Raw genomic sequence first — 68,803 nt, 5'->3', positions numbered from 1 at the left:
TAGAAGCGGTACCAAGCCGGCGCAAATATTACCCATAGAAGCCTATCATAAACTACGTGACATATTATTTTTGCTTCATGTTGTAATGTTAGTTATGTGTAGCGAATTACGTGATTGTGTTGTGATTGTGTGTGACAAATAACGCTAGAAAACCAACGACCCTAAAAATTGCCCAAACATTTATAAACACAAATTGGCCAAAGAGTTATACCTAAATACGTGTCCCGCAGTCCCGGGCGATCGCCACAAAAATAAGTGACGCCCAGGACGGCCTGTAACGGATCCCACGACGCTGCATAACGCGCAAAGGACGTTATTGGGCAAGCACGCAAAATTAAGTCGTATGTACAAAAAAAATAGACGAACAGAATACGAGTACCAGTCAGGGACGCATTTTCAGCGCCCCTGGCTGGGCGCCAATTATTTCATCGCCCTTGCTGGGCGCTGAAGTTGCTGCTTGGCCTTTTGGCCAGGCACCGCAGCCTCGGTGCCTGCGCACAAAATATACGTAGCAATGAAAAATTCGTAACACATTTGCTACGAGGACGTATGAAAAATAGGGCAGAGCATGGGTCGGGTAACCGAACCGTTAAGCTTATCGGTTCGGTTACCCGATATCCGATAACCACAAAACCATTACCCGAAACCGAACCAATAAGAATCGGGTACCCGAATTTCGGATACCCGAATATCCGGGTACCCGCCCCAATATCCGAACCGATCCGATAGGCTAAGTTTTATTTAAGTATTTATTTTATTCCAAATTTTAAATATGTAATACCTATTTTAAAGAAGAAACAAGATTTTAAATAATGGTTTATGGCAGCAAGGAAATAACTGCTGCATTCTTTTTGGTTTGTACCTGTTTTAAACAAATGTACCTGTTTTAAAAAACTGCCAAAAAAAAATAAAAAAAATCCTATGGTCTCCCAATCTTCCATAGGCAATTAGGCATCATGGACTGCCATAATTTTTTCTGCATTTTCTGCTATATAAATAGAGTATTTAACGTCTCAACGCTCACGAGTAGACAAATACTCAAGTACCAGATTATCAACTACATAAAGTCATAAACAAAATAATCCACATCATTACATATTATAAATTAAAATAGTTCTCAAATAAACCAACATTACATATACTTGCTCTTTGAAAATCTTGCAGAACAAGAACATAGGCAGCAACTTAATCATCACCAACAACCCTACTTCAAACACCTCCCCGGCTCCTCCAACTAATAAAGCGTAGAAACTTCAAGTAAGCAACACCTTAATCATCATCAACAAAGTTAAGAGATTGCTCTTCACCAGCTGGGAACATTTATTCAGAAGAAAAGAAAATAAAAGAAAATTAAGATGAGGAGGATAATTAAATAAATAAAGGACAAACAAAAGAATAAAATGTAATTACCTGCTTCAATTCTTTCCATCTCTTCAAGACTCTCCTCAATTATAAGAGGACCGTGTGAGGTACGCAGCCAATCTTGTGAACAAATTAAAGCCTCAACCATCTTAGTAGAAAGTGAGCTACGAAATTGATCGAGCACCCGACCACCGGTGCTAAAAGCTGATTCTGAAGCTACAGTTGACACGGGAATGGCAAGGACATCTCTAGCCATGAGAGATAATACAAGGTACCTTTCCCCATGTTTTTTCCACCACCCCAAACAATCAAAGTTTTTCCCAGCCGGAGTTACTTCTCTATCATCCTCAAGATACTTAGTTAACTCACTTTTTCCTTCAACCCCAACACTTAAACCCACATCCTTTTCAAACTCTAATCCAGCAACATCTATATTTGAGTCATCCCCTTCCATTTCCTCCGGATTATCACAAGTTTGTGGAGGAATATGCTCATTTTGAGGAAGCTCAGATGCATAAAGATCAAAAAACTTATACAAAGTTTGTGTTACCTTAACACGTAAGCACTCAGCTTTATCCACATCATATATTTGATTAATTGCCCATTTTGTATATTCCATTTTACGCCTAGGATCAAGGATAACAGCAACATACAACAGCAAATTCACATTATCCAGATTTTCCCAATACTTGTCATGCTTTTTCTTCATTGCATGAGCCATTAACCTCACTTCCATATCATCACATGCCATTTTTTTCTTAATCATCACACTTATTCCAACAAGTTCTTGTAAATAAGTGTTAGAGGTAATATACAAAGACCCCGAAACTCTTAAAGTTGCATCATAAAACATTTTGAGAAAAGGAATAAAAGAAGCAACATGAACCCAATCATCGATTTGAGGAACACCATATTGCTTATCTAAATCATTCTTAAATTTACCACCATCTGAACATTCAAGTAATTCAAAAGCCCTTTGATACACAACAGCAACTTCCAACATTAAATATGTAGAATTCCACCTAGTATCTACATCTAAGCAAAGAAGACGTTTTGATTCTAATTTTTCTTGTTTTATACAACTCAGGAACTTTTGCAATCTAGCTGGAGAAGATCTTACATACCTAACAGCTGAACGGATCCTTCTTACTGACAAAATACTTTCCTTTAACCCATCCTTAACTGTCAAACTCAATATGTGTGCACAACATCTCATGTGTAAAAACTGACCATCTAAAACTAAAGTCTTCCAACTCTCAAACCTCTTTTTCAAGTATTGAATACCAACATCATTTGAACTCGCATTATCCACAGTAATAGTCATAACCCTAGAAATACCCCATTCAAGTAAACACTTTTGTACAGATTTACCAATAGTTTCACCGGAATGTCCAGGAATAATGCAAAAATTCAAAATCTTTTTGTGCAATTTCCAATTTCTATCTATAAAGTGAGCAGTTAAACACATGTCGTTTAAGTTTTGACAGGATGTCCACGTATCAGTGGTGAGACTGATACGTGAAGTACATGTACTAAAATAGCTCTTCAATTTTTTCTTTTCCTCCATATAAATCTGAAAACAATCCCTAGTCACTGTCCAACGAGAAGGAATGATGAAAAATGGTTGTATTACCTTCATAAAACTGCGAAAACCTTCATGCTCCACCGTACGAAAAGGCATTTCATCTATCATTACCATTTTAGCCAAAGCTTTTCTGGTATCTTCTTGGTTGAACTTCCATAAGTCGAACTTTCCCATCCTTTGTTCCACCAGATTTCCATCAAGAGTTGTTTGAGTTTGTTGACCTAGGGCCAACAACTTTTGTTTGTGGTCGATATTTGGGGGGGTATGATTTGCACCGCAATATGTGATTTTTCATTGCAGAAGTACCCTGACTTGTAGCACACCCAATAAGGGTCTTGCAATACAAACATTGAGCCTTTTCCTCTCCATTTATGATCTTTACTTCATAATTATCCCATTGAACAGAACGCTTTTTCCTGCCTTTTTTTTGAGTTCCATCAGAATGGGCAGCAACATCAACATCGGAGGACCGTTTTAATGGATTTTCCGGTTCCAACGGGGATTGATCTTCTCTCATTGCAGAAGCTTGGTACTCCAAGTCATCATTTGGAGATACCAAATTCACGTTTGGAGGAGCATGACTTGTGGCAGAAGAATCATGCATTTCCCCACTACTTGAAAATTCCATGTAGAGTCCTATAAAATAGAAAACCAGGCTTTATTAAATTCAAATCCATCAATATAATCAATATAATTGGCTTTAAAGTAGCACAATATAACATCTGATAAAAAGTAATTGTTTACAAAGCTACTGAAACTTAAATGGACCCTAAAAATTAGGCAATATGAAGCCAACTGTACACACAGGAGCAATTTAGAAGAGAAGAAACCATTTGGTTTGATAAAATGTACAGGAAGCAATACAAAAGCCAACAAATATGGAATTAGCAGCACTGCAACAACACCTTATTTAGTTATTTGCACTTAATAGGAAGTATAATAATAATCCATTTGCCAAAGTGGGCTTCCACCAGATTCCAATGTTAGCCAAAATCAATTTCACAAATTATAGCTAAACAAGATAATTTCCATTTTCATAGACATCCTACTTAACCATTACTACGGCAACTACTAATACAGAATACCAAGATTATAGCCTTTCAAAATTTAAGGTCCTCGTCAAACCAAGCTAAGCTAAGATTATAGCCTTTCAAAAAATTTGCACTTTATGAAGCATACTCTATTACTCTCCGTAGTTAGTATGAATTCCAAGGCTAAATTTTAGAAGCTTCAGATAAACCAAGCTAAGCCAATTCTCAGAAGGAGATGCAATCAAATTAATAACACATGAATTTACTCCGTAGTTAGTTAATTTCAATCGTAACATACCAAATTAACAATAATTAATTAATTACTGTAAAATTTTTTTAAAAAACCCCAATTAATCAAACAATCAAGAATACCCTAATTCAAACAACCAATCAATCAATCAAATTCGCAAGCAATACAACTAAAAAAAGAAAATAAAGGGGAAAACCTGAAAAACTCCGACGAGGTGGTGAATTGGTGATTGCCTGACTGGTGAGCGTTGAGAGAAGATGATGGACAGCCGAAATGGAGATGGAGATAGCCCAGATAGGAGATCTGTAATTCTGTATGAGAGATTGAGAGGAGAGTGAAAGATTTTTTTGAGAGAGTAGAGAGAGAAAGACATTAAGAGGAGAAGAGCGGCGAAAACTTATTTTACACTGAGAAAATGAATTAGGTTTAGGTTATTCCTGAAATTTTGGAGCGTTATTTTTTTTAAGGAAAATGAAATTTAGTTTTTCGGGTAATTCGGGTACCCGAATCTTTGTTACCGGGTATCGGTTACCCGACCCGTTAACAAAGATTCGGATCGGGTACCCAAACCAAAATTGTTATCGGTTCGGGTACCCTAATATTCGGATCGGTTTCGGATCGGGTTTTCGGGTTTTTGGTTTTTCGGATAGTTTTGCACAGCCCTAATGAAAAAGGCACTCAATTCTAAAAACGACTTATAAAATAAATAACTCCTTGCGTCGTCATTAGGCCTCCTATGACGACAATGTTCGGCACCGAAACCAAGCATGCCAGTTAATATAACTTTGAATGTCACGCGGGCAAGTGTTTCGAAAACCTAAAGAATGACCAAAAGAAAAGCCAAAATGTACCAACGAGAGTGAGAATAGAAAACCGATAGGAAGAGTCAAAAGTCTAGACTAAGTAATGCTTAACTTTGGGCCTAAACATTAGCTTGTCTTATGCATAGGGCTGGTTCTGCCACTTGGCGTCGATCTGAAAATCAAAGGTTAGTACGTCTCGAAGATACATTACCAACACAAGGTTTAGCAACTCCAAGCTCCATCCGTCACTCCCCCTTTCAAGGATCTCCGATTCCCCAACCTCGATTCACACCCTCAAACATGTCCATGGAAGAGCTGCGGGACCAAATGGCCCAAATTACCCTACTTATGAATCAACTGAAAATGGAAAACGAATCCTTAGCGGCTGCGCAAGCCAAACATGACCTCGATAACGAGAAGAAGATCGAAAAAATGGTTCTGCAGCAAACTATGGGGAGCAAGTATTTCTCCCTCGATCCTGAACCTTTTCCCGGCAAACTACCGGAAAAGTTTAGTTCATCCGACTTACCAAAGTTCAAAGCCACGGACAATCCCCGTGATCATCTCTTGAGCTTTGTGAATGCCATGAACTTGAAAGGTGTGTACAAGTCCATGTATCTGCCTGCCTTTCCTTTGTCCTTGGAACCCGTGCCACTCAAATGGTACTACCACTAGGACCCTAAGCTCTTCCCCACTTGGGAGGACTTTGTCAATGTCTTCATCAAGCAATACTCGTCGAACATGGTTTTTCAAGTCACCATGCGCGAGCTGGAAGTCCTCTTCCAAAAGAAAAATGAAGGCTTCGCGACCTACTTCGCCAGATGGAGGGATCAAGCGGCTCAACTAATCAATAGGCCTCCTGAAACTGAATTGGTCCAAAAATTCATTGACAACCTAGACCCAGCTTATAAACAACATCTTAGATACTTGGGCCTTGACACCTTCAAGAGGGTTTACGATGTAGGAATAAAGATCGAGGATGACCTCACAAAAACAGTACAAAGCAAGCCTGCATACAAAAGTAATACCTACAACAGGGGCCACACGCCTCAAGCCCAAGAGGTCCACGCCGTAGAAAAAACCCCAACCCGAAGGAGCCCCGGAAGGTGGACTCGAGACCGAAAGTTTGACCCACTCGGGTCGACTCTAGTATAAGCCTTTCAAAGACTAACCAAACAAGGAAAACTTAGGCCCATAGGCCCCACACCCGACCCTCCATTCAAAAATAAATACTGGGTCGAGGGCGCCCGCTGCGAGTTCCATCAAGGAAATGGGCATGATACTGAAAACTGCTGGAATCTAAAAAACACGATCCAGGATATGATAGAGGATGAAATAATACCCCTCCCTAACATTGGCAAACCCAACAACAACAAGAGCCCACTCGGCTCTTGTCACATCTCTCTCGATCAACCGGAAAATATGAACTTTGACCCTACGGTGTATATTACGCCCCAAGGTGCACCACTCGCCATGGTCCCTATGGATCAAATCGAGAGAGAAGTGTGCGGTGTGTGGGATGATGATGCTGAAGATATCTACCTGTCCCAAGTATCGGGCCAGGACCTCTTTACTGAAACTTGGCCCGGGCATGCTCCCATTGACACCACCCCTCAAGAGCCCGAAGTTGACAATCTCACTTGGTCCGGAAGGGTATATAAACAGGATATTCGCCCACCTCCCGTGGACGACATCCCAGTCAAACAGACTCCTGAAAACATGCGGCACACCACCGTCGCAGAAGTCATCGAAAATCCTCTCTTGAAGCAACTAAAAAGAACCAAAGCCGAGATTACCATCTGGGATCTCATGTGCACTTCAAAGGAACATCGTGAAAAACTTATTCGCTCACTTGACCTCATCTCTGTCCCTACGGACATCACACCTGACTCGTTCGTTAACCACGTCACGAGAGATGTTGAGGAAAAAGCAATAGTTTTTACTGACAAAGACTTACCTAAAGAAGGAGGCGCCCACAATAAGGCTCTCTATCTAGTGGTTGGATGCAAAGGACAAAACATCCCCCTAGCACTCGTAGATAACGGTTCGGCGGTAAATGTTTGCCCATTGCGAACCGCCCATTGCTTGGGGCTAGGAAATGATGACTTCCAAACCTCCACGCAAGGGGTGCGAGCCTATGATAACTCTCGAAGGCCTGTGTTGGGAAAAATCAACCTCACAATACAAACCGGGCTTGTGGCACGCACCATGGAGTTTCAGATAATTGACATCAAGCCCACTTTCAACCTCCTCTTAGGGCGCCCTTGGATCCATGACTTAGGAGGTGTGGCTTCTACCTTGCACCAGATGGTTAAAATTAACCATAACCGGGTAATTCTGGAAATACGCGCCCCTCCTCTCGACGCCAGTTGTACTATGGTCGGAACGACCGATGCTGCAGAAGACCTTTACGGTTTTCAAGTGGATGAAGTCATCCAAGTCATTGAGGACTACAATTTAGCATTTCTAGATCCGCGAGCGTCCCGGGTCATCCCTAAAATGTTGCTAGCTCAAGGCTATTTCCCGGGAACTCCATTGGGAATAAGGAAGAAGAACAACATGTTCCATCCCCCACCCAACAAAACTACTCCCTTTGGTCTAGGCTATACACCAACGGAGGAAGATATTGCTGACCACGTGTCTAGGCTACGCCTTAAGCCAGCCAAGACAAAAAAAACCACCCTTCTTCCCCCATACCAAAGAACCCTTAACGGTATGTTTGTCCGAGAAGGAGAAGAACACCCATGCTGCGACTTCCCTGAACCCTTTCTTCAGAATGGCCTGCTAAAACCCGGATTTGAGATTTTCCATGACTGTCATACTATGGATGAGGCACCCCACCTCACCAAGACTGAAACAGCTGAAATATTAGACAACCAAGCTCTATGGACATTGTTTAACGAATCGAGGCCTATGGAGGACAAGACTGTAATAACCACCCTAGCCCTGCAAGATGAAGGTTTCAATCCAACCCGGTTAATCACTCCTACATCAACACCAGAAGAGACCGAGAACGGATGGGTGAAGACATATCAGTGGGTCAATGCAAAGGGAATAGAATTCAAGATGAGTACAGGCGAAGGACCAAAGTTCTACGAGACTAAACCCAAGGCTTGAGCAATAGAGAGCACTTTAGCAAAACGCCTAGTAGTTCTTTAGATGATAGAAAAAATAAAGCTCTAGAGATAGTCCTAAGAGCCCTTAGAATATAGGCTAATTTATTTCAGTGTGTTTTCCTTACTTTCCAAATTAATAAAGGCGTAAGATTTCTCCTAAAAACATTGCTCTAACACTAAACAAGCACTAATCATATTTGCAAAAACAAAATCAAAAAATATAAGGAAGCGGCCCACTTTAGGCCCAATAGCAAGACCCACTCGGTCTTGAATCGTGACATCAAAACCAATTCTCGAAATCCACCAAATAAACCGTACCTCCAAGACATAAAGGTCAACCCGTGCAATCATAAAAGTCAACCCGTGCAACCCAAAGAAACCAAAGGAAATCAAATCCAAAACAAGTGCAAATGTTGCTTAAAAAGAAAATTAATAAAACGTAACCCCACCATACCCTTCATTAACAACACGCACCTCAACCCACCCAAAAGCCCTACACAAAGATCTTCACATTTTTCGCACCCTAACTCCATTTTCAAAGCCGTTTTGAGTCACGAATAGATAAAATTAATCCGGACGAAAATGCATCTCACGCTAACAGTCCAAAAAGCTTCCGAAATAGTGTCAAAATTGATTTCTGACGAATAAAAAGTAAAACAAAACAAAGAAAAATAAATCAAAGCAAGAAACATGTGAAAGAAAAGAAGCAACACGCCCAAAAATCACCCCAGAAATCATTTTCAGCGCCCAGGGCTGGGCGCCGAAATCATTAACGCCCCAGTCTGGGCGTTGAAACTCTCTGCTTGCTGAAGTTTACCCAGAAGTGCTCGTCATTTTATCCGCACATACACGGAAAAAATAACAAACACTTGGGGGGTACAGCACGTATTCACGTATTCAGATATACATACCAAAAAGAAAAACAAAACATGAAAAAACAATGCGCAAAATACATGTACTCAAAAAAATCATAAAGCAAATTTCGACTTACGGCAAAGCAGCAGATTAAAATAAACTTCGCCTATTCTACCGTTTCAAATAATATGTTTCCATCTCAGAACATACTTATCAAATTCGGCATCCTAGAATTCATTCTAGCTAGAACTACGCGCGACCTGATTCTAAGTTAAAGTTATTTAACAAGGATACGTAGGCAATCCTATTTATGGATTCGGTCCAATCAAAAAAAATATAATGTGCATAAGTGTTGGAAATGAGCGAATAAAAAAGAGAAGCAAAGCGAGAACAAGAAAGCAAAGAAACCAGAAAAATAAAATTACACCTTTATTAATATTTAAAAATAATAAGAAGGAAAACCAAAGTGCTAAGGAATGAAAAACAAACACAACTGAAATAAATAAAGGGCACCTACACCCTAGCAAGAACTACACTACTCGAGTTCTTCCGGATCATCAAATAAAGTTTTGTAGAGGGCAATGTTCGCAGCGTCCACCCCCACGGGCTTCTGCGCTGCCCCTATGTCGATCTCCATAAGAACATGCTCCTTGACACTAACTTCCAAGGATGCCAAGGCCTCAGAAACATCTTCAGTCTGAACAGCTATAGCCCGCTCAGCCTCAAGGGCACAAACAATAGTAGGGGAAGAATTATCGACATCAATTCGATCAGCCACTGGTTCTACTGGGGGCTGAATTTTCCTAACCCATACATTATTCCGGCGACGATCTCTGTGAGAGCTTGAATTTCTTTTGGGAACAGCAGGCCCCTTCACGTTAGGTACCTTTTTAGGCCTAGAACTGGAACGAGGAGGAATTTCCTTTCGCTTTCGATCAAGACGAGCTTTCACAGTCTTAATGCCATTTTCGCGAGGGTTAGCAGGATTACGGTTTTTATACTTAGCCCTACCTCGAGGTATCAAAAGTTCAGCCGGCTCTTCATTTCGAGCCTTAGTTCTCACAGCCTTATCATCGGAACTCATCCACAACTTATAATTCTCGGAAAGACCCACAAAGCCATCTGTAGTCACGGTCCAACGCAGGAGGCCACCATAATACTTAGCCCACGCTTGAACCCGTGCTCGTGAAAAGACCGCTACTTTAGGTGGTATCGTATCAGCAAATGGGATAGTCTGCCTTAAGCCGTATTGTCGCATGACTCGGTAAGGAAAGATGTAAACAGGCCGAGATAATCCCAACAAAGAAATATGAACTAACGTCTCGGAACCCCCCGTCATATTAGTCAAACCCCACCACGGTACCACCCACTTAATAGAGCATATGCCATGAGTAAAATAGGAGGCCCATTCGGCCTCGTCCTGGCCTTGGTGCAAATACTTTCGGTTGCCTAAGGCTATAGGGCGATAATGTTTAGGATCGGCAGGAGCTTCTAGAAGCCTAAGTCGTTCCATGAGCCAAGTCTGCAGAAAAAAAACGGGTACGATCAGAAAAATAATAAGGCCTGGGATGCATTTTCAACGCCCAGGACCAGGCGCCAGATATTCTGACGCCCAGCCCTGGGCGCTGAAAATCAGCTCCAGGCAGAGGCAAACGAAAAGAAAAAATAATTATATGCGCGCAAATAAACGATCAATTACCTGCAGCAATTGGGGGCTCCCCTTAAAACTTTCAGACTTGGCATCCTTCTTTAACTCATCCGCACCCAACAAGGTCTCGGCAACAATCAACGGCATAATGGAATAGCAACTCTCCATCTGACTTATCAGGGGAATCAACCTTATGTCACCAAACTCACCATTGTTATTCGACAGTAAATAGTGGTTCAACAAGCAGAATACAAGTGCCCGGATATTCAATTTCTGTTCAGTCATATTTTTACTAGGCTTAAAGTGATGTTTTGCAAGCTTCGCCAAATTAACCTTATCACCCACGATGATCTCAGCAAGCGTGTCATCATCTAGTCCTAGGAAAGCCTAGTTGTTTTACCCTCTTCAACAGTGCCAGGGGTAGCAGGAGTAACATTGGTAGGATAACCCAGGATTGCGGCAAATTCATCTGGCAAAGGGCATACCTCATTGCCCCGAAAAACAAAAACGTGGTGATCAGAATCCCAAAAGTTTAGGGCGGCATACAGAAAGTTATAATCAATGCTAATTTGTTGTAAGCCTAAAAGTGCCTCTAAGTGGTATCCTATCAACAAAACCTTTTCTGTGGAATTAAGGGCTCTAAGCCAGCGCCTAACAACTCGTTGGAGGGAGAAAGGAGGAATCGACATGGAAAGAGTAGAAAAAATAAAGCTAGATAATTGTAGGAGAGAAGAAGTTGGCAGTGGTGAAAAAGAAAGACGTACTTAACCCCCTATATATACACGAAATCATCCTGATCCCATTCGGAAACGCGTTGAGAAACGTGGAAAAATAAAAAAGGCTGCTAAGGTAGCATTTTTCAGCGCCCGAGGCTGGGCGCCGAAATATCTAACGCCTGTCCTGGGGCGATGAAAATGCAGCCCAAGGCCCAAATCTTTCAAAACGCGAACCAGGAAAATGCCTAAAACCGTGTTAGTAGACACAGGGCCCTGTTGTAATCAAGGTCAAGCCCAAAGCACTTTTAGAGCCCAAATAGTGAAAGCAAATGTCGAAACTTAGACTCGTCTCAAAAAATATATGTCCATTTTTCAAAGCAATATAAAGAAAAAAAACGTATAACAATCAAGGTCATTCTTCGAAACAAAAAAAAATCATTACGCCGTTGGTTTCTCTAATTAAAAGCGTTTATTTGTCAAAAAAGATCAATCCGGGCCAAAGTAAGCTCGCTGTATTAATCATTGAAAAAATGAAGCAAACTTTGTCGCCCGGAAAATGAAGTCGCACTCCACGATTTCATCAAAGTAGCATACCACTACAAAGGTCGCTCGCACTTACGAGCATGATCTCAAACACGATCAAGGACGTTATAAAATACGCACTTTTCTTGGCAAAGAGCGACCACCAAGTACGAATGCTTGGGGGCTTGAAAGAAAGAAAATATACGATGCAAGTTGAAACAACACTTTCAGGCTGCGTCCCGTGCTTGGACAAATTCAAAAAACATACTCGACCTCAAAGCAAAGGTCTCCGTTAACATTCGCATATGGTCCCACCAGTCATTCCGCAAGGACCCAAGTAATGGCATAACTAGGCCAGTTCTAAACGGTGACATACATCCTATGGGCCGCAAAGACTTGTTCAAACCCATGAAAGGCAGACGACCACGAAACGATGGTCCGTTTAGACACGTTTGCCAACCCACATTCAGGTTACAACTAAACCCGAGCATTTCTCGAGAGAACTCGCTCTTACAAGAATGAATGAAAAGTTCTCAAAAGAAATCCCAAGGATAAATGAAATAGGTTCTGGCCCACCTCGTTCAGGCAGGATCGCGTCAGAACCATGCGAGTCCCAAATCAAGAAAAATGAATTCAGGTTCGCCCACCTTCAGCGGGCGGGGTCTGTGTCACTAAAACGCGCAGGTCCTCAGTTTTCGAAAACAAAATGAAATCATCAAAAAATAGGCTCACTATCTTCAGCCGGCGGGGTCTACGTCACAAACCGCGTAGGTCCTTATTTTCAAAACACCAAAACAGATTCGTCCACTTCTATCGGACGGGGCGTCCACCCTCAGCAGGACAGGCTCGCTCACCTTCAGCGGGCGGGGTCTGTGTCACTAACCGCGCAGGTCCTTAGTCGCTGTAGCGATAACTTTTCCTGGTTTCCCTTTTCCAAAAATCAAAGGATGGTTTATCTTTTTCCAAAAATCAAAAGATGGTTTATCTTTTTCCAAAAATCAAAGGATGGTTTATCTTTTTCCAAAAATCAAAAGATGGTTTCCCTTTTCCAAAAATCAAAGGATTGGTTTTCCGCTTTTCCAAAAAAGAGCGATGTACTGGATTTTCCTTCGTTTTACGTCCTATAAAAACAAGGGGGCTTTCTCGTTTAGCTAACTCTGAAAATGAGAATCTTTAAAAACATTTTTACCTCGTGATTGGGCTTGGCCAGGCCTAGTTACACTTTATAGCTTTAATTTGGAAAACATCTGTAGATACTTCCAATGACAAAGTGAGGGAGTTTCTATACATCTGTAGGTACTTCCAATGACAAAGTGAGGGAGTTTCTATACTTAACAAATTCCAATGACACGTGAGGAATGTGTTAACACTTCAAGTGATGACCCTTAAGTCAAATGTTATCACTCGGGGGCTCGTGAGACCCTCGCAAAACAGGTCACATACACCATGGCTTGTATGACGCACTCCGTCTGATACTTTGACCATCGTCTTACTCCAAGACTCAGTCAAAGTGGGGGCTAACTGTAGACACCTGCTTTTGTCCCCATTCCCGAAAGGGAAGGTTTGATGATGAGAACATAAATCTCCACTTGGCAACGCATCTCCTGTAAAATAACGAATCTCAATCACCCTTTCATTTCAGCCAAAACTGCTATTTATAGAAACCTGCTAAGAATAGTAACTGCCGTGAGAAGTAGTTGTTAAAAGTGGAAAAGTCATAAAAGATAGAAATCTGTCAGAATTAGGTGTTGCACTCCAACATAAGTCCTAAAAGAGATAGAATTGGCAAAAGGAATTTTATTCCTGTTATAATTCGAAAATAAGAGTTACGTATTAAATAAATTCCTAACGAACCTAGAGTTCGTAACGGGCCCAGACGCATTCCGTCATAAGTTAATACGCACTAAGAAACTCGGATAAGTCTCAAAAGCTCCGTGTTTAAGAGTCCAAATCTGACAAAAGGCTCGGCCAAATCCTATTTTCAACGCCTGGGTCTGGGCGCCGAAATCTTCGGCGCCCAGCCCTGGGCGCTGAAAATACCTGGGGCCGTGTCGTCTCCGAATTCTTTTTGGATTCGTATTCTAAAGATCTATCTTTCCACAAACTCTTTCCCTATAAATACAGCCTAAAAACCGACGTGAACGGAACACACAGTTCCATAACCTGAGTATTGACTCTAGCCTTAAGCCTAACCTCACGCCGCGAAATTGATCTGGCGTTCTGTCGCAATCGACCCAAAAGTCGAACAGAACGCATCCTGTCCCTTGTAGCTGATGAATTAAGCCTAAATACTGGAACACTGCTTAGAAACCCGAGATTCGTTAAATAAAAGGAGAAATAGCAAAGCCAAGTGGTTAGTTTTCTGAGAACCGTGACGCACCTCTCAAGGGTGCGTTGTAATGTGTCCCTCATATGATTTAATCGCTTTCATCACCCTTTTATAAAATTGTCAAACTATTAACTTGATTGATCTATCACGCCTAATAAGATAATACCTTGGACAATTGAATTATCATGCTAGGTACCTTAAATCAACCTAAATAAGATAATCACGATCGATTCAGTATTATGTGTTGCATATTGCTAAAATCAATTCAGAGTAGTTTAATAGTTTAAACGTATGTCCCTTTAATTATTTATGCTGAGCTAGTAAGGATAACCTGCCTCTGGAGTTATCGATGAGCACTCCTCTCGGTAGTTACAATCCCCCGAACTCTCAATCTCTGCCCTGCGGGTGTACGTTGAGCGATCCCCACACCAGGGATCACAAGGGAACCTATGGCCGTCGTGGTCGAACATAATTGCACTCCCTTTATGTCACGATAACCGGATTTTGTCAGTTTTTCTCATTGTCGTTAAAAACTGAATGGCGACTCCTATATTACTAGTCGATTGGGTGTAAACTCACAGGAAATCTAACTACACTTGATCTGACGACGTCACGCCCACGAGGGACGAGGTCATGCATTAGCCTCGTGCTTTTTCGACCCCCTCACAATGGTCTACATGGAACCTTAGTGGAACACCCACCCTTTGTTTAGTGCGAAGGACCTGAACATGTGTTTCTTGGACTTCCATCCTAAAACATCTATTATGAGAACTAACCTTCAGGCCTGACATTGATTCAATCAACTCATGGACATTTAGGTCCCTGTCCTCCGTGTTTCCACGACAGATATCCCCCAGATTCTTGATGAGCGTAAAAGGTTCGTAAGCTACAAACCTCCTAGCCCACTCATCAGGGATATTGTTCAGCATGAGACTCATAACCTTTTTGAGATCCGCATCCCAGGCGGCATGTCTTTCAGGGGTCATGTCTCTGGCATAGTAGCTTGCCATGGGATGGAACAGTACATACTCAAATCCATTGAGTCTCACTATATCAATCAGCTTAGCTTCCCATTCAAGAAAATTTGTTAGGTTCAGCTTGATCATAAGCTCAGAACCCATGATGATGTTTTTATTGTTGTTTGCCATAGTTAAAACTACAATTGAAAAAAATAAACAAATAAATAACCATTCATAGTTTCTCTTAATAAACTTAAATTCTAGCATTCATGCACAATTTATTATTTATTAAGCATTTTATTCAAGTTATGTGTTCCGACAGGTGTGAATAAATTGATTCCAAGACCCTTAAATCATTGAAGAATTAAGCACATTATGTATTTAGACTCAATTCTAAAATATTTTAGGTAAGCAAAGCCTTTGCTAATAGTCTAGAAACTACTCTTGGTTGATAGGTACGTCTAAGAACTTATTAGGTAAACCTATCTCATTTGCCACGACATAAAAGGACTCCTTACTTATATCGTTGAGTTTCACCAAAACTAACATGTACTCACAATTATTTGTGTACCTTACCCCTTTAGGGTCAATAAGTAACACCTCGCTATGGCGAAAAACTATTACTAAGATTGATGTAAAGGTTATCCAAGTAAGTGTTATTTTGGCATGGCACCTTTTAACTCAATTTTCAAAGTTTGGAACTTAAGGCTCTTACTATGTTGGTTAGATTTTAAGTGAACTAAAATCCTTAATCATGCAACATAATCAAACCACAATCTCATGCATAATTAAGATATATTTAAAGCAATAAATAACTTAAAGCATGCATAAGATATAAATGTGATCTAGTATGGCCCGACTTCATCTTGAAGCTTCAACTTCAAACTCCGTCTTGAAAATGGATTGGAAACTCCGTCTTGAATTTCACCATGGGAGGCGCCATTTTCTTCAAATAGGATAAGCTATAATTTAAACTAATTACAACTATTTGATAGAACGCAGACCATATTTAAAGCAATAAAACTTTGGTACTTTAGACCAATTTTACATTCAAATTAATGGTACGCAGACCATATTTTCTATCCTATTTGGGTCATACTAGTCACTTTATATAACCTGTAAAACAGTATATTTACAATATACCATTCACCCATTCATTTATCAATGAATGGCCCACATAGTTGGTTAGTAGAACATATTATGCATCACATATATAAATATTTGCAGCAATTAATCAAGGCTTCCAATAATCTACAAATTATTCAATCCTTATTAATTCTAATCGAGTTGTTTTAACCTTAAAGGAATGTAGACCTAATCAAGAGTTTATGACTAAAACGCTCTCACTAAAACCAAGAATTTTACATGCTTTACGAATTTTAAACATAAAATTGTATTTCCTAGTCCAACCGGAAACTTACAAATTTAATTAAAATTTAAAGCTCATATAAAATATTATTTAAATCCTTTAATTTATTTTCAGTTGATTAAATTAATTAATTTAAATTTAATCAACGTTTTAATTTTAGTAAAATAATTAGTATAAATAAAGTATTCAAAATTAAATTATTCAAAATTAAATTCCGAGAAAAAAATTAAATTACGAATTTTAAATTTAATTAAAATCGTTTTTCGACCGAAAAATCAAAATCGAAATTAAAACGGCCCTTACGTACTAAGGCAAGGCCTTAGGCCGAAGCCCAAGCCTCGCCCAAGCACAAACATGCCGCAGCGCCATGGGCCGCGTGCACGTAGCAGCGCCCAGGCCTGCTTGCGTGTGGCCGAGTGATGCGGGCTGTGCTCGCTGCCCTTGTGGCTGCTTGCTTGCTCGCTGATGCTGCCAGCGCTGGGCAGTGGCATGCGCAGCGCATGCGAGCTCCCTTGCTCGTATGCTGCTGCCTTGCCTCGTGCCTGGCGCTCCGTAGCATCGATGCCCTTTGGTTCTCGACCCCCACACGACACACACGGCACAGCACCCTTGCTGCCGCGCATGCCTTGTTGCTCGTCGCCTTGTACCGCATGGGCGACGAGCTCCCTTGCTCGTCGTCGCATGCCCGCACAATGCAACACCCTTAAGGGTAACACTTAGCTTCCTTTGCTTCGTGCGTCCATTGGTGGTCGGTTTTGTAAAAATTAATAATTTTATACTTTAATTTAATTAACGAATTAATAAATCATATTAATTTCATTAAATTCGGGCAAAAAATCGAAAATTTATTATTCAAATTAATTTCCGATTATATTTATTTTCATGGATTCAAATCTAGGTCATAAAATTTTAAAACTTTTCAATTTTAACAAATCTTATGGTGGTTTTTAATCATAAGATCCTAATTAAATTGCTAATTAATTATGAAAATCAAATCAAATTCTAAATTATTCGAATTTCAACAAATTAATTACAATTACAAATTAGGTTGTATAATTAACAAGCTTAGGCATTAAAATTGTTAAACATATACAGTAGGTCAATCATAAATTCAAGATTTACAAACAAGAATCGCAAATATTTAATTTAGCATCCAAAAATATAAATTTTGCGTTCGAAAAACTAAAACCTCCGAAAAGTCATAGTTAGGCTTCGAATTTGGGAATTTTGGGTTCGGCATCAAATCTATGATTTTAGTCAAAATTTTAAAACGTCGTTTACATACGAAATTTACTATAAAATTATACGATTCCGACCATTATTGACTAAACTGCCGAAAATCCTGCGAACATATAATTAAATAATCGCACGAATTTGTAATTAATTACAAAAATCGAAATTAATCACCCCTTTAATTCATTGCAAATTTATAAAATTTAACCATGTTAACTATAATTGATTATGGAATTAATTAGAGGCTCTGATACCACTGTTAGGTTATGACAAATATAAAACATATTACATGCGGAAAAACCATAAAGCCAAGAATCCAAATTAATTGCCACATAGTCAATTATCATAATTTAGGATGCATACATTCGAAGCGTGCCTTCCCTAGCTGCTCCCGAACCGAACAAGAACAAGTTCTGGACTCCAAGTGTATATGTAGTCCCTCCGTAGATAGTCCACAACACGTTCGGATCCACCTTAGATTCAATTAACTAGAATTTAGCCTAAGCTATTATGTTATTCGTACTTAATTATTTGGCAAATTATTAAGCTTAGTTTAACCTTAAAACTATATGAATACTTGAGAATATTATGTATATAAATTGTGATTTCCATCACCTATTTATAGGGTAGGATTATCGAAACTAGAAGCCTACTAGGATTCAATTTATCTAATTCAATTAGAGTTAGACTTAAATTAAATCTTTTGATTTTAGTGTTTAGCTTAACAACTAACTCTAGTAGTTTTAGGAAAATAATCTAACCGGACAAATCCTAAGCAACCAAGGATTCGAGGCTCGCACGAACCACACACGAGCAGTCCACGAGGGGCGCTGCTGTGCGCGCGCGGAGCTCGGCCCAGCAAGCAGCCACGCGGCCCACAGCGTGGGCGCTGCTGCTGCTGGCCTTGCCTTGCTCGGCTGGGCCTGGCCTTGCCTTGCGCTTGGCTGGGCCTGCTTTGCTAGGCGGGATGCTGCTGCTGTGTTGCCTTCGCGCGGGCTTCGCTAGGCGCGGGCCTAGCTTCGTGCTGGGCCTTGCGTCTAGCAAGCTCGTCCGATGTTTATTTCGTACGTCGCGCTTCTGATTTATTTTCCGATTCCGGAATTCATTTCCGATTCGAACAATATTTAATATTTTCGATTCCGGAATTAATTTCCGTTTCGAACAAATATTTAATATTTCCGATTCCGAAATTTATTTCCGATTCCGATAATATTTCCGATTCCGGCAATATTTCCGTTTCCGGCAATATTTCCGATTCCGGCAATATTTCCATTTCCGATAATATTTTTCGATACGTACCATGTTTCCGTTTCTAGCAACATCTACGACTTGGATAATATTTATATTTCCGATACGATCCATATTTCCGTTTCCGGCAATATCATCGTTTCCGGAGTATTCATAATTTGCCTTTTGACGATTTCAGCTCCCACTGGAACCGAGATCTGTCGATTCCGAATATCCATAATTAGAGTATTTAATTCACTTAAATACTTGATCCGTTCACGTACTATTTGTGTGACCCTACGGGTTCATTTAAGAGTAAGTTGTGGATTAATATTATTAATTCCACTTGAACTGAAGCGGCCTCTAGCTAGGCATACAGTTCACTTGATCTCACTGAATTATTAACGTGCATAATTAATTAATATTGAACCGCATTTATTAGACTTAGCATTGAATGCATACTTGGACCAAGGGCATTATTTCCTTCAGGTTGCACCTATAGCATTATTGAAACGGGTAACTAATTACCAATAATGATAAAATTAATATCAATGACCATAATCTATAAGTCCACGTACCCGTATTTTAGGTACACAAACTTTCGGATCGCATATCGGGTACCCGATATGATATCCAATTAGAAAAATAGACTTTTACCTAGCTTATTGTCATATGATTTAACACTAAATACCAACATTAGCACATGAGTTTTACTAATAAATTGACTACATAGTACTAACATTTAGGATTTTAAACTTTTGGGAAACAAGATTTAAATTGAGAAAAACTTTTAAAACAAATGTTTATCAGATTGTTATTGGATACCCATTATTTAAAAAATGATATTCTTAACCATACCCGATACACGAATTTCGAATCGAATACCTAAATTGATAACTATATCAGTTCGGAGACAGTCTCAGATTTCAGATTTTTAATTTTTTGGATAATTTTGGTCAACCCCATAAAAAAAGACGGAAAAAGTTATATGTACACCTATTTATCATTAATTTGTTGACACATCAATAAACCCACCAAAAAATAAGAATGAAATACAATAAATATAATTTCAACCAATAGAAAAACATGATGTACAAGATACCTTGTGCACCCAGTGTAAGGATCCATAGAAGACACTATTTTTTTCTCCGATATGCCTTTGTCGAGCAAAATTTTAAGCGTTATAAGCCCAAAATTCTCCTTGATCGTACTTTTTAGCTTTTGTTGGATCATTAGTGGGGTGATTAGGTGGGCATTAGTCTAAAACTCAAATTTTAACCCAAACCCAACAATTTCAGGCGCTTTACCTAAGCATTTGCATATATTTGCATCCCGCTTTAGATCTTCCTCTTCACCAACCCAAGAAACTTTTCGTCGCTTTATCTCTCTTCGTTCGTTCTCTGTATCCTCTTGTAATCATGGCAATGGCGGCCACCTCTAGCACACAAACAAATCTCTTCCTCAAAGCCCCTTTCAATCCTCAACAAAACTGTCAACAAACCCATTTTCTTCCCTTAAACTTCAAGATCCGCAACCCCATTTCCCGAATCACCTGTTCTGCTACGCCTACCGCAACTGCCGTCTCCACCACCACCAAAATTGATCAACGATCCGAAGAACGCGTCTTCAACTTTGCCGCAGGTCCCGCTGTCCTCCCGGAAAATGTCCTACAGAAGGCGCAATCTGAGCTCCTCAACTGGCGGGGCTCTGGTATGAGCGTCATGGAGATGAGCCACCGTGGGAAAGAATTCACCTCCATTATCGATAAAGCGGAGGCAGATCTACGTACCCTTTTGAACATTCCGTCGGATTACACCGTCCTCTTCCTTCAAGGTGGCGCTTCCACTCAATTCTCCGCTATCCCTTTGAACCTCTGCACTCCCGACTCCGCCGTCGATTATATCGTTACCGGCTCCTGGGGTGACAAGGCCGCTAAGGAAGCAGCCAAGTACGCCGCCGTCTCCAGTATTTGGTCTGGGAAATCTGATAACTATGTAAGAATCCCAAACTTCGATGGGTCTGAGTTTGTGCAAAACTCGCAAGCCAGGTATTTGCATATTTGCGCCAATGAAACTATTTACGGTGTTGAATTTAAGAAGTACCCTGTTCCTGCTAACCCAGACGGATTCTTGGTGGCTGATATGTCCTCCAATTTTTGCTCTAAACCTGTTGATGTCACCAAATTTGGGTTGATTTATGCTGGTGCACAGAAAAATGTGGGTCCATCTGGGGTTACCATTGTTATTGTTAGGAATGATTTGATTGGAAATGCCCAGAAAATGACCCCAGTTATGTTGGATTATAAGATTCATGCTGATAACAAATCACTTTACAACACACCCCCTTGTTATGGAATTTATATGTGTGGGTTGGTTTTCGAGGATTTGTTGAACCAAGGTGGATTAGTGGAGGTTGAGAAGAAGAACAAGGCTAAGGCTCAGGTACTATATGATGCAATTGATGAGAGCAATGGTTTTTACAAATGCCCTGTTGAGAAATCAGTGAGGTCATTGATGAATGTACCCTTTACACTGGAAAAATCCGAGCTCGAAGGTGACTTCATTAAGGAGGCTGCTAAGGAGAAGATGGTGGCTCTTAAAGGCCACAGGAGTGTTGGTGGGATGAGAGCTTCAATCTATAATGCTATGCCTTTGGCTGGTGTTGAAAAGTTGGTTGCTTTTATGAAGGAATTCCAAGCTAAGCATGCTTAGATTTTTGGGGATGATTTGGTTATCTTTGGCACTTTCTTGCAGCAGAATAACAGAGTGTTTTATTTTATTTTATTTACGGAGTACCTGTTTTGTTATGTTTGTTGTTTGTGAAATCATATGATGATGGAGTATTTTAGTAGTGGTAGAAGCAGGTTTTGTTTTTGTTTTTTGGAATGGCCAAACTATAAGAGGCTGTGGCTGGCTGGATTAATAAGCACGTTTGCCTGTTGATCTGTTATGCAGCATCACAGCTCATTAGATAGTAGAAGTATCACATTGTACGCATTATTCACAATTTAATGACAATGGATTATTATTGCTGGAAGTGCCCTTAATCTTTATTAATGATTACTGTTATCAGTAACTTTCGATAGTTTTGTACTAGGAAATTATATAAATTACTTGTATTAAATTCTTAAGATTTTATCTTTATAAATTGTAGTATTCAGGATTACTCCGGTGGCAGTGATTTGCAAGAATGGAATCACTTGCCCAAAATAGTGTGACCACTGCTTTCTTGTCTGCCATGCTGATTGACTGACTCGGGTCTGTGGGCGTTTAACGCTAGTTTAGAATAGTAACCAGACTATATGCAGCAGAAGTAGACACTGTTTTGGATTCACAGCAACATTTGTGGTCTTCTTTAATTTTTGTTTTCAACATACCAGAGAAAACTGTCTAAACATTATCAATGTGTTAAATTTGATCAATAACAAGGGTTGATGGCAGATCAATGCTGGTCTTAATAAAGAATAAATGCAAATCCTCCAATGTTTGGCATAGGAATATGAAGGCATAGATAGGAATCAGATTTGCCTAGAAAGGTGCAAGTTAATTATCACTGCTTTTTGCAAACCTGTTTTGTTTTAAAGAAAAATATAGCTTGCTTATTTTTACGACAATATTAGTCACATTCGTGTGCACATTGTCTAAGTCAGGTGCAGGGTCGCTTCTTTTTATGACAAATATTCAAAAGTTACAAATCCGCATAGCCTGCACTTGAAGGGGTGTGAATAAATTGGAAGTACGAGTAAAAGCTTTCTTTCTAATGATGATACCAATCAGTTTTTGTTCTTTTTACAGTAATTTTCAATATGGTAATTGCCAAAAAAAAAAAAATCAATATGGCAAAAAGGATGAGTGTTACAGAAAGACGATGTACATAATAAATCAATTAATACAAAATTTGCAGCTCGATTCCCCACTTTATCGATTTTTTGCAAGTAACATTCACAACAGCCAGAAGCCTCTTTAGATTGGAGTCAGCTACAGTTAGACAAATGAGAATCTTGAGAAAAGCGAGCGGCTTGGTACATCATTTGCTGTGCTAGGTGATGCTTCTGCATAACTGCGATAGACTTGTTGACACTTCTGGGTCTACATGCGAGATAAAAGGATGGTTCAGTGATCAGAACATAAGCAAGTCAAGAAGGAATTCTACAGTTCTACATCCTTAGTAGTAAATAATCCTAACTTTTCGTTCTGTGTCTGTATAAATGCAGACAATTGAGATGTACATCTAAAGAAAACCAAACCCTAGTTATGAAGAAGACATCAACAATGAGAAAGACTTCAACAAGAAATAAATTAATTGCAAGAGGGTAAAGTTAGAGGGGTGAAGGGAAGAGGGGGCTATGAACACTGCAAGCTCAAACAAGTGAAGTTCAATTTAATAATCTGTTGTAAGTTTCATCTTATAACATGCATGATGCATGCATATAGGTCGTATCCAGTCCACAAGGATCCCACTGTTTAGCGCAAGGTATGGGGAAGGTCCAGACCACATGGAGATGTTAGGACAAATGGATTCTAACATTAAAGAAGCAGGAAAGGTTATTTTCACCTTCTAAGGAGTTCATTTAGGAAGTTTAGTACTTCTATGTATAACTTATTTAGGTAATTAGATAACATCACCTCATCAGGACTGAATTGCAGAAGCATTGCAATTACTGGGAGTAAAGCCTCCACCTCACCTATGCAAGAGAAATGTAACAAAGTTAATACGTGACACAAAAATATTTGGATATTCCATAATTGCAAAGGATTTTTTGTTTAATAAGTTAGTAATTGTTGTTTAAGTAGACCCCTAGATGTTTTAATATATAACTAAATCTTATGCAGGTACCAGTTTCAAGAAGCTTCAAGACAACATTTTTAAGGTACGTCATATCCACCCCTTCCCTCTTCCGCGCTCTATCCATGCTCCGGAGTTCCTCCTTCAACATGTCAACCTGCAAGCACAAGTAACTAGGGCTTCAGACTTTGACAGAAAAGCAATGGCCTGGAATATCATCAGAGCTAATACCCGCTCTTTAAACCAGGTTGAAAGAACATTCTTAATTAATGGATTAAAAGGTCATATTGTAGATACATATGACGTCATCACCACTCGAACAGCTGACCTTCCACTTTAGAAAGAAAATAAAATGTGGTGGTACTGAGACCCACTTGCACTTTTTAACTGATTTGTTTTTGCCTTTGTGGTCTTCAAAACGATCGTCAACCACTTATATTTTACACAAAATAATTCTCTTAGTTTGAAAGTAACTTCTCTAGAAACTACTTCCCAGAGGAATTTAATGAATATTCTACACTTAAACCTTTCATTAAAGAACTATGAGACCCGGACTCTTCTGGAGTAGTCAAGTCAAAGACTTGCCGTTATAGACGAGTGTGATCACTACAGCACTTCAGTTTGACCAAAGGCATAAAATCCATACTGTCTTATACATATACACATAAAACAAAGGAAAATACAAGTCCTGACTTCTAAGGTGGATATTAGTACTCATTTCAGACTGATGCTCTGAGGCCTCTGACTCCTCATTTCAGCGCGGATATCCATGTCCGATACTTGGAACTCCAAATGAGTATGGACACTTTAGTATCGTGAACTCTGGATACTTGTGAATTAGAGTTAAGTATTGACCATGTAACTATATTTAGAAAATTATAGTATTAACCATGTAACTTATCACTCTATGATCCATGCCCAATTTAAGAACTCCAGAAAGAGGGCTTTAGATCAAAATCTATCCATCAATAAAGATCTCTTCATTTGAACCATGAAATAGGCAAGGAAAAAAGTTACTAAAGCAGTCAAACTGGTCACATATTAGAGAGTTGCAGCTAAGGGCACACACCTGTTGGTTGTGGAGCCGGTTTTCACGCTCAAGCTCCTCAATTTCCTCCTGAGTATGAAGAAAGAGAATCAGAACATGTGTTACACTAAACTCAATTTGTTCACGATGGAACTGTACCCACTTGAAGTGCTAGTATGTGCCGCTGTGACTGAGACAACTCCTCTTCTCTCTGGGCTTGCTGCCTAGCCAACATCTTGAGAGAGAAAACAGATAATTAGTACATAAGTTTCCTATCCATTCTACACAATCAAACCAAAAAAATTAATTTAATGTAGCTGCGGCCTGCATACTGTAAAAATAGGAACAAGCATACATTGAAATTATCTCAAAAGCACTTTCCTAATTCCATCCAATAATGTTTACCAAACAAAATAACACTCAAAGAACCAAGTTGAAGAAGAAACAATTAGGCAATTCGCAGATGACAACAATAGAAAAACACTAACAAAAACATGCACATGTATGATCTATGATGCACGGAAACGTGGTTTTTTGGCAGCTGGGCGTTTCCAAAACGTTTCGAAACGTGGAAACGGAGAAACGCGTTTCGAAACGCGGTAGAAACGTTTCTTTTTTCTTCAAAACGTTTCGCACTAATGAATTCAAAACAAATGCTGGGGAAACGCTTTATTTGGAAATAACAGACGTTTCCTTCTTAAAATCCCCAAATTCCCAATCTTAGCATTTATTATAACCTAGGTTCTCTGATTCTCTCAATATCTCTGCCATTCCTTCTTCCTCCGGTACAGTGATCCTCCCTTTGGTTTCACTCTTCACCGTAGATAGTGGTCGTCGGTGCCGACGTCGAGGTAAGGTCGTAGGATTTTCTGTCCGATTTGTTAATATTGTAGTATTGTACTGTATGAATTAAGTAGTTAAATACCTAATTATCTAAACACCCCTTAATTTATATGAAATGAGTTTAATTTATACAAAAATGAGATTCATTTATATGAAAAATGGGTTGATTTGATGCACAATTGTGCTCAATAGATCAAATTATACGAAATTGTGTCACTAATTAATTGTATACGAAATGAATCACTAAATGGGTTAATTTGAGTCAGTTTAAGTTTACACCGTTTGGATATTTGATTATTTGATATTGTTTTATAAGTGTATGGACACTTGGACAGTAGCTAATATTAAGATTTGTGTCAATGGTTTAATTATCAAAGGCTTGAATTGTAGGTGTTATGGGCTTGCACTCCAAGTGTTCGATAAAATGCCCAACTGAAATTCCTTTAATTTATGCATTTTTATTAGTAATTCTTTAAATTGCCGTTTTCCCGTTTCTTACAATTTTGGAAATTGCCGTTTCCCCGTTTCTCGGTTTCCCCGTATCCGTTTCCGTTTCACGTTTCCGTGCAACCTAGTGTATGATTGTATGTGATGTGGATTTGAGTTGCTATGGTCAAGACTCAAAGTCAACATCATTATTCGAGTTTGAAAAGTCCAGTGGCAGAAACTTGAATTAAGATAAGTTATATCTTTTAATGTTTTACTAAGACTCTTAGTAGTTTGTTTTTTACTTAAACTAAGATTCTTTGTCATAATTTATATTGCCTATATAAAGGGCATTAGGTTGTTATTATATATAAAATGTGATAGAGTTTTGAGTTTTATGATAAAACTTATGAGAGTAGGTGAAATGCTTATTCATCCACACTAGTGTTTCTAGTTTGGTTTATTGTTTGACCCGTTTGATCAAATTGTATTGTTTAGGTTCTTTCGACACTAAATTAACACCCAGATATTGTGAAGTTCGTTTGACCGAGCAGAATCATACGGAGTATCAGTTTGCACCTAAACAGTTGCACTAGCATGTATCATTATGCAGAACTTAGGATGAACTGATTATTTTCTCCTAAGGCAGAAAATATAATTTTTTCATAGCTGAAAAGAAAGGAATATGCAAAAATAAAATACCAGAATCTGTTGCTCTGCAGAGGAAGTGTTTGAGCTATCTTGTTTCTGTGAGGCTGGTGGACATGTTTCACAAACCAAAAAGCGTGGTTGAACTCCATTTTAGAATATACGGAGGATAACCCCTCGAAAAAAAAAGAATATAGGAAGGATAAGCTGTCACCATAAAAACATCAATCCACAAGAAAATATATGTTTATGTACCTTTGCTGTGAGCATCATCTCCTCCCTGAAAAGAGTAACCAATTCCATGAAAATCAATTTGAATGAATTAGAATCGACTAGAATGATGTGTCAGGGACTAGGGCTGCCATTGAAATACAAGCTCAAATGAAAACTGGGGGCAAGCTTTAACGGAATGTCGGAAACATACTTTGAGTTCTAAAGATCGTTGAAGTAATTTGTAGTCATTCAAAAGCCTTAAAATCTCTTTGTCTTTATCCTCAAGCATCCTATCAGCAAGGTCACGGAATGAATCATGCTCTTCCTGCAAGAAGGGAGTCCAATTAGCCAGTGAAGTACACAGTCTATCATTAAATTTCAAGACGAGCAGCAACAAAATGTACTTTCAGTTTACTATATTTGCACTTTATCTCTTCCATTTCTTTCTGCAAATCTGGTGCAATGGATGCCTCAATTTCCGCTTTTGCAGCTTCATACTTCCCTATAATTATCATTTAAACGTAGTCTTAGTTGGCATCTTAAGGAGTTCAGTGACCAAATAATTAACTAGCTTACCTCTCCATGTTTCTTCCAAATTCCGCAGGCTTGTTTCCCAGGCACCTTTCTCTAACTGGTGTTGTACAGTCTGAGAATCAACCTTTGTTTCTAGATTCCTTACCTGCTGATCAGCATTCCTAAGAGCAACATCTCTGAAATACAGACACACGAATAGTCTAAAAATGTACTAGAGTAATTATTCGTATTTTATTCTCATGACTATACCAGCTTCTACTTGGGGTTTAAGTTTGTTAACCTCTAATAAATAAAGCATAGCCATTTAAGGGGAAGAACAAAGAGGAGTTTAGTTAAAAAGTGAAAACTTTACGGTCCATTGTTTAAACCAGTGAAAACTTTATGGTCCTTGACTCCTGGGACCACTGGCATGTTTATCACCAGTTTCAAGAAGAAAAATAAGTTGGTAATCAATACTAAATATTGAATACCTGGCTACAGCCATCTAAGTCTTTGCTCACCATGCACAGTCAATGAAAGATAGCTGATACATTTAACTGGACAATATATCTTCCTTCTCCTCCTCTAGTTGTTTAAATAGAATTTACTCTCTATGTTAGTTTTAGTAGAAGAATTGCCAAAGAGCATATCCTTGCATTGATTCAGTACTTCTATAGGTAAATTTTCAGCATTTGAAATGAAGACCGGCTAGGCATCACAATCAATATGAGGTAACATAACAAGGCAAGTATTATTTCAAAAATGGAAATTTTCCGTAAAGAGACCATTATCACAATATGACGGCCACAATAACAACATCAGCAGAAAAGAATACCTTGCTGAAAGTTCCTTGTCATGGTTGGCCAAAGCAGCTTGAAGCTCAATGACAACCTTATCCCTTTCTGTGGAGACCAATGATATTTCGTTCTCAGCTTCCTGAAGGGAAAAGGACCCCGCAGGTTATCGAATAATATTCATGATAATCAATTAACAAGTCAATGCCCCTAATTGTAGTTACACAGCAATCAAACTGTACCACCAAATGTTCATAGCAAGCTTGAAGGCAAGGAATGCAAGGGATTAAACGAAGAGAACAACAAAGTAAATGGAAATTTGATTAGATTGTGTACTTTTAGTGCTTCCTCTAGAGCTTGGATTTGCTCATTGTCCTTGGCTGCTGCTAGCTCTGCGTCCTTCTTCTGAAGAAGGGAGTGAGCACGAAGCTTATAGGAAGAAAATTCAGCTTCTAGTCGACTGATCTACAAAAACATGATAAGAACGAGATTATAACAAAGTTCAACCGATTACACATGCAGCTTTACAACATAAAATTACCGTGGCATTATTCAAAGAGGGAAAACTACACGCGTAGATCATGAGCAAATGAGGATGAGCAAAAATATGGAGCAGGTGATAACGGCATACTACAAACTGTACTACTGTAGTGTTGTTCAATAGGACGTAAAACCTTCAAAATCAAATGTAAATTTGTTGATTTGGGGGGGGGGGGGGGGGGGGGGGGGGGGGGAGATTTGCTTCTACATGCACTTGAAGACAAGAAACTTCAACAAGTAACCATGCCCCCATGAGAACAGTACAAAAGAATTATTGTAGTCCACAACCTACGCATCACAACTTCAGTTCAAAACTCAGAGGAATAAGAGATATATACAAGTATTTTTAAACAAATGTCTTCACTGTAAAATGAAAAGTACAAAAGGACCACATCCAATCTTACGAATCCTGAATCATAGCTAAAATATACAAAACAAAGGAACAAAATTTGCCCACATCCACAAGATTCGTCACTTGAATGTAAGGTTCTCTTAAACTCAAAAGTTGAAAGAGTGACAAGGTGTGCAATATCTTTTGAGTATATGACGGCCTCGCTATTGCATGTAAATGGCAGTATTGATACCTGTTCCCTGGAGGCTGCCAGTTCTGAATCTCTATCATTGAGCAACTGAGCTTGTCCAGACAACTGTGATTCAAGCTGACCTTCAAATAGAGAAAAACATGGGTGATCAGGAACTCAAGCTTTCTTTAAAAGATTCCAATAGGAGGTGTCAGATAATATGAAGTGTACGCTTATTAATTAATCTGTACTTTTAATTTTAGCAGTTCCGACTTCTGCCCGTACGCGGCTATTCTCAGCCGTCTCTAATTTTGCTTTGAGGGCTTCACAGATTGCTTCCCAGCTCTCTTTCTCTTTCTCCTGAATCATAATGACAACAAAATAGGAGGGCAGCATCGAAGAATTTCAGAGAATGTGCAGGAATCAAAGGAAAATATGGGAAATTTAAGAAATCTCTTAAAAAACATTATCCGAGAATGCAATATCTTACACAAACTACGGTGAAGTTCTCTAAGAAAGCACATTTAGTGCATGGCCTAAAAACAATACAACAATTAAAACCAACATGAAGAGTGGAGAAAACACAACAAGCAGAATAAAATTCAAAGATGCTGAAAAAAAATTCAATAGATTTGGCATCACTAGGTCCAGCAAAGTCTTGAACATTATGGCAACAAGGCCAACAACATATCAGTTATATTCTTTATTTAGGTGGGTTTTTTAGAAGAGTGGTAAAAGGTATCATGACGCAAACCAAATTTACCAAAGAGAGATGCATGAGTAACAACAAGAAAGCAAGACAAATATGTACTCAGCGCCGAAGGAGAGCATGCCTACAATTTACAATGCAAGACGATCGAAGAGGAGGAGAAACTAGTGGAGTTCCTGAACATGATCAGTGTGCTGTCAATCACATGTTATCTCAAACCAAGATATAGTCCCTACTAATAGACTAAACACAAATAAAATTCCCTAAACAGAGTGCAGAAGCCTCTTCATTTTCTATCCACGTACCAAATTACCAAAAACAGTAGATGGTGAAGATCATGAAATTCAAAAGAAAACACATACATGCTCGTGCTTTTTCTGAACAAGTTCTCCTTTAACAGACTCAATGACAGCTTTTAGTCTAGCTGCTTCGCCAGAAGTAGCAGCATCCATTTCAGCTATTCTTGATTCCTTTTCAGCAACTACTACCTGGAAAGTAAATTGCAAGACACTTCAGAGAGGGTATAATTCTCCAGAGTTGATAGTTTCGAAGCATCATATGGCAAGCCGAAATTGTTCACTGATGCCAAGATTTGATAACTGGAACTCGACTAGGGCAGGAAGGAGAAAAAATTTAAATCCATATGGGGAAGGTTGGGATACTTGATAGGAAGTATTTTATTATGTGAAGCCAGAGGCCAAGCTTTATGTACTATGCTTCTATGCATCATATTTTCATAAACACCAATATAGGATATTGCTGATTAACTGAATTCGGTTAATAGTTGGGGGGAGGCGGTAGTCCACCCTTTCGATTTTTTAACCCCAGTCATAAGATGAGTCACGGTTGACACGGGTGTTGGCCATATATCAGTCTATTACAAACCTGTATCGGCCTTGAATCAGTTGTATCCAGTTAAATTTAAAGCCCTTGTGCATCGGCTCTACATCGACCATAACAAACAGTCCATTGGTCCTTTACCACTTATAAAACATCAGTTCAGCAAGCTGGAAATCCAATATGTATTGGAAAATATTTAAACCCATCGTTCTAGGGAATGGCTAATGTATTCGCAATCTTTTGTATTTGCCAAAAGACCCTCAGCAGTTGATAATTAGATGCTGATTCAGTTTAACATATCAAACAGAATTTTACCTGTAAAGAAGAGACGGTTTCTGCTGCCTTATTAAGCTCAGACGTTGCTTCAGCAAGTTGCATTTCCATACTTTCTACACGCTAAATAGAATCAGATCAAAGACAAATATTTGAGTAGCACTAAAATATGGATGTTATGTAGTAAGGGAAGTCTAAAATAATATGGTCCGGGGTCAACTTGATAATTTCTATACTATATTCACCTTTTGATGTTTGGAAGAGATCTCAGTTACAGAAGCTTGCCGTTTTTCCTCAGCAGCATGTAATAAGCCTTTCATGTTTTCCAACATCTACAAGAGCACGATAAAACAAGCAAATCAGTTGATGATTCAAATATCTCCAGCCTTATTGACAAAAAAAACAAAGAACAGTAGAACACTGTGGAAAAGTGAGGCTAACTTACCAAGTGTTAGTTATTAAAAAAAAAAAGGGGGCTATTAAATTCACCTAAAATAACATCTGACAATCAGAATCTCTGTTAAGAGGAAAAGACTACAATATTCGCCATTAAAGTGTATTTTTAGACATGAAACAAATGGAGGCATCAGCCTAATTCTCTTCATAAATATATAATGTTTAGATGCAAGCAAAGGAATCATGCATTGACGAGAGGACTGCAGGAAGTAGAGTTTGGAGACGATCAAGTTAAAATCTGAACACAAAACAACGACTTCAACTCAACCATGGCATGGAGATAAACCGATTTACTGAACGAACCTTATCTCTATACAAGTAAGGCTAACTTACAGACAATAGATTATTTACCTGTTCTTTCTCCAAAAGTGACTGTTGCAGTGCCTCAAGAGCATGCTCCTTGGGTTCCAATGAATGACGGAGCTCTTCAATGTTATCTCGGAGCCTGCATGTTACAGAGGCTTGTCAAATAGAAAATAAACGCACAAAATTATTATACAGTACACATATCAGTATATCACAATAAACAAAGAAAGGGGAGCAAACAATGAAGGCATGAAGCCTATCACTTCTCATATAACCCATTTTGTTTCCTTGGGCAAAATGTTCTGCAACATCAAATCCTACTGGGACATTGAGGTATGAGGACGTCAAATCTTCCTTACCTTTAACTAGACCAAACCAGAAGACACAACAAGGAAATTTTCATAAGAAAGTTTCTATGTGAGATTTTATTTTGAGCTACACCTCTCAGCCATATTAACTGCACTTGAAAGGCATTCATGGGATCAGAAAATTAAGGCTTAGGTTTTAAACTTCTATATACTTCCTACGTTGTTTTGTAAGTGCAACATGTCCCTTTGGCACGTACTTCAAGGAAGAGATTAGAAAAGGTAAATGAAAACAAATAATTAAAATAACTTAAATACCGATAAAAGGGAAGGGTTGGGCTACTCGTGTTTAAGTTACTTTAATTAATTTGTCCGTTTTTACCTTCTCTAATATATTCCTTAAAGTGAGGGCCAAGACTAGAGGACATGTTCCACATATAAAAAAAACAGAGGAACTAAGAAGTTTCTGAATGGGGAATATGATGCCTGAGTAAAAAGAAAGAAAGGACTTTTTCTACGGTTCATAATGGTTCATATGAACCCACAACGAGTTATGGTGCAGACAAGATATGATCCTACATTTTTTGGTAATCTCCCAACTATTGCAAGTTGCAACAACTAATGGCATCACAAGACTGAATTACAAAAGAAGTAAGGCAATAAAACCCACTCACATTTCTCCTGAAAAGAAAAGCAAGTTGGTAGTAAACTTTTCTTCAGGGAATGTCAAAGGTCAAGCTCGCAAAATATAACTTACTTATTGTTCACACTTCTTAATTGCTGCCTCTCCCCGTCCATCGCTTTTAATGCTTCATTAGCTTGTTGTCGGGTGCGCTCTAGCTCTTGCTGCAGTGCTGAAAGTTGAGATGACGCTCTTTCAGCTCTTTCACTCATATCACGGAACTGTGCCTCTAAATCATCTTTTTCCTGAAGTTAGTCACAAACAAAATAATATAAGCTTCTTGAGCAGGTATTGCCTCTAACCGAGCTGCACCCAACATTCCTGTTCAAAAAAGAGCTTAGGGATCCACTCCCCAAGCTTTTTGATGCTATAAGGATAAAAGCCCATAAGGACATTGTCCCTTTTCCCAATTTCAGCTCTTAGACAGAACGTTCTAAATGAACGCCTCAGAAATGTTACTGAGTTCAACTGCTTGTGTACAAGTTCACATATTTCTGCTAAAAACCTCTACGATGTTCTCTGACTAGCAAGGGTAGGGCTGCCCACATTTAGACCTCCCCAAAGCTGGCATGTGTTAGTGTTTACTTAATTGGTTGTTGTAGTTGTTGTTTGTAGTTTGTACAAGCTTGTGAAATCAACAACGACAACAATTTCCCTATTTCCTCAATTTCGGTCCTCTACTTTTACAATGTTTATTGTACAATAGTAATCGACATAATGAATTACAGTGGAATTATGAACATCCAAGATTGAAATCCTAATCAACGTCCTTTTATTTGTCCTTTTAGTAAATCCCTTTTTTAGCTATCAAGGGAAAAAAAATTAAGTACTCTACTGAGAATATATGGTACATATTCCTTTATTATAAGTACATATAACAGATACAGTAAAATTTACCTTCTGAACATCTTGAATGCGCTGTTTTGCCCTTTTGTGAAGCCTGGTAAACTTGGAATCAAGCTCCGAATACTTATCATCTCTTTCTTTGACTTCCTGCTCCATCTTTAGTTGAGCTACAAACGGAAACACCTTAAAAGACTTAAATAGTATTTCTTCTATGCTCAGACAGTCAGACCTAAAGGTCAAAGGATAAAGAATGTGCTCGTATAAGGAAGTCCACGGCTAGTCATTTTTTTTTTGTATTAGAGAGAATTCCAAGTTCACACAGCAGAGTATAAGTTTCATTAAAAAGGTGAGGAAAACTCAATAACTGACCTTCGGCAAGCTTCACTGAAAACTCTTGGGCTCTAGCATCAGCCTCTGAATATGATTCTCTCAGGTGCTTGAGTGCCTCTTCTGCAGCACTACGAGTCTGTTTTTCTTCCTGCAATTCCTTATTCAACAACTCTATCTTTTCCTGTAATGCTTTTACAGCGTCAGATGCTGCATGTTCTGGTTCAGGTTTTTGATTTTGCTGGGAAGATCCAGTTAATTCTATGCCTAAATTTTGCATGTGCATGCCCTTGATCTGAGACTTAAAATACTCATTTTGAAACTTGAGCTCGACAACCATTTGGACCAGCTGATCATGAGTACTATCAGAGCTGGAATCATCCAGATCACAGACTCCATTTTCCTTGGGATAACATTCATCAGAATTCCTATCCGTCAGTTGTTTCACCAGTTTTAAATAATCTTCTGCCGTTGTTTCTATCATTCCATTGTCATCCCCTTCCTGATTCGACATTGTCCTGTTTTCTGAAATGACCAAACTTGTCGTCAAGGCTCAAGAGTGAAGGCCATTATAAAAAAAATAAAAAAACACATCAAGAGTTAATTCTAATAATAAAAAGAGTAAATGATAGTACCAAATACCAATACATGCCACAAATCACCAAATAATGATAACAATAGTAACAAGGGAATTCCGTCTCTAGCTGAAACAAAGAGCAGGTAAACAGGAGTAAATGCTCTTAGTAGCTACGGAGTACTCCGTAATATACTACTCCGTATACATTTACACCACACTATAAAAGCACAATTACTAAACCTAATAATGATATATTCTTCTCCCCTTAAGTTTTAACCATATCCACTCATTATCCAGAATAAGTAAGCTCAAGCTCGTATTGGGTGCCAAAATCTCTAGAAATCCCTTAGATGATAGACTAATCCAGAGCTAATAACTATATACAGAGATTACCCCGAAATTCTGACAAAATCAAACTAGAAACTAATTAGGTCCTCAGCTAATCTGGCATCGGACAAATACTAATCACCCTACAATGCTGAATTCAAAATCGCCAAACTACAAATCAAAAACCCCAATTTGAGAACAGCTTCGATGCATCAAGAAAAATGAAATTGAAAACCTAAGACAGCAATTGGCACGATATTGGCAAAATTAGCACAGAATTTCTCTCTAATCAAACTTCGAAATCAACTTAGCAAAATATGTAGTAAGCGTTGAATCACCAAATTGAAGGATCAACCACATAATCAAATCGAATAAAATTCAATCGACAACATACATAAAATCGATTGAAATGTTGTGAATTTTTCCATTTCAGCAAAATTAGAAGGAAAAAATGGCAACTAACCTTGGAGAAACAGAGAATCAAGGAGATCGAGAGAGAGAAATGACAGTCAGTATACACAAATGGACTGGATCAGTGGATCTTGCACTGCAGGTCTGCAGTGTTAGTTTTTCGCGCTTCAAAATGATAATAAGTTGAACAAATACAACTCCATGTCCTCTTAATTACCGGTTTCCTTATTTTTGTCACAACTCGTATCATGGATTAATCTATTCTTGACCGATTTCAGCTAAAATGTTAGAAAACATTAAAATTTCCAAATGGGTTCCTTTCTGTGAAAATTTCAATTTAGCATCTCGTAAGCAAAAAAAAAAGCCAGTCATTTTTCAATGAGCCGACACGAAATGGTCACTCCCGTTATCAGTTTACTTTTGTAAATCTGAGTAGGGGATATACTATGAAATTTTTAATTTTTTACGAGGAAATGCAGTACCACTAATAATAATTGATACGGTATTTACATTGATGAAACTGATTTAGAGAAATTATATACATTCAATGTCGTCACAAAAAACTCTCTCGATGGAAAAAAAAAAAAATACCAACACTCATGAGTCATGCCAATATTAACACTTAAGCCAGCAACCAAAAAACAATCGAGGAACGCGATCAGTTGTCAAGATCAAACAAGAAACCAAAGCGTAAAAATCACACATTTGATCTTTGGACATAATGATAATCGATATGATGTTCACGAGGAAGATGTAGCCATGGAAGAACATGAGGCCAATCGAATGTATGCTGAGGAGGGACAGGCTGACAATGGGCCGTTAAAATCATTACCCCAACCTAGGGATAGCAATGGGTCCAAGACCCGACCCAGATCCGATTAGACCCGGTCCATTTATAAGGGTCTGGGTCCAAAAAAATTAGACCCTGTGGATCTGGGGCGGATTTGGGTCTTTGTTCAATGGGGCGGGTCTCCAAGAATTAAAGATCCAGATCCGACCCACAGACCCATATATATAAATTTTTTTTATATTATTAAAATTTTAATATGATTCAATATTTACGTGCTAAACTTTATTCAGTTCTTATGATGCTAAATTATTTAAATATTGTTTGATGTGACATATAAATAATAATACTCCGTATTAGAAACTTTAAATACTTATTGTATTACAAGGCTATTATGATTTTTTTTCCTAAACAAAATTAACGAATATTTCATATTTAGTGGTTTTATTAAAACAACGTTACGTTTACATACAAAAAATGGGCGAAAAAATTACGTAATATAAGAAAAATGAGGGACAAATTTTTTTGGAAAACAAATACGCTTAGAACCATTTAGGACCCAGATCCGACCCTAGACCCAATGGATCTGGGTCTGGATCTGATTTTTTTGGACCCAACGGATCTGGGTCGGATCTGGATCCACCTCTTAAAAAGCAGGTCTGGGTTTGGATCTTGTCGGACCCGATCCAGATCCGACCCATTGCCATCCCTACCCCCACCCCCCTCCTTTCGAGACATGTTTCGAGGGGGTCATCTGCAACACCCAACACCTCAGTCCTTTTCTCTAATAGAGGATGAAGATGATGATGTTTCTGATGATGATACAGCACCAGAAGATCTAATGACTGATGATAGATGCCCAATCATCCTCCTAACCAAAAAGGGAAAAAAAGAGGATGTGACACCCATGGAAAAACTCCCTAATAATCAAAATGTTTGATGGAAATTTTGGGTACATGGGTCTTATGCGACACTTAAAGAAGAAATGGAGCGTCAAGGGAGAACTTTCTCTTACTGACATTGGATGAAAATACTTCATCGCAAGGTTCACAAACTTGGCTAATTACAACTACGTCCTTACGCAAGGCCCTTAGATGCTAGATGATAACTACTTGATAATTAGAAAATGGATACTAAACTTCGTACCGGACGAAGCTCCCATCAAAGTTCTTACGGCATGGGTCTGTATCTCAAATTTGTCGGTAGAATACTTCGACATGAACTTTCTCAACAAGATTGGCTCCAAGACAGGGAAGTTATTCGAGTAGATAAATCTACATCACAAGCAAAACAAGGACAATTTACTAGAAGTAGTGTGGAAATTTACTTATCCAAACCTCTTTTATCAACATTTTGGCTCAAAGGAAGAATCTAGAAAGTACAATACGAAGAAGTTTGTATGGTTTGCTTCAAATGTGGAAAAATGGGTCATAATAAGATGATTTTCCATCGATATGTTAAGCCATGGACACAAATTTAATGGACATCAATCAACAACTAGAAAACACAACGATTGAGGGTTCGAAGAAGGGACACGGAACAGAGGAAAACGAGGACTTTGTGCCATGGATGTTAGTCAAAAACACAATCAGAAAGAGATCCCCAAAACAAGTTGTAGGACAAGGTAACAATGGCTCCACCACTACTAGTGGCCCTAAGGGGGAGACCAAGGCGGCGAACAAAGACCCAGCTAACAAAGGCAAGGAAGACAGAGTCAAAGAGTTGAACATTCAAGCTGGATAAAAGGGGGATCGGGTAAAGATTTACCATCCTAGAGGATAATCAAGATAAGGAAAGGGAAGTAATTGAGCGCATTATTTAGGGAAATCAAGACCTCGACAAGGAAAGAGTCCAGGAAGATAATAATACCTATGATACAGTTGGTCTTAGGGATATATCCCAAATCAAGTCCACAAATTTAGCCTTTAATTTAGGTAATTCCTCACCAATATTTCACAAAACAAATCATCCAAAAAATACCAGTCGTATTTACCAAGAGAAAAAGAGTCTTAATTGTCAAGATATTCCTAGTATCCTAAAGGATATTAATACCAATATTCCCAAGGACCATGTCTTCATAAAGATTTTGAGCAGAAATCATGGCAAGGAAAATTCACTCCTAGGATTAGAAGCTACGTTACAGGACTCTGAAGGACAACAACAAGCCATCGAACGCTCACCACAAGCCATCGACGAGCCTATTTCGCCATTCGCACAACCTGATGATGACAACCCAAGCCAGTACATCGAAGCCACCCATATTTCCCCAACCATTCGAGACACTCACAATAAGAATCCCCCCATAAAAGACAGTGTCCGCGAGTCATCCCATGGAGACTCCATACTTTGTATTGGCGAACCCCCTGACCCACATACTAGAGGTGAGATTCGACTCGTATCTTCCTCCAATCTCGACACTAGAGGAATTGGTAGTTACCATGCAAATCCCCAATGAAGTCCAGTGAATGCTACGAATGATCAACCAAGCAAATCCATCTACCCTCTCTTCAATACCTGTTTCTATGGAAGAACACCAAATATAGCTCCGGATACGTTACCCATCTCGTGCATGGTCTGCAATGTCCAAGGAGCGGGAAGTCCAACCTTTATCTCGGCACTAAAAGAAATTGTTAGAACCCATCGCCCCCATGTTCTCTCCTTGGTTAAAACCCACATGGGTGGAAGTCAAGCAGTGAAGGTTTCTTCAATAATTGGATATATGGGACACACTCGAGTGGTTGCTATGGGGTTTAGTGGTGGCATATGGATTTATTGGCGTCTTGAAATTGTCACTCTCAAACCAATAATCAAGAATGGTCAATATATAACGATGGACATCAAACGTGTTGGAGCCATTCCTTGGTATTTCACCGCGATCTATGCAAGCCCGTACCCAACCAAACTGAAAGAGTTATGGGATTAATTAAAGGAATTTGCCTCCACCCATAATAAACCTTGGCTTTTGACATGTGACTTTAATGATACAAGGTTCCCGTCCGAACGGAATAGTTCATGCCATGAGACAACACGTCGGTCGGCCATATTTAACAAATGGATTGACGAGATAAATCTGGTGGAGATTTAATTTGTAGGTGCTAGCCACACTTGGGCTTAACACCAGAGACACGATGGAGTGGGAGACTCGATAGAGAATTATGCAATAGAGAATGGGGGCTTCGATTCGACAAAGCCAAAGTGAAACACCTCGCAGCATTGCAATCTTAACATTGCCCAATTTTCATCTTACAATTGGCTTTGCGCCTCTTACTCTATCAACAAACCATTTAGTTTTCAAGCCTCTTGGCTAACTGACAAAAACTTCAAAGATTTTATTGGAGAAAAATGGAAACGAGGAAGCCTTGGTACCAGCACTGTCCTCACTTGCTACAGAGCTACATAATTGGAATCACGGAGTTTAATATTTTTTGCCAAAAAAGGCTACTTATAGCCCGACTGGATGGGGTACAACAACTATATCATCTCGATAAGATAGAGGATTACTCAAGTTAGAAGCCAAACTTCGACGGGAATTAGATGAAGTTCTTGACAGAGAGGAACTACTATGGTACCTAAAATCTCGTATGGACTGGCTAAAACACGGAGATCGTGATACTAAATTCTTCCATTTAAGTACCATAGTACTTAGATGGAAGAACAAAATAGTGGCGATCAAAGATGAGAAAAGGGAGTGGATTCACGAGCATGAAGCAGTTAAAACTCAAATTGTGAATTACTTTGCCAAGCTCTTTACTGAAGATGGCATTTACAACGTCCCACAAGACGTGTTCCCCGAATTACATCAACGTGACTGGAACTATTTGTCACTGCCTTACAACAAAACGGATGTGGATACCGTAGTTAAGCAAATGGGCAACCTCCGTGCACCTGGGCCTGATGGATTTTAGGCATTATTTTCCAAAAACAATTGGGAATTAATTGCAAATAATGTTTACCAATTAGTGTTCCATGTTGTAGAAGGGAGAGGGATGCCAGAAGGGTTAAATGAAACACATATTATGTTAATACCCGAAATCGAGAGCCCAGAATCAGCAGCCTAGTTCCGACCAATTGGCTTGTGCGACGTGGTCTACAAATCATCACCAAGATTATCATTAATCGGATTAAGCCACTGCTCCCAGTTTTGATCTCGAATACACAAGCCAGCTTCGTTCCAAGTAGACAGATCACATACAACATCGTTAAAGTACAAGAGGTACTTCATACGATGAAGAGAAAGCAAGGAAGAAAGGGTTAATGGCAATTAATTGTGTAACGCCCCGACTTCTAAACACCATTAATTAGGTTAATTATCTTTAATTAGCAGCGGAAACCCTAATTTAGTCGGAGCGTCACATGCCGTATCTCCCGTGTGGGAATACAAAGCGACAAAATACTGCTTAAATTACTACATAAACTTTAATAATAAATACTTCTAGCATTGCTTAAACATTAATATTAAAATCTAACTCAAATCATGAAATCAAACTTAGAGTTTAATTGGTACATCCCTTTATTACTAATGACATAGTTATCTTTACTAAACATCGATCGTGAATTTGATGGTTGCATCCTCACTCTAAGGCATCCCATGAACTTCTTCGTACCTAAAACAAAAGCAACATTGTGAGCCGAGGCCCAGTAACATAATACCCTAACAACATAAACTCATTTCAATTCATTTTATTTAATTTGCAAACAGGGAGAATAGAATATAGTAAATCACTTTCATAAAAGCATTATAATAAAACATCATTTATAACTTGAAACTTTAATAGTTCCCATTATCTTTCATAAAACCTTCATTTTACTTGGTAACTGACAAGTTAGCCTTGCGGGATGTCTCTCACCTTGCGATAGTCCTCAAGGAGCACTCTCCCTTGTTGGACATACGCCCGTACCTAAATAGTTTCTCTTTTAGCTTGCGGTAGCCCTCAAGGAGCACTCTCCCTTGTTGGGTGTCCCGCGGTACGGCGGTACGTGCACGACCTAGAAATAGTAAACCCACTAACTGCCAGAACCTGTTAAACTTTTATTTATCATGTTTCGTATTTTATTTGCATCTCATAAAACATCATTCTTATAAAACCATTCATAAACATATTTAAATATCATTATTCATAAAACCACTTAAAAACACATTTTATATCCCACAATCCAATAAAAAGCATATCATTATAAACACATTTCATAATCTCATAAAACACATTTCATAAGGGATCGTGGGTGTTAGCAATTGATGTTACCTCAACCGAAGTTTTATACTTCCCGTTTGATGGATCGTTCATCCTGAGTTCCGAGTCCGATTCTTTCAAAATATTAAATTATTGAATTAGTACTAAAATGATAAATAATCAAAAATCGATATTTTATAAATAATAAATTTTATAAGTAATGAATTTATAAATAACGAATTTTAATAAAAATATAATTTCATAAATCGGTTTACATGAACATATTATTTAAATTTCATTTTTTGATAAATAAAGCTAGTAATTCACTTTATTAGAATTGATAATTAAACCTAAAAAATAATTGAAATTTATTGGTAAATAATTATATTTATTAAACTTTATTATCAAAATATGAGTTCTGGTAAAATAGGTGCAAAAATTTTGGATCTTAAAATTCATATGGGAAGTGCATCTTACCCAAAAGCCCAAATAAAGATGGCCCAACTTAAGTTGGGTTTAGGGGAATAAACCAAGTTTCAAATTGAAACTTGATATTTGATTTTCTGGAAAGGGAAAAACACGGAACAAGAAGAAGGAAAGAGGGCACGAAGAAGGGAGAAGGAAAAGGGAGGAGGGTGGGCGGCGTAACACACAGGTTCGTGCCGGAAATTCGCGATGGTGGTGGTAATGGTGGTTCGCAGCGGCAGGGCAGTGAGTGGAGGGTGGTGGGTGTGCGAAACAGAAGAGGAAATAGAGGAATTTGTGGTGGTGACTTGGGGCGGTTCTAGGCGGCGACGCAATAGCTCGCCAGAATATTTGGGGGCAGAAGTTGGTTTACAAGGTGGCGAGGGAGGTTGAGACGCTGGTGGTGCCGCAAAAGGGAAAAGAAAGAGGGAGGCAGGGGAGGTGGGTGACCGAGAAGCAAGGGAAGTATGGTGGTGCGGTGGTGGTTATGGGTGCTGTGGTGGCTCGGAAGTGATGGTGGTTACAGTACGGTGGTGCTGCGAAGGAAAGAAGGAGGACATCTATGGCGGTGGTTGTTCGAACAAAGCAGAGAAGCAAAAGGGAAGTGATAATCGGTTTTGATAACTGATTTTGATTTTGAGAAAAATTGAAAGAAATTGACTGATTATAATGATAGGTAGAGTGAGTGAGAAGTTGAAATCCTTGGGGAACAAGGCAAATGAATCAAGACTGAATTGAGGGAAGTAGAGGAATGAAGAAATTTCTTCATTCTTGCTTTCTACGTGGAGAGCAAAGAGAAGAAAGGGAAATGGAATCTTGGTGCTCCAAGAGCATTTTCGTAATTTCACATAGTTGACTAAAATTCAGAAATTTCGTTGCTATTTTGGAAACTACTAGGAATAGTAATATTTAGCTAAAATAATTCTTTATAAAAAATATCGTTAACGAAAATAAATAAATTTTCGTTTAAAATAAATCGTAAAAATGTTTAAAATAACGCAATTTAATTATTCGTAATTATTTAAAACGAAATCGAGCTAATAAATATTTTTAATTTTAATAAATCAAGTTTAAAAATTTCGGGATATTACACTCTTACCCCCTTAGAAAAAGTTTCGTCCTCGAAACTTGAAAATCATATGCATAAAATGATTGTTGAAAATCGGAAACATTCGAATAAAAGTATAATATTTTATTTTAAAACCAAGATCTCACAATTTCATTCCAATTCCCACAATGCCTAGCTTTCATTCCGCCATCTTCTTTGATGACTTCACTTCAACTCGAGACCTAGAATTGAAGAGTAAAGAATACAAAAGGGGCAAAATTATATATTGATCCTTAATGGTCATTAAGGTCAATTACATTCCGCCATCGTCTTTCGTATCTCCACTTTACTTCATAAAAATAGGATCGAGGAGCAAAGAACATAAAAGGGGCAAACTTGTTAGCTTAGACTAAGCTCCCATTTTACTTTGTGATATCCCGTTTGAAAATATTTTCCACTAAAAATAGTAATTTTTAATACAAAATTATATGTAATGAAAATAAATATTTATCTAAAAATTATAATAGCCAAGTAATTTGTAAAAATCATTTATTATAACAATCTCGTACTCGGAGCTCAGGAGAACTTCCATCGAAGTCAGCTTCCTTGTATAACGATTAGATTACCAATACAATCATATCAGCATAAACATATTCCACAAAGCATATCTTAAAGACATAATTCATAAATTGAAAATTTCACATTCAACATAAGCATAGCATTCATATCATAATCATTTGATGTCACACACGAGCATGGTTGATCATAACACGTTTACATAAAACATCGGGATTCGTACATTTATCATTCTTAGGCGACTAATTGGAGATATTGCGTTTTCGTTTGTTCTTGAGCTTCTTTGCTGCAGTAATCTTGTCGTTGACTTTCTTTATTCGATTCGTTTTGACTTCGATCTCCGATCTTTTCTTCTACGTTGAATAACTTCGTTGACTACGTTCGTTGCAGGGGTTCGAGTCCAATCATGTGACAGAAAATACATCGTTGGACATACGACTTCGTTACTTATTCTTAGTATTCAGGTAGACAACCCTCGTATTTCGCGGATAATGCTAAGTCATCAAGGTGCCTTTATCAGAAACAATCTATCTTCAAGAAAACTTAGTTCAGACTACCTGGTTTTATAGACATGTCATTTTGTCGATACCCTATTCTCAGTTCCATTGCATTTCTCAATCATTCATAATTCATTTCGAATTTCATAACATTCACTGATATCATCAACCTGATAGACAGACTAATTCTTGATAACTCATTTTGGTAGAATCCTCAAAGCTTTATATGCAAACTCAATTTCGTCTTTTCGATCACCATAAATCATGTTTTCCCATAACATTTTGCAAAACCTTAAATTATCTCACTTAGCTTTCTTTATGGAGATTATCAAGCATCCTTTCAGATAAATACATAAAAACAATCCTTATAAATTATGCGGTATGGTAAGTACAACCCTAGGAATGGAAAAAACGAATGATCTAGGCATGCACCTAGGTATGCCAACCCTCACAAGTCGTGTGAGGAAGGAAACTTTTACCCATTTATGAGAAAAAATTGATCGGCGTTTAACTGGATGGAAGTCCAAATACCTTTCTCTAGATGACGCATCACCCTTGCGAAGTCTACTCTGACTTCCTTAGCTTCGTACTTGATGCAAACAGTCGAACCCCCGCGCTCCATATGCGACAGTATTGGCCAGAAAACAAGACAATTCATATGGGGAGGCAGTGATACGAAGAGAGGTACTCATCTCCTATCTTGGGAGACATTACAACGTCCTAAAGACCAAGGTGAGGTTGACATTCGATCAGCCCACCAGGATAACTCTGCATTCCTAACCAAACTAGGATGGATAGTACTCACCGAACCCAATTCCTTATGACCGAGAGTCCTAAGATCGAAATACTGTAAAGGACGTTGCGATGTGGATATGTTTATGCCTAAGGCGGGTATGTCTAACGCTGGGAGTGGTATTACGGCAAATGCTAAATTACTATGTGAAGGAATTTGGTCTGCAATGGGTAATGGAGCTAAGACTTTATTCAATTCTGGGATCAAAAATGGGCCACCTCAAAACCTCAAAGTGACTTAATTATTCAGCCAATTCCGGATGAACTAAGGGGAGCTACGGTAGACGAGATATGGGAATATGGTTGTCGATATAAATGGGACATTATGACGCTGTAATATCTCGTATTTTTCTGAATTTATAAATATATTTTATTATATTTATAAAGTATTTTTGTGATTTTTAGAAATTAAATTGCATTTAATGATGATTTAAATGTATTTTCATTTAAAATTATATAATTATTATTTTATTAAATTCCGAAATAAATTAAATAGTTTTATTATTTTATTTTAAGTCGAGAAATTTATTGGGTCATGTTGTAAATAAATTCCGAGCACAATCCAATGCAGTTGGTGAACCCAACAAAGTTTTAAAGCTTCTAATCCTAGTCCAAACCAAATTGTGAAAGCCCAATGCAAACCCCTAAACCTAATCCCACTAGGGATTAGGAACCTATAAATACACCATCCCCTCATTAATGACCCCCTTTAATTTTCAGAAATTCTCTCTCCTCCCTTATGCTCTATCTCTCTCTCTCTCTCTCTCTCTCTCTCTCTCTCTCTCTCTCTCTCTCTCTCTCTCTCTCTCTTTCGGCCTCCCTCTCTCGTCCGTCCCCTTGCCCGCACACACCGAGCACCCCTGCTCGTGTGCTGCGCTGCTCGTGTGCCTCGAGCACTCGCCCCACTCGCCCATGCCTTGCTGCTGCTCGTGCTCGTGCACGCATGCAGCACCCCGCGCACTCGCCTCTCTTTTTCTCTCGTTCCCTCTCGCCCTCTCGCACAACCACACCTCGTGTGTTGTTGTGCGTTGTTGCTGTTGTTGCTCGCGTGTGCGCCCAGCCCCACGCTCGCCTCGCTTTCCTTCTCTCGTGCGTGCCGAGCCGAAGCCCCGCCCTGCTTGCTCGTCGTTGCCCGCGCACACACGCACACGGCCCTCGTGTGTGTTGTGTGTTTTATTTGTGTTTCCTTAATTCTTTTTGCGCCCAATTACATTCAATTCGTGATTGTACCGTGTTGTAGGTTGGTTTGGTATAATTCTCTTCTTCCTTGCCTATCCTATTTAAATTCCGTATTTTTAACTATATATTATTATTGTTTTTGTTGTATTAAAATGATGGGATCGGTTATGAACACCGAATTTTGAGGATTATATGTTTGATTTGTGTACATGATTTTAAATTATCAAAGTTATAATTTTCAGATTTGTATATTTAATAAATTGTCAATTTTTAATGTCATATAGTGATTTTTATGACTAATTAGAGTTAGGGTTTTAATCCCAATTTAATGATTGATTGATTTACGTAATTTAATGTTAAATTCAATTATGGAAATCAATTATATTTTTCAGAATTGTTTGAAGACTTAAAAGTGTCGTTTTAAGGGTTCTTAAAGGTGAAAAATTAATATTTTCATACTAGGACGTTAATTTTCAAGCGAGGCTATTATTTTAATTATGGACAAACAATTTCTAATTAAATCAAAGGTTTTAGAATTTATAAAAGTTGCAGGATATTTAGTAAACATGGATAATGACTAAGTTTATTATTTTAATTATAGGAGGTGATTTCTAGCCTTGAGTCGTGATTCGCAAAGTGGCCCCCGTACTTAGATATTCGAGGTACGTACATGCCTAGGGTGACCACCAATTACATGAGGACTATGTGATGATTATTATTTGTGAATCATGTGACTTGAATTATTATTGAATTCATGTTTGATGTGGTGAACAAGCATGTTATGGTTTATTGTTGAATTATGAAGCCTATGTGAACAGTCATGTTGTGATCATTTATAATCGCTGAATTATGTCAAGCATATTGTTCAAGTTTATATGCATGTATGAGTGTTTCACATGCAAGGGATTATGTTTATGCTATTGTACGGGATGTCTAGCATACTTTGAGCCAAGTTTTATGCCGCTATGCATCAATTATTCTACCCTGTTGTAGGGTATGATTTGGGAAGTCTATGCGAATTGAACTAAGGACTATTTGTGCCATGTGCACACCCCGCTTGTTAACTGGAAATGTGGAGTTATCTCAACAGTATATTGAGAAGGAACAATGGGAGTAATATCACTTGAGTCCTATGTTTGATCATAAGCCCTAAAAGATTAAAATGAAGTGTCAATGTTTGGTTGCTTGTATTTTATGACTTGTTGTTGTGTCTTGAGTTCACCTTGTGCATAAAATATTAATAACGTAAAGTGCAACCAGAACGAGCTTCAAAACTCTTGGAACGGATATACCTTGAGTATGAACAATGGGGGGAGTCTTGCCGGAAAACTTGTACTCCTTGAATGATACAAGACGTTGTTTCATTATTTCTTTTAAGCATGGGAATTTCGTCGGTATGGGCTGACAGTCGGTATGGCCCGACATTGATTTATGTATTTATTATTTTGGTGTGTGGTTGGCTTCCAACACCTTTTTCTTCCTTGTATGGATATTGGTATTTTACCCGTTCGAAGCTAATTCCCAATTAAAATGTGAGTCAAGAGTCGTGTCAAGTGTCGAGTCTTGTCTCCATGTTCACTTGTTTAATTAAATGGCTTTTGCATGTGAATTATTATATTGTTGAGTGAAGCATGTTAGATTAGGATGTCATTCTAGCTTGTTCGTACTCAGCTTTCGCTGACTTCGTGCTTCATGTTTCCTTCGGTCATGGCCTTTGCCTTAGTGACCCTATGATGATCCATCATTGCATTTGCATTGTTGGGGAGTAGATTTCAGATTACAGGTTTGTAGAGATAACTTGCGGAAGAAGTTATCGACATGGGTTTGAGTTTGAGAGATTATTCCTTTTCTGCATTTATAAACTCTATATCTATTTTTCTAGTCATCAATACTTTAATTAATTAAACTTTCAGTTAATGGGTTTTGAACTATTTAATGTTTTTGTTTTGGGCCTTAATGGTTCCGAGTTTTACGATGGCCATTGACTACTTATTATGTTTTAAAGTTAGTTAAATTTCGCTGTATAATTCTGGTAAATAGCCTTAGCCGTTATCACGGTGGCGGTAATATCTTCGTAATTCCTGTATTAACGTTGGAAAATGATTTTATAAAAATAAGGAATTATTAGGGTGTTATAGTATACGCCTACATTTGTCCCTAGGCCCGAAGCGGTGTGTTCGATGATGAAACCAGACACTACTTGACTAAGCTTTCCTAAGTATGCGACGAACAGCCTGTGACTGACTGATAATCCCGAAAACCATATTTCCATTTTTAGAAATAGCTATTTAAAGTTACTACTATACTTAACTGCTGCCCAGAATAGTAACTGTATAAGATAAATATTCAAGTGATTACGTTGCACTACAATTAATCATTGGATAAATAAAAAAGAGTTGCACACCAACTAATATTCTTAGAAGATTAAACCGTGAGTGAGACTTGGATAAAATCGAATAAATTTGGAAAAGTGGAAGTAAAACACCAGCGCTAGAAAATTCTAGCGTTATGCAGGCACGCGCCACAAATATTCCAGCGTACCAACACAAGCGCCATAATTTTCTGGCGCTGCAATTTGGTTCTCACCTATTCACGCAAAGATAAAGTTTTAATCCAGTTGTAAAATACAGATCTGGCGCTGCATTGTTAAGCGCTGAAAATTTCCAACGCTCCTGATCAAAGCGCTAGAAATTTCCAGCGCTGCTATGTCTTTTTCAGAAAACTCTCATTTCTTCAATCTTATCTTATTTCGACCTGTTACAATATAAATAGATGCCTCTGAAACCCCAAAAAATACACACGATTCCCTGATAATACCCTAAGCTTGAGTATTGACAGAAACTTAGCCATTCTCTCTCTGTCCCGTATTCTCGACAGTATGCCGTATTAACACAATGTTAAGCAGACTCTGCCCGTACGACTGCCCAGTTAAGTCCAAGTGCTGCTGAAGCTCTGTCCTAATACCTAGCCCAAACACTCAAAACTCTGGAAGAAACCCGCCCCGCAATCAGTCAGTTAGCAGGAGGTTCGAAAACTAAAAGGAAACCTAGCAAAGTCAAGTGGTTAGTGTTCCTGAGAACCGCAGTACAGCCTACGCTATACTGTAATCTGATATCTACATTTTTTATCACTTTCATCACCCTATAAATCTGTTCACTTAATCTTCTTATTTAATCATGCCTAATAAGATAATCTCTAGACAAATCTGATATTGATAGGCTCCTTAAGTCAACCTAAATCACTCTTTTGACGTTGTTTAGTTAATTATTTGTGCATTAAAATCAACATAGATTAGCAATGCAGCATAACGCATGTCCCTTTCATCGAAGCATTGAGCTAGTAAGGACCGTCGCGTGGGATAATGTTGGCACTCCCCGTATTAGTAAACGTCCCCTAACTCTCATTTGATCTCTACTCCGCTGGATGTACGTTGAGAGATCTCCACATCAAGGATCACAAGGGAACCTATGCCCGTTGTGAGTCAAATATGTTTGCACTCCATGCATATCATGACAGCCGGTTTTTATCACTTTTCCTCAATATTGTTGAAAACTGAATGGCGACTCTGTAGGGGAATACATTTAAATACATATTAAAGCAGCAGAATAATCCCCAAAGCCAGGAACCATGTATAAAGTACATATTACGCAAACTTACATTTGTAGAGTGTTTTCCCTAGTTCAACGAATCACAAACACGAACAAGAACTCCAAATATCGTTCCTCTACTTGGTTCACCGACACGTTTAGATCCGTCTTGAGATTCGTAGATTAGACGTCACTCAAGATATTTTAGCTTTTAGGGAAGAAAAGTTTAAACGGAGGCAAAGAGATTAGGGTTTCTGTTTGATTAGGATAAAACTGATGTACATGGAATTAGTTGTGTTGTGTATAGAAAAATATTAGGAGAGGTGGAGTGTTATAACCCTAAGGTTATAACATGACCGGCCAAGGCACAAGGCCTCAACTGGCCAGCTACACGCACAAGCCCAAGAAGCAGCGCACACAAGGCAACGCAGCCGTGGGCCTTGGGCCTCACTGCTTGCTTGCTGCCAGCGCTGCTATCCGCGCGCGCCCAGCCGCAGCCTTGCGAGCTTGCTCTCGCTGCTGGCGAGCTGCTGGTTAGTTAGGCCTTACGCGCTTGCGCGCTTGGCTCGATGGGCCGGCAGCCTCGTCTTGCTCGTATCCGCGACCAATGCCTTACGGCTATTGTTTATCATATATTACTTGATGAATCACCATCGTACGACACGATTATTCTTTTCTCCTAGCTTACGAATATTCGCGATATGATATACGATTTCGATTCAACGTCATATCGTATATTTATGTTTATCCGAACTAATTCCCGAAAAGCTATTAAATGAATTTCCAATTCATTTAATCCAATGATCTGTTACATGCCATTGGTGTGACCTTATAGGTTCAGTGAAGAATAAGCTGTGAGCCTAATATAGATTAGAACTCACTAATCGAAAGCATTGCTCCAGCTAGCTGTTCCGATCACTGGATCTCACGGAATTAATTGTTCGTAATTATTCTGAACCTTGGTATTAGACTAATGCACCTTGGGTGAAGGACATATTTCCTTCAGTCTCCCACTTGTCATTCAGACAAGTGTGCATTCACATTCCTTTGTCTCTTAATAAGCAAGCCAACCGACCAAGGCCTAAGGCCATTGGCCGGCCAACAAGCCCACGAGGGGTTTCATGCGTGCACAGCAACATCGACCACGGGCCGCAAGCTGCTGCTTTCTTTGTGCCTTGTCCGCGCGCGCCACACAGCAACGAGGCCTATGGGCCAGCGGTGCATTGCCATGCACGCTGCGCCCATGGGCCTTGCGCTTGTGCGCTCCGGCTCGTGGGTTGCTTTCGTATTGCGATTAAATTATCCTTCGGCAATTTATTTATCGTTTTGTACTTGACGATCCAATGTTGTACGATACGATTATTCGTCTCACCTAGCTTACGAATATACGCAATACGATATACGATTTCACGATCCAATGTTTAATCGTATAATTATGTTTTCCGAACTAATTTCCCGAAAAGCTATTAAATGAATTTTCGATTAATTTAATCCGGTGATCTGTTACATGCCAATGGTGTGACCTTATAGGTTCAATCAAGAGTAAGATATGAGCCTAATATAGATTAGAACTCACTGATCGGAAGCATTGCTCCACTTAGCTGTTCCGATCACTTGATCTCACTGAATTAATTGTTCGTAATTAATCTGAACCTTGGTATTAGACTAATGCACCTTGGGTGAAGGACATATTTCCTTCAGTCTCCCACTTGTATTCAGACAAGTGTGCATTCCGATTCCTTTGTCTCTTGGTGTTACTTACTGAACATAAGGTAAGATCCAAGCCATCCTTATTAGGTCCAGAAGTGTTTCTCGAATTACTGAGTTCAACTGTTAAACTTTTACAGAAGGTTAAGCCTTTACCATTATGAGCACGACCATGCATTTTCACAGTATCTAACTCTTCGAGAGGCCTTGTACAACAACAACACCATATCCTATCAAAGATAGGAGGACAATCCCTTCTTGTAACCTCTGAACAACTTACTTTGATTCATAGTACGCCCAATAACTGCTTTTATAGCCTCCTTTTACGGTGCGACATTTAGCAAGCATTAAAGCGAACTAATTCTCAAATAAGCAGCCATAACTACTCAGGTTCTGAGGAATAGGTTCCAATCACCATTAATGAGAACTACTTATGACATGACTTTAATCTCTTAAAGTGTTCTCATGGTCAATCCGATACAAGATCCAATAAGTATCTATGCAAATGATTTCTGACATCCAGTCCATCTAGTTCAAGAAATAGAACTATAAATCAACTTGCAATCTAATCTTCATTAGTCATTGGTCGTCCAACCTTTCAATGACCTGGATTAGGGATCCTTTTGTGATTTTAATATTTAAGTTCACTTATGGATGTTTCTTTGTCAAAGAATCCATCTTGACATCCCATTTGAATGTTTTGAATCACTTGGACTTCATCATTTAATACTAAACCAAGATTAAATGATCTATGAAATATAATTTCATAAATGATAAATGTTTAAACCAAATGCTTACTGATTTGTGGGCCTCTAACCCAAAATCAAGAATTTAATGTTTTGCAGATATAGGCCTTTCACCCAACACTTAAAACATTCATGGAAATCAAACTTGATTCCATTTCTGCATATGAGTGTTGTATCTCATTCGATGCAGAGGTTTAGTTTATCATACTTTGCTATTCTTAGCATCTTTTCTATCGAAAGCCTTTCTATGTAAGATGAAAAGATCTTTGTATATGTTTATAGAATGATCTAGTCTTTTATTGCTGTTTAGAATGATAATGATATTTAAATAGAAAATCATCCAGATAGCAACCTGAGTTCAGTGAAGAGCTCCCACTAGAAACAATTCCCTTTCATTTCTTCTTAGGCAATAATGAGTTCATTTCAATTATGTAGAATTGCAAATGATGCTATCCTTTTGGAATACTCCAACCAGTTCACAGAGATGTGGGAGATACATCTTTCAATTGAGAACTTGGAAACTAATCATTGATTCAGTTTCCCATGCATCACATATGGTTTAGAACCTATGTTACCACCTTTTAATCACGACGCCTAATTGCCCATGTATGTTTGTGGTTTGCCTAACAACAAGATTCAACTTTTGCTTAGGCAAATGCATGTAGCATCAAAACTTTAGTTCATCCTCACATCCTCTTATCAAGTGCTCATCCTACATATCCAAATGTGTTGGATGTTCTTGATATTGTTCTAATGATCTTTGATCTATATCAATAGAGATTAGTATAAACTCGTCACGATCTAATGTTCACGGGTTATCTTGGCGATCTATATATCACATCATACATGATTGATTGTAATGCAAAAACCATTCGCATTTTAAAATCTATTCATGTAACTTTTAGCTTTATTTCTTTCAAGAGATACTGAATCTTGCTCAAATCTTGGCATTGCCATGTGATATAAGGTGAAGGAACCTCTTCAAGGTCCTTCATGTTTAACTTTAGTGATAACAGCCTAGCTTTATACTTATTTAAAGCATTCATTAATTAGACTTACTCATATGGGTTGAGAGTCTCTTTTGAGTCTCTCAATTGTGTTTGATTTAGTAATTACTTTTATAGAATCCAAACAACGCTTTAGATCTTATCCAATAGATCTTTTAACCCAGTATGTTCTAAGTTTCTCCATGATTCTAACATTGACAAATACTTTCAAATCTAACCATTTAGAATTTGAATGTCATTTTCAATAGAGAGATATGTATCTCATATATATAGAACCAATAAACTTGAATTAGCTCCCACTAAACTCCTCATCTATAAGATGATCCATATTTTCATAAAGCTATGATTGCTCAATAGCCTTGTTGAAAAATATGGTCCAATTCCCACTTGCATGCTTTAATCTACGAATAGATTTCTTAAGCTTGCTCTTTTATCTAGAATTCAAAACTTTTACATTGTGTGATGTACAAAATTCCTTTCTACAAGTCCAATTGAGGAAGGTGTTTTGTTTTCCAATTGCAATATTTCCATATGCAATGATTGCTAGATTTATCCAAAATAGTTCAAGCATTCCGACTTGGTGAAAAAGATTTCAACATTATCAACTCCGTGAAGTTGTTTATAATCTTTAACCACCAATCTAGCTTTTCTTTTGTATGTGTATACAATATCATCTTTGTATATTTTGAAAACATGTTTGCAACCAATGGGAGTGAACCCTTTATGCAAAACAACCTTGTATGTTTAGAAAACATGTTTGCAACTAATGGGAGTGAACCCTTTATGCAAATCAACCAAATCATAGATTTGATTCTTTAAGATGAAGATACTTCGGATAAAATGGCCTAAAACCATTTTGTATGGCCTTGAACCATACTTATGTTTCTGATGACCTCAAACCATATTTGGGAAGTTTTAATTCGTCGTAGTTAACCAGTAACTCCTCAAGATATCTATGTATCTATCTTGATTGAATTCTATTCCTTATACGATTTACCTATGTATTGAACATCAAACGTTAGTGTCTATAAAGACATTACTCAAGTCCTTTGAGTATTAGGATTCTCTTGAAGAACTTCTAAAGTCTTCCTGAAGCTCTTCCAAAGGCTTCTAAGTACGGAGCTTTTCCAAATACTCCTAAGTATCCTACATTTGTTTGTTGCTTGACTCGAAGTTCACTTCGAGGTCATTTTTCTCCCACTTGCCTTTTTGGAAATATGATGGTTTCCTAAAAGACACTATCTAGAGCAACAACCATATGTTCTCAGATTTGTGGTAGAATCAATACCTTTTGTTTCTATGAGTCTCTCATAAAGAAACATATATCTATTCTTGAGTTTGTTTGATGTAAACACTAACTCCCACTAGGTTTGACAACCCTAGCAGATATATATGTACTGAAAAGATGTACTGAATCGAAGTTCAATCCTTATGACATCTTATCCTTAGCTTTGACAACTTTGTTTAGTGTGATAGTCACTTGAGAGTATCATTTAGAAACTATATAGGAAAATAGTCGTGATTATCGTTAATCGAATAGATTCCGATTTCTCCATTTGGACATACCATATTCTTAAGGAGCTTCGATTGTCATAATGCCATATATACAATCTAGATAATCTTTCTTGGCTCATGCAAACATCACCTTGACCCAGCCTAGATGTTCCAAAATTCTTGTCAAGTTGATTTTATATCCTTTTGTAAATTGCATTGAAGCATTTCACATATTTCACCTTGAGTAAATATAGCCATATTTTCTCAATTCTTGTGAAATAGGTAAGTCATAAAATCCATCTTTGGCCCATGAACTTTATTGTCTAGAAACTTCTAATAATAGTCCATTTCTATGTCATGTTCAACAAGCAAGACCCACGTGTCTTAAATTAACCAACTTTCAGAAATCCATGCCATGGAATCTTAGAATGTTGTCTTGTTGATATGGTCATATGACATTGCCAAAGATATGTGGAACACAAATCAAAATAATTGATTTGAACCTTTTGAAGTTTGAGTGTGAAGATATTTGTTTGTTTATTAATCAATCATATGACTCAACCCTTAAATGACCATTTCATTCAAATAAACACTCAACGAATGTTTTTGTTTACTTTGAATGTGAGTCTTTCTGTTGTCCAAACAAAAATTGTTTATGATGATTAATGGAACATAATACCATTAATTTCCAGCCTTTAGAAGGACTTTAAAACAAACATGATGACCCTACAACTAATGTATCAAGACTTTGCTTCATTTCCCACTTGTAGGTCAAGTAACCAGACTTAGCTCCCGAAAATTGAGTTCTTAACAAGAGTTAGAACCTCAAGCGGTAATCTAATACCATAGGAGTTTATTTGCTAAGTCGTTTCTCTTTAACATAAACTTCAAGGTAGAAATTGAATATCTAAATTCATTTCTTTTGTTCCCGTTTCCTATGCTTTCTAGTACGTTTTCTTATAGTCCAAAAGATTTTACTCTTTGCTTGATCTTCTTACTTTTTAATGCTTACAAAGTCCATTTCTTTTATTCACTTTGAATGACAACATTTAATGAGTCTAATTCATTATCGAATCAAAAGAAAATTGGTAGTTAACCATTGGTTATACATGAGTCTTTAACTCAATACTTCATTATTCCAAAACTACCCAGTATTCTGAATATATGAGGCCAATTGGTCTACCATTCAAATTTTAGTTTGAAAACAACCATGAAGATCACTATAAGAAAATAGATTTCAAGATACTCTCTCACTCTCCTTTTCTTTGAATCGCTCTCAAAATTAGTTACCAATCGATCGAGGAAATGTCGCAGTTCTATTGTCCGAACGCAATAAGGTTGAAGATTTACGATTCTACAGAATGAACTAGCAAACAAAACATTTATCATACTTTAATAACTTGAATAAAAGCATTCACGCAATCATTAAAGCTATTAAACATTTCATTCATGCAAAAAATAAAACATGGTCCATAATGAATGAAACGATTCCAAGACCCTAAAAGTCCTAAATCCTTAAGCAGCTTTGGCATGTCTTAAGTCTTTTAAGATTCTAGGTAAACAAAACCTATTGCTAGTAATCTCCAAATTACTCTTGGTTAATAAATTAATACCATAATTTATCCCATTGCCACAACATATGCCTTTGTTGTTTGAGTTACAACCACAATCAACGTGCTCCTTTGGGATGCCTTACCATCTAAGTCTACTAAAATAGCACCTCGCTTTGGCGGAAACCTACTATCTTAGGTCCTTAGATTTTTGTAAGCGCTTGATTTGGAAGGCAATTTTTGAACTCAATATTATTTTTGACCTAGTTGTTTCTATGTTGGTTCGATTATTTAGTGAACTTAATATAATCGAGTCATACAAACAACCTATTCATGCATAATATACATACATTCAAGCATAATATATATATATAAAGTGCATAAATAATAGGTGAACTAGTATGGCCCAAAACTCTTGTCTTGCAGCATCCAATCTTCTTCACCATCTTGTTAGCTTGGCATCGTCTTGAACTTCATTCAATGCTAACTTAAAGTTCTAAACTAGAAATACTTGAAATAATTAGAAAATTACATCAAAATTTCAATGGTACGCAGACCATATTTAAAAATTTACATTCAAAGATAAAACGGTTCGCATACCGTATTTAACTATCCTAGATTGGCCATACTAGTCACTTTGAGTACCTGCATTACATAAAATATATATTCTATGCATTCATCCATTCGTATCCTAAAACGAATGGCCCATATAAATATGCAAGTATTTTACGTGATTTATTTAAAAATCACGTTCAGATAAACGCGTCCTAAAAGATTAATCAATTCTGAATTATTAATCCTTAGAATTTATTCTAATCAAAATTTAATTTAATTAAAATAATAGGTGCCCTACGAAAATAATTAAATAATTATTTCATTTTAATTTCATTAAGCGGCTCCCACTCAAACCAATATTTTATTTCGGATAATTTAATATTAAATATTTAATTAAACTCACGGCCCGACCAAAGTTAAATAAAATAATTAATTAATTATCCCCGTTAGCCATTTTAATGCAAATATTAAATTTAAATCCCAACGAACAAAATTAGCGAAATATTGTGCAATGCGGGCTAGGCTTGCGCCCGGCCCATCAATTCCATGTGCGTTGTGGCCTTAGGAAGCCATGGGGCCCATCGCCCCTGCCTTGCAAGCCCCATCACACACCCTCACAGCCATCGATGCTCGTGGCGTTGATGTGCTCGTGCTGTGCTGCGCGCAAGGCAAGGCAGTAGCGCTGCTGCTTGCTGCTCGCAAGCCAAGGCCTGCCTTGCTTGCTCCTGTGGCCAGCGCGCGCGGCACGCCAGCTCGCTTGCTGGCTGCCGCGTCGCTACGCACCGCACACCCCTTGTCCCGTGCCTTTGGTTCGTGTCATACGAACCAACTAATTAAAAAAATAATTTTTTCAATTTCACGAAACAATATCTGCATTAGTTATTTTTCATAAAATTAACAAATTAATCGTTTTTATTTTCGAAAAATAACAAGTTTACGATTTAATTAATTTTTGCAAAAATCCAATTTTGCAAAATTTATTAAATTCTAGGCTAACAATATTCAAATTTAATGAACGAACAATGTCAACAAAAATTTGAACATTTTGATAATCGAATCTAAAATTTTAAATCGTTCTAAACATTCAAAATTCAGATTTTTACCAATTTGGTTTTAAGTGTTGATTAAAATTAACAAATATAATCAAAATTTTAATCCAATAATTTTTAAAGACTGCCACTTTATATGAAATCATATTTCCTTTCCCAATTAACCAAATTTCCAGATCTAAATTATTTAAAAAATCAATTAGCGATCTAAAAATTACAAATTCGGGAAAAGTGAAATTAGGGTTTATAATTGACATTTATGGCGAAAAATTTTACCATAATTTTAAAATATACCCAAGAACATTAAAGAAAAATTTCAATCATTTCCGAGTAGTTTAGGTCGACCAATTAATTGAAATACTTTCCAAAATTGTTAATTTTAATTCGTTAATTAACAAAAACGCCCAAAAACTCATACTTCGAAGCCTGTTTTTGCAATTCTATTATCATGATTTGATATTAGAACATTGTTTTCAATCAGATTTGGGTCAGAAAAATCGAAATTTCGAAACTTTTTGAATTCAGAACATATTATACGATTCATCCAACAATCCACAATATTTCGTATAATTCAACAAAAATCCGAAAAAATTCGAAAGCATACAAAAACATATAAATCATGCTAATAAGTACTTTAATACATAATTCTCATGATACCACTGTAGGGGAATACAGTTAAATACATATAACATGTGCAGAACAATCCCCAAAGCCAGGAAACATGTATAAAGCACAGATTAAGCAAACTTACATTCGAAGCGTGTTTTCCCGAGTTTATGATTCACGAACACGAACAAAGAACTCCAATCGTCGTGCCTCTATTTGGTTCACCGACACGTTCAGATCCGTCTTGAGATTCGTAGCTTAGACGTCACTCAAGAGTTTGTGCTTTTGGGAAGAACACTCTATGGAGGCTGAGAGAGAATTAGGGTTTCTCTCTCCTCCTTAGGGTTTGATGTGTGTAATCTAAATTGTGTGTTAGAAAACATATATAATAAGCAAGCCAACCGACCAAGGCCTAAGGCCATTGGCCGGCCAGCAAGCCTACGAGGGGCTTCATGCGCGCACAACAACATGGGCCGCGAGCTGCTGCTTTCTTTGTGCCTTGTCCGCGCGCGCCACACAGCAGCGAGCCCTATGGGCCAGCGCTGCATTGCCATGCACGCTGTGCCCATGGGCCTTGCGCTTGTGCACTCCGGCTCGTGGGTTGCTTTCGTATTGCGATTAAATTATCCTTCGACAATTTATTTATCGTTTCGTACTTGACGATCCAATGTCGTACGATACGATTATTCGTCTCGCCTAGCTTACGAATATACGCAATACGATATACGATTTCACGATCTAATGTTTAATCGTATAATTATGTTTTCCGAACTAATTTCCCGAAAAGCTATTAAATGAATTTCCGATTCATTTAATCCGGTGTTCTGTTACATGCCAATGGTGTGACCTTATAGGTTCAGTCAAGAGTAAGCTGTGAGCCTAAGGCCCTGTTCTTTAGAGCTGAACTGAACTGAACTGAACTGAACTGAACTGAATTGAATTGAACTGAACTGAACTGAACTAAACTGAACTGAAAGCTCCTGAACTGAACTGAACTGAACTGAATGCTCCTGAACTGAACTGAACTGGACTTAACTTAACAGAATATATTACCGAAATAAATAATAAACAATAAATAATAAATAATAAATAATAAATACTCCCTCCGTTTCTTTTTGTTGTATCCGTTTCCATTTTAAGCGTTTCATATTGTTGTATCCATTTAGAATCTATTCTATTTTTGGACATACATTTTATCCTAAAATACTCTTACATTTCTATCTAATTACCAAAATACCTAAAGATTCTACCCATATTCCCACCTAATTTTCCCCACCCATAATATTTAATTCTTTTCTCTTCCCCATATACCCACTCTCTCACCTTCTTTATCACTCATCATTATCACTCTTCTCTCTTACCTTATTTCTTTCTTATTTTCTTACTCCTTTATTTATTAGAATCTCTTACACCCAATCATTTCTCTTACACCCAATCATTACACTTATACCCATACAAACCAAAATTCCAATTTTCTTAAAAACCACACCAGATTCCAAATGGATACATAAAAAAGAAATGGAATAATTAATAATTAATAATAATTAATAATAAAAAAAAATGTTAAATAATAACTAAATAATCGTAAAAACTTAATTGGTCCTATGTGTATCATACACATATCTCTCTTTTGTGAAATAACATTCAAATGCTAATGACTTAGATTTGAAATTATTCAATGATAGACCAAGGCGAAACTTAGTACATACTGGGTATTAAGATCTATTTACAAAGATCTTATAATATTGTTTTAGATTAAGTAATGGCATTTACTAAATCAAACACAAAGACTCCATTGGAGATATTCGACCCATATGAATAAATCTAAGTAATAGATGTTTAAACTATGTATAAGCATTTACTAAGTTAAACATCAAAGAGTCTAAATGAGGTTCTTAACCTATATTATATGTCAAAGAATTTAGCTGGATTTAGTATCTACTGAAACTAGATGAGCTTAAGTTACATGAATAGAATTCAATTGGGAATTATTCTGCAAAAGAATTTATCATGTATGATATAATATAAGGATCGCCAAAAACGTATGGTATGACTTTAGACATGACGAACATATACCAATTGATCTAAGTGAAGATCAACTAGATTGATATCAAGAAAAACTCATGGTACTTGAAAAGGTGCATAGGAATAGTTCTTGATTCAAGGAAATAAAGATAAGCTTAATATTGGTTCTACACGCATAAACACTGGCAAAGGATCAAGCAAGATCCCTTTGGAGTTAACCATTGGCAAGAACGAGCTATATGCATCGTGTTTTGAAATGGCAACATGGATTGGAGACCATGAGTTGTTGCATGGGAAATTAAATATTAATTTCTATGTTCTAAGATACAGCTGGAAAGTCTTCCACATATCCATAAACTGCTTGGATAAGCAAATCCAAACAAAAGCATCATTAGCAACCTATACAGTTGAAGTAAAACTACTTATTGCCTAAGAAGCAATGAAACAGAGTTGTTTACGTAAAGAGTTCTTCACTGAACTTGGGTAGATCACATGTCTGTTGACTTAATGGTTCTTCATTGCAAAATGCGTAGAACCACTATTTAAGTAAGAAAGACTAGATCACATAATAAACAAACTCAAAAGATCTTATCATCCTATCTCGAAAGACATTCGTTGAAAGGGATATTAAGATTGGCAAAGCATGATAACTAAACCTATGCAACAAGTGAGAAGCAACACTCACATTGTAGCACTGGAAATTAAGCATGGCTTTGAAATCCATGAACTGTTTTAAAGATGGGTTAGAGGCCCATGGTTGTAAATCATTGGGGTTGAACATTTATCATATATGAAATGTATTTTCATATTCCATTTAATCTTGGTTTAATATTAAATGATGAGTCCCTTCAATTTGACGATATATACAAGATAGACTGTCAGGACCAGTCATGTGACTAAGAAATGTCTATCAAGTGAACTTGAATGTCAAAAGTTGAAAATGGTCCCTGGTCGGAGTTTTCGATAAAGATGGACGCATAGAAAACACTAGACGATTAGAATGCAAGATGACTAGTAGTTCTGTTTCTTGAACTATGTGGACATGACAATGTCGCAATCATTTGCATAGATACTTACTTTGGGAAGACTAGTATCGGACAGACCTATGAAACTTTACTGTAAGAGATGAAAATCTGTCATAAGTAAATTTCTTTAAAATTATTAGACACTAATCCTTAATACCTGAGTGATTTGAGATTACTTGTTTGAGAACTGGTTACTTTGACGTTGTCAACCGTCGCACCGTAAAAGGAGGCTATAACGGCAACGCTCGGGTAATAACTTATCAAACGAAGTCTAATCTCAAGATCGCAAGATTGGGATTGTCCTCCCATAAATCGGGATGAGATGCTGAAAGTTGTACAAGGCCACTCGGAGAGATAGAAACTGTAAAATGCATGGCCGTGCTCAGATGAATCATAGGCTATGATTATCTGTTTATTTGATCAGTTGAACTCTGAAACCGAGACATACCTTTGGACATAATAAGGATGACAACTCTTACCTTATGTTCATGAGCAAGCATCAAGCGACAAAGGAATTAGGCAATGCACACTTGTCCCTAAGGAAAAGTGGGAGACTGAAGGAAATAATGCCCTTGGTCCAAGTATGCATTAAATGTTAAGTCTAATAAATGCGGTTCAATATTAATTAATTATGCAAGTTAATAATTCAGTGAGATCAAGTGAACTGTATGCCTAGCTAGAAGCCGCTTCAGTTCAAGTGGAATTAATAATATTAATCCACAGCTTACTCTTGACTGAACCCGTAGGGTCACACAAATAGTACGTGAACGGATCAAGTATTTAAGTGAATTAAATACTCCATTTATGAATATTCAGAATCGACGGATCTCGGTTCCAGTGGGAGCTGAAATCGTCAAAAGGCAAATTATGAATACTCCGGATACGATGATATTGCCGGAAACGAAAATATGGATCGTATCGGAAATATAAATATTGTCAAATTCTTAGATGTTGCCGGAAACGGAAACATGGTACGTATCGGAAATGGAAATATTGCAGGAATCGGAAATATTGCCGGAATCGGAAATATTATCGGAATCGGAAATGAATTCCGGAATCGGAAATATTAAATATTTGTTCGAAACGGAAATTAATTCCGGAATCGGAAATATTAAATATTGTTCGAATCGGAAATGAATTCCGGAATCGGAAAATTAATCGAAAACGCGACGTACGAAATAAACATCGGACGAGCTTGCTAGACGCAAGGCCCAGCACGAAGCTAGGCCCACGCCTAGCGAAGCCCGCGCACAGCAGGCGAGCCAACAGCCTGCCAAGGCAAGCAAGGCCCAGCCAAGCAACGAAGCAAGGCCAGCCCCAGTATGCGGCAAGGCCAGCAAGCTGGCGCGCCCTTCGTGGGCTGCGTACCAGCTGCTGGGCCGAGCCAGTCCACCGCGCGCGCGGGCAGGCCCCCTCGTGGGTTTTTCGTGCGTGTTGGTGTGTTCGTGAATGTTATGAATCCTTAAGCGTTTAGGATTTATCCGATTATACTATTTTCCTGAAACTACTAGAATTAGTGGTTGAGTTAAACACTAAATTTAATAGATTTAATTTGAATCTAATTCTAATAGAATTAGATAAGTTGAATCCTAGTAGGTTTCTAGTTCCGATAATCCCACCCTATAAATAGGTGATGGCAATCACAATTTATAATACATCAATTCAAGTATTCATATGGTTTTAAGTTAAAAACTAAAGTTAATAATTTGACACAAATTATAATCGAATAAACATAATACCTTAGGCTAAATTCTAGTTAACTGAATCTAAGGCGGATCCGAACGTGTTGTGGACTATCTACGGAGGGACTACACTTGGAGTCCTAAACTTGTTCTTGTTCGGTTCAAGAGCAGCTAGGGAGGGCACGCTACAAATGTATGCATCCTAAATTATGCAAATTGTTATATATGTGGCAATTAATTTGGATTCCTAGTTTTATGGTTTTTCCGCATGATATATATATATATATATATATATATATATATATATATATATATATATATATATATATATATATATATATATATATATATATATATATATATATATGTTTTATATTTGTCATAACCTAACATATACAACACAATCTTAAGTAAGACATTTTATTCAAGTTTACCTAACTTTTACTACATCAAGCCTGACTTTTAATACAAAAATGCAAACTTTAACTTTTTTTACTCAAAACGGCATAACTTTAACATTTGAGGTTCCCCTCAAGTTAATAGTTAGCAATATCAATTTATAAAAGTTAGTTCAGGTCTATTAAAAATTAAGAAAAGCTCGTTATCAGTTTAACTAACTTTTGGTAATAACATTATAACTTTTACATAGAAAACTACAACTTTAAGAATAAATCCTGGAATTTTACCTGATTGATGGCATTGTTCATTGTTGCATCCTGATCTGTAAAGATTGATATTGGACATCCCCCCCCCCCCCTTTACTTTTTGAAAGTTTGTAGAAGCCACACAAACGACTCAATCTTTTCATCTCATATGAATGCACAGCCAAACATGCAATTGTTACAGTGGTTGTTTACTCCAACTATTGGAGCACAAATTAGGTTATACTTGTTTGTTCTATAGGTTGTGTCAAAAACCACTATATCTCCGAAAATTCCATAGTCTTCCACATCATAGAGTCCCTCCAAAATAAACTCCTCAATTTGCCATTTTCATCTAATATAAATCTAAAAAAGAAGTTTGGGTTACCTTCAAGCTCTAAATACAGTATGTCAGTTACTGCTTGTGCATCACCTCCTTCTATTTGCTTCATTTTTAACCTTGTGCAATAATTTAGATGGTCTTTCTCCTAGTGCCCTAATTTTTTTCACCTCCAGCTTCAATTGTCATGTAGTTAAAAGAAGTCATGGATGACAGACCTGTCAGTTGTGCATAAAAGAATGTAAATAAAATAAAAGTTTAAGCAAAATGTTTTATTTAACTTTACTCAACTTTTACTGCTTCAAACGTGACTTTTAGTACAACAAGGCTAACTCTAACTATTTTTCTTTTAAAGTTGTAGTTTTGTATGTCAAAATTATGGAAAATGTTCTAAAGTTAAGACAAAATTCCTCATCTCAAACCTGACTTTAATTGTTAATAACTTAACTTTAACAGATAAAAGTCTAACTTTTACATTTTTACCTTTCTTCAGCTAATGCCTGACATGCAATTTGTTTTATTCCACACCTTGTAGTTTTCTGTGTGAAAGTTGTAGTTATGTAGGTTAAAGTTAAGAAAATTATTGTAAAAGTTAAAGACAGTCTCTCGTCATCTCAAACCTAACATTTATTTTTAATATCTTAACTTTAACTGCTAAAAGTATGACTTTTACATTTCTAACTTTTTTCAGCTTGGAAGGTGATTGCAATAACACAAGCATGAGTATCAAAACAATAACTTTTACACAGAATAACATTTTTACTACTAAAATTGTAAGTTTAACTATCAAAATGTAACTTTTACCAGATTTTTGCATACTTTCAATTGCCTCCCCCTTCTCTTCTGTTATTTGCCTTTCAGATCTATGCAAGTAGTGCCATTGACTTACGGTTAAGTCATAGTTGTGAATTATCATGTGATTAACAACCGGCCTCATACCTTCATAATTCATTTTCACCCTCAAGCATGCCCTACATCTAGTTCTTGTGATTGAAACTTGCCTTGGTTTTCTCTATTTTTGGGGCACAATAGGAACAACTGTTTCCACTTTTCCCCTTTTGTTCTTTCCATTGTTTGTTGCTCCTACTGCTGAACAAAGAAATGTCTTTTCAAGCACGATTCTTGTCCCAACTTTGAATCTCGTGTTTCCTTTCCTTATGGAAAATCCAATTGCACTAGCATGTTTTTCGTAGATACCTAGAACTTCCTCCACTGTTTCTCCAGTGTAACCCATCAACGTTCCAACAACATCATGAACCAGTTCTGTTATTGCAATTATTAAAAATCAGCAGAAATTTTAATCATAAAACCCTAACTTTTACGCATAAAACTATAACTTTTACTAAAACAAGGCTAACTTTTACTAAAACAAGACTAACTTTTACGCATAAAACTATACTCCCTCCGTCCCTTAATACTCGCACCGGTTTGACCGGTGCGGAGTTTAAGGGATATTTGAATTGACTTATTAATTTAATGGGTGTTAGTTGATAATGGGGTATTTTTTAATATAGTTAGTGGGAAATGTGTAAGAGGTGGAGAGTGGGGTGTGAATTTTTAAATGATGTTTTGTAGGGAATATGGATGTAGGTGGGGTTAGTAAGTAAGTGTGAGAAATAATATAATATTGGTATAAGTTTCCATTTATAGAAGCGATGCAAGTATTAAGGGACGGCCCGAAAAGTAAAGTGGTGCAAGTATTAAGGGACGGAGGGAGTAACTTTTACTAAAACAAGGCTAACTTTTACTAAAACAAGGCTAACTTTTACGCATAAAAACCCTACTTTTACGCATAAAACCATAACTGTAAATTCTTTAATAATACCATGTTAAACATCTAAGCAAATATTCTATGTAACTTTAAATGTCACATACTTAACTTTTACTCTGAAATCTTCAACTTTAACTTTGACATCTGTAACTTTTTCAAACACATAGTGTACACCAATATTACAGCCAAACCAACACATATCCATAATTTTTACATGAATGACTGTAACTTTTACTTTCATAATTATAACTTTGACTTCGAACGTATAATTTACTTTCCAACGCATAATTTTTATGCTTTGCAACAACATAATGATTTATTTAACTATGATGTTGCATATAATAACTTTTACACTATTAAACCTAACTACACCATATGTTTATTCTAACTTTTTCACTAATAAATCACAATTACATAAGCTAAAATTAAAACACCTTCAGATTCAGAAATAGTTTGTTGTTCTTCAGCTTCGATTTCATTATTTGACTCTTCTTCTTCACGTTCCTCTGCCAAAGCATTGTTTTCCATACAACTGTTGAGAACGTCCTCCATTGTTGCATCTTGATTATCAGGTTCAACCGGAACTTGAATGCTTTGCGTTGATTGAATAACACTTCGAATTGGGTTTTCCATCTTAAATTTGATCAAGAATTCAATCGGAGATCCGCGTTTTCGATCTCTCTCGTCTTCTTATTTAGTTTCGATCTATTGTTTTCGTCGTTTCTCTCTTTTCACTATTTTCGCTTTTTATTTTTTTCTCTCTCCTCTGATTTTGCGTGAATTTGCATGAATTTCTTTGAGGAATGTTTGAGTCAGCGACCCTTTATTTTTTTCGCATGTGTAAACCTATTGGTGCACATTAATATTAACGTACATCTGTTGCACGCAAAACCGATTGAAAAACCTGATATTGATTGGGTCGATTAACGTGTGATAGACCCTATTTAAATAGTGGTCTCCTTCTTACGAAATAAGTAAAAAAAAAACGGTTTTTTCATGAAATGCCCCTGAGGTTTAACGAAATGCACCAAATACACCCGCGTGTTTCAAATTACATATTATACCCCTATTTAAACTTATTGTGCACCAAATACCCTTCTTACTGACGGAAGTCTAACGACATTAGTCATTAGTGCTAATTAACTTACTTAACCCCCCTAATTAAACTAATTAAACCTAATCGAACATGATTATTTATGGAAATTAGAATGACATTGAAGCTGATAGCTCTATCCTTTGATCCTCTCTCATTTCCCAGGAGAGGCGGCCGCACAACCACTGTGAATCTGTGATAGCTCTATCCACCACCAAGCCCACAGACACACCACCATTGAAGCTGCACCACCGCCATCACAAAAGTCCGCACCGGCTCCACCGTCAAAGTGCACAGCACCACCTCCATCATCAAATTCCCGCACCGTCGGCCTCCACCCTCAAAGCGCACACCGCCTCCACCACTACAACTCCTTCTCTCTCTCCCAAGTCCGAATGAAATCCCACATCCACCACCAAAACCACCATCGACTACCCCAATAACGAGAATTACTCTATCCTCTCCATTCCCCCATCCTTGCTCTCCTCTCATCCTCTTCTCTCTCCTCTTCAATTCGCAACTCAAACCCCCAAATTTTAGATTAAATTCATGCAACCCCAACTCCATTGAAGAAGCAACTAAGCTCTCGCGATGAAGATGCTTTTTAGAAACCCAACTCCATTGAAGAAGCAACGAAGCTCTGGATTAAATTCATATTTTCAAACCCAAAATTTTCCTCTTTTCCTCTCCGCTTCCCTGATTTTCGAACCCAGAAGTTACATTAATTGGATCAAAACATAAAGAAATCAATTCTGAATTTAGGATTTGGCAAATCAAATTGGGAATTTTAGCACGAATTGTGGAGCTAATTGATGAGATAATTGATTGAAGTAGAAGCATTATTGCTCGATTAATTTTATCACAAGTTTGATTTAAATTGGGCAAATTTTGAACCCAGATTTTCGAGAAGTTTGATTGAATTTTGAGTGAGTTTTTTTTTTTTGGTTGCTAAATCTTTAGGTTTGTTATGTATTAATCAGGTTTATTTGGAGGTTAATTGTTAATAATTAGGATAAATAGGTAAATTAGCACTAATGACTGACGGCGTTAGACTTCCGTTAGTAAGAAGGGTATTTGGTGCACAATAAGTTTAAATAGGGGTATAATATGTAATTTGAAACACGCGGGTGTATTTGGTGCATTTCGTTAAACCTCAAGGGCATTTCATGAAAAAACCGAAAAAAAAAATTAAAGTTGTCGGCCAATCCACGGAGGAAAAAGAAAAATAAACCAGAATTACAAAAAGATGGGCTAATGCCTAAATACCTAATAGCCTGCCTATACTCCGTATAAACATCATAGGTGAATTCTGGGCCGTACCAAACTTAAAGATATTTGGGAAACGAAAGCGCCAACCTTCGGCTACAATTTAGGGTTTCCTCTCTCTAAGATTCTCTCTCTCCTGTTTGGTTGGTTGACTCAGGAATCGTTTGCGAAAGCGATGTACGGATCCGGCTACGGTTCAAGTTACGGGTCTGGCTATGGCTCCAGAGGGTATGTCCTCAATTATCCCTTTCTTCGCTTAGTCTTCTTTAATCTTATCATGATTTTATAATTTAGGCTTTTGTTTATCCGAATATGATTGATTATGTTTCACAAATTTGTAAATTGTTGTGCGCACATATGTTATTCGTGAAATTCATGAACTTAAATTCAATTATATAATGCTAATTGTCTTGATTTTGTGTTGATTGATTTCTTTTTTGCCCTTTCTGCGAATTTCAGTTTGTTCTAATTACTTTTCGATCCAAGAACTTATGGTTGATATTAAAACGGATTTTATTTTGTGATTTTTTTTGCAATTATTTGGTTTCTTTGTGAAAACCCTAATGTTGTGAAAATGTTTTTGGCCTTTTTTCAAATGATATTTTGTTGATTGGCATTGCTGTTTTAGTCATTATATATTATATACTTCGTATTATGAATAGGGTTTATGCGAGGGTAGATTTATTTATTCATTTTAAATGCTTTTATTAAATTCTACATGGGATTGAGACTCTAGGTATTACTCCTAGGAAATTCTGGGTTGGGTTTGG

The 68,803-nt window shown here is 37.6% G+C and overlaps 3 protein-coding genes across 5 annotated transcripts in view; 2 read left to right on the top strand and 1 right to left on the bottom strand.

Moving 5' to 3' along the window:
- The first annotated feature begins 20,157 nt into the window (after positions 1 to 20,157).
- On the top strand, positions 20,158 to 22,057 carry PSA (phosphoserine aminotransferase, chloroplastic-like). Its single transcript, NM_001426393.1, has one exon. The coding sequence runs from the start codon at positions 20,424 to 20,426 to the stop codon at positions 21,714 to 21,716; it is 1,293 nt and encodes a 430-aa protein (NP_001413322.1). The 5' UTR covers positions 20,158 to 20,423; the 3' UTR covers positions 21,717 to 22,057.
- A 684-nt stretch (positions 22,058 to 22,741) lies between these two features.
- On the bottom strand, positions 22,742 to 35,780 carry LOC110788368 (protein GRIP). Of its 2 annotated transcripts, NM_001426392.1 has the most exons (22): positions 35,427 to 35,780; positions 34,102 to 34,584; positions 33,784 to 33,899; positions 32,962 to 33,131; positions 31,945 to 32,038; positions 31,383 to 31,469; positions 31,180 to 31,260; positions 30,387 to 30,512; positions 29,567 to 29,675; positions 29,379 to 29,458; positions 28,591 to 28,719; positions 28,296 to 28,396; positions 27,524 to 27,657; positions 27,352 to 27,449; positions 27,159 to 27,272; positions 26,990 to 27,014; positions 26,789 to 26,841; positions 24,981 to 25,052; positions 24,860 to 24,907; positions 23,842 to 23,947; positions 23,631 to 23,689; positions 22,742 to 23,093 (listed from the first exon to the last, which is right to left on the bottom strand). In NM_001426392.1, exons 2-22 carry the CDS (start codon positions 34,571 to 34,573, stop codon positions 22,989 to 22,991), a joined length of 2,379 nt encoding a protein of 792 aa, NP_001413321.1. In that variant the 5' UTR covers positions 34,574 to 34,584; positions 35,427 to 35,780; the 3' UTR covers positions 22,742 to 22,988. The 2 variants fall into 2 exon arrangements, 1 of the variants encoding a protein (NP_001413321.1); XR_008930630.1 differs by lacking the exons at positions 22,742 to 23,093; positions 23,631 to 23,689; positions 23,842 to 23,947; positions 24,860 to 24,907 and having other exon boundaries at positions 26,789 to 26,910; positions 35,427 to 35,768.
- Positions 35,781 to 68,052: 32,272 nt separating this feature from the next.
- The window catches only part of LOC110788369 (uncharacterized), a 1,756-nt gene continuing 1,005 nt past the window's right edge, over positions 68,053 to 68,803 (top strand). The window contains exon 1 of one of the 2 annotated variants that reach the window (XM_021993001.2): positions 68,053 to 68,261. In XM_021993001.2, the coding sequence (XP_021848693.1) occupies positions 68,209 to 68,261 (53 nt within the window). In that variant the 5' untranslated portion in view covers positions 68,053 to 68,208. The remainder of the gene's footprint in view (positions 68,262 to 68,803) is intronic. The other variant, XM_021993002.2, reaches the window with a different exon arrangement.

Source organism: Spinacia oleracea, chromosome 3 (genome assembly GCF_020520425.1).
Source record: "Spinacia oleracea cultivar Varoflay chromosome 3, BTI_SOV_V1, whole genome shotgun sequence".
In the NCBI taxonomy this organism is placed as follows: Eukaryota; Viridiplantae; Streptophyta; class Magnoliopsida; order Caryophyllales; family Amaranthaceae; genus Spinacia; species Spinacia oleracea.
The sequence above is the reverse complement of the archived record's forward strand: the minus strand, read 5'-3'. Positions and strand labels throughout refer to the sequence as shown.

What these genes read in the sequence shown, in the direction of transcription:
- PSA (NM_001426393.1), top strand. Translation starts at nt 20,424, where the DNA reads ATGGCAATGGCGGCCACCTCTAGCACACAAACAAATCTCTTCCTCAAA.
- LOC110788368 (NM_001426392.1), bottom strand. Translation starts at nt 34,573, where the DNA reads ATGTCGAATCAGGAAGGGGATGACAATGGAATGATAGAAACAACGGCA. An exon ending in TTCAGAAAAAGCACGAGCAT is followed by an intron (nt 29,676 to 30,386) that starts GTATGTGTTTTC and finishes ATTATGATTCAG; the next exon opens with GAGAAAGAGAAAGAGAGCTG. An exon ending in GCAAATATAGTAAACTGAAA is followed by an intron (nt 27,273 to 27,351) that starts GTACATTTTGTT and finishes CCCTTCTTGCAG; the next exon opens with GAAGAGCATGATTCATTCCG.